The sequence below is a fragment of the Zingiber officinale genome, chromosome 9A, assembly GCF_018446385.1.
Source record: "Zingiber officinale cultivar Zhangliang chromosome 9A, Zo_v1.1, whole genome shotgun sequence".
In the NCBI taxonomy this organism is placed as follows: Eukaryota; Viridiplantae; Streptophyta; class Magnoliopsida; order Zingiberales; family Zingiberaceae; genus Zingiber; species Zingiber officinale.
Window position 1 is genome coordinate 136,840,103 of NC_056002.1, and position 72,089 is coordinate 136,912,191.

Below are 72,089 nucleotides of genomic sequence, written 5' to 3' on the forward strand. Positions count from 1 at the left end.
CATTCATGGTGGTGTTCGATAATAGGTTAGACTAATTTAGGTTACTTGCTTTTTGATGCCATGAGTTGAATTACATTCTTAGATGATTTTTTTGATTTCCTATCAATTGGATGCTCTTTAGTTACCTTGCTTTATATTTTCAATTGGATTTAGCTAATAGTTTAAGCATACAAGTTAATCAACCAAATCAGAAGTAGGGACACAGTAGTTATAAAATATGATTTTTATTTTTAGTTTCTTGTAAGTCAAGAAATCTTACAGAAAAAGAATCTAAAAAGCTTAACACAATAAAATAAATAAGACAATATTAAAACAAATGTAAATGTTACTCTAGATGTTGCCAAACAGAAATGAAGCTCAAGTCGTAGTGTGTCGCAGCATAGAAGGCAGAGGAGTACTTAGAGCACGAGAACAAAAGTAAATTCTATGTAAATGGGATGATTTCAAGCTCTGCCTAGAAACTCTTTATATAGGACACCCCCAGTCGCCTGGAGTCCTCCTGATCACCTATGTAGGTGCTAACATGGCTACATTTCTATTCATAAGATAACGTTAAAGAAACTCTTCGGTCACCTGCATGTAAGTCTCTTGGGCAAGGGTCAAATTTCATCTTTACCGTCTTACTTGGATTATTGATAATGTCGTCTCTTGGTTGCCTGAAAGTTGGCTCCAGTCGCCCATATAGTTGATCGCCTGGACCTTATACAGTCGTCTGGACCCTCCGAAATCCTTTTGTCGAAAGTTAACACCAGCTAGTCATCTCCAGACTTCATCCAGTTGCTTGGAACCCTTGAACATGCTTCCCTATAGGTGTTACACATAATGAGTATGATATAGAGTATAAAGTTACTCACACTTACTAGATTTGACCCGTCTAGTTTCGTTTTGCAAGCAATCAACTTTCAACTGATTCCACACACTTAAACCTTTTGCCAATCAATCAGTTTCTAACTGATTCCACACACTTAAACGTTGATTCACCTAGCACCTAGTTATGAATTTGTCTACTAAGCCTTAATCACTTGGACTTGATTCACCTAGCCTCGAGCTAAAAATTTATTTGTCAAGCCTTAATTACTTGAACTTGATTCGCCTAGCCTCTAACTAGGAATTTGTCTGTCAAGCATTAATCACTTTGACTTGATTCGCCTAGCCTCTAGCTAAGAATTTTGTCGCTTGGTCTCCAACCAAGATTTAGCTCATGCTTGATTTACAACCAGGACTTTAACACCTGTTAAGTAACCTACACTTACAAACTTGACATAATTGGTTAGATTATCACTAATCTAACTTTAATCGTAGTCATATATCAAAACTCTAGGTTACATGTTATGCATCCAATATCAACAGTTTAGAGCTCACTTCTCCACAACTTTTCTCTACATAAAGTTCACTCCTCTAGATTTTTTTTTCTTGCCAAATATTTGATCCTACTTAGACTTTCCCCTTGTTAGACATCCGGTCATCCTTGACCTCTTTAAACTTTCTACCTACCCAAAGTTCACTCCTCTAGGGTTTCCAACCTTGCCAAATATCCAATTTCCCTTTGACATGTTTAGACTTCCCACTTACTTAACATTCGATTACCCTTAACCTGATAGAACCTCTATCAACTACCAAACATCCTACCACCGTTGGCTTGATTGGACTTTACACTAACTTGGTTAACCTTGATCAAATTTACACAACCAGATAATATTGATTGAATATATTGATTAAACATAAAAATCTTGGAGTTTAATTGCACCAACACAATGCACTCACTTTGGAAACATCCCAATAGCAGATTTCACATTTGAGGAATATTTTTGATCAAGAACATCCCTGTAATAGTGCACTCGCTTTGGAAGCATCCCTAACTAGGAACATCCTAGTAGTAGATTATATATTTTGGGAACATCCTCGACTGGAACATCCCTAAATATCGAGACAGGATCCATTGCGGATCAGAGGATGATCCGCAAATTCTAATTGGTGAATTTTGACGAAGCCTACCTGTAAATGGGTAGAGTCTACTAAAATTCACTAATACATATAGTAAATCATCTTCTGATCCATAATTTATAAATCAATAGATCCGTCTTCTTATATACTAGACTTCTACGAAGAAGATCATCTCATATCATCCCAAGCAGTTGAGGTCCAAATTGTGTTAAATGTAAAGACACTCGAGCCTTTTCCACTGGCACCCAGCATAATCCCAATGACTGAGGTAGCATCCCAGGTGGACAGTGACACACTTTGGAATAAAAAAACATAGATGAAAAAAAAAATTCAATTTGCACGATCATTCAACACTGACTTGACAGGGGTCACGTCAGTCATCGTTGTTGCCCGTTGACAAATTATGTGTATGTTCAGGAGTAGCTCGGACAAGAGGAAATAAATACTTTATCGGAAAGAATCCACGAGGGGAGGAGCCGCAACGACTTAAAACATAATATTTATATAAAAATCATATGTAAAATAATTAATATAGAATGAGCCATTTATAAGTCAGGTAGAATATTTACTAAATGTATTTATCCTAATGCAACATAATTAATTTACCTACTGTTCCCGTAAATGGGGTTATTTGTTAACCTCGATGTTTCTAATCCTGAACTGGGCCCCAACTACAGCGCGGATTCTCGACCATCCAAAAGAGGCACCCTGGCACAAAATCCACGGTCAAGCTTCGCCGGCCAATCCTCGCCTCTCGCCATTGCCGCTGTCTTCGCTCCTCTTGTTCAAGAACTGCAGATTACTGAGATGGACAAAATATAGACGAGCAGGACCGCTCCCTGATCTGTGTCGTTCTCTCTTTCTCTCTATTAATTCATCTCCTTGATTTTCTCCTTTCTTTCCATCTCGGGTGCCTCGACCATTTTCTCTGAGGAAGAATGGGTTTGTATTTTCTAATACAAGATAGCATATTGTTTGTTGAATTTGGTTCTTCCTCTGATGCATTTGGAACGTTAAGTAATGTAATAACGAGGAACAAACATAATATATTTCAGTAGTTTTCCTAAGGAAGTATTTCTCTTGTTAATCTGAAATGCAATCTACATTTGTTGAGCAATTAACCAGTATGCATAATTACCTCTTTGATTGGTAAAGCTATTGGGATGACCCTTTTGAACTTTTATTTTCATTTGTCTCAGACAACAAATCTAATTCAGTTGAAAACAAAAGCTCGACGTCTGAAGAATTACCGACTGACTCAACCCAACAACAAACCGAATACCGGAGGACCTCTTCAGCCCCGGATACCGGGTTTCCGATGAATCCTCTTGATTTTTCTTCTATTCAAAGCCTGCTCAATGTAATTGCTCTCCTTATGTTTTTAACAAATGATTTCTAAACCTTAACTGGCACCTATGTATCATGTAGTAGCTTAAGTGGTATTTGAAACTAGTTATTATTGTTAATTAAGCCATATATAATTACTAGCTGTGGTTAGTGTTATTATTTCAATCAAGCTAGTGCTACATTGGTTTGAGTTGCCTGATTAATTTCACAAATATGGATGCTTATGAAGATTTGGTGTTCTTGGGAACATCTTCATAGGAGTACACCAAGGGCATCTGAATATAATGTTGTTGTCTATTGCTTTAGTTTCCTTTGTGCACGATTTTTCCCCGCAAGCTTTTTCACTTTAGTTTGTGGTTAAAAATAAATTGTCTACTTCTCTTTGTAAAGTCAAAATAATATCATTGTTTTCTATGTTTTACTATCAGGATTCATAAACTCTACTACTTACCCTGGAGGTCTAGAGTTCGAATCCTGAGAAAGGCAAAAATCCACTGCCAAGGGTGGAAAGTCCTAGTGAGTAACGACAAGACCAAAGGGTCATCGGTCGACGATATGAAAGGTCGCCAAATGGACCGACGACATAAGAGCCGCCAGTTGGGCCGCCACAAGGGCCGCCCAAGAGGCCAAAGGGTCGGGTCGTTACAATAAAAAGACGCATTTTTATTGTAACGACCCGACTCTTTGGACTCTTGGGCGGCCCACTGGCGGCCCCTTATGTCGTCGGTCCATTTGGCGACCTCTAATGTCGTCGACCGACGACCCTTTGGCCGTGTCGTTACTCACTAGGACTTTCCACCCCTAGCAGTGGATTTTTACCTTCCCCAGGATTCGAACTCTAGATCTCCAAGCTAAGTAGTAGAGTTTATGAATCCTGGTAGCCAAGTGAGCGGGTGTGTTTGGTATGCGCGTTTTCCATTTTCATTTTCTGAAAAACGCACGTTTTTTAAAAAATGATGTTTGGTTTGCGTTTTTCGTTCTTATTTTCTAAAAATTAGCTTGCGTTTTCTAGAAAAACAGAGAATGACAAAAAGTCATTTTCTGTTTTCTAGAAAACGTACATTTTTTAGAAAATGAAAATGAAAACGATACAAACCAAACGCACTCTTAGAGTCTTAAATTCTGGAAAACATGGACTAAGGTTGCTGATAGTGATGATAGGTTGAACTAATGGCTAAATAAGAACTGTACAGCATTTGACATATTCACTTGAGAAACATTTAGGTGATGTGTGCGACATGAAAAAACTGATCTTAGCATAAAAATCTTATTGTACCTATTTAAATTGGGTATTGATGTTAGTAGGCGAAGTAACATTTTTATACTTTAGTATTTATGTTAAACTAACATCTAGCTAGAGTCTTCCAAATTTACTTATGGGCACAGGATCCTACAATTAAAGACATGGCTGAGCAAATTTCCAAAAATCCTGTAGTTTGTGAAATGATTGTAGACATGGCTGAGCAAATTGCCGAAGATCCTGTATATAGTCAAATGGTTGAGCAACATCAAAAGAGTGTCCCTAGTACAGGACAAGATATTATTCCCCCATTGGATCCTCAGCAGCTTATTTCAACCGTGCAGCAACTCAGGGAAAATCCTAAGCTTATGAAAATGTCTCAACACCTTAGAAATGCTATTATGCAGGTTGCCATTTTTTAAAGGTAATTTTTGTCCTTGATCAATCATACTTATTTTTATTTGTTATTTAGGATCCTGTTTTGTCTTCGATGATTGGTTCGAAAGAGCAGATTGAGGAACAAATTGCTCGCATAAAGAAGAATCGGGCCTTGAAGGGAGTTCTTGAAGAGAAATAGGATGTAATTATATTAATTTGTAATGAAAAACTTTATAGATGGAATTAATGAGTTATTTCTTCGTTAAATTAAAGTTGCAACCGATTTTACAATCAGTTCCAAAATAACAATCGATTTTTTAAATCAATCGGTAATAATAAAAACTATATTAATTTAAAAGTGAAAAAAAAATTACTTGTAAAATAGATATAATACACTCCTTGTGATTGGTTGACTTGGATCAAGCTCAAGAGGTAAACTCCTTGTGATTGGTTGAATCAATTTGGTTGAGCTTCTTCATCAAGTTGGATGAACTAAACTTGTTTGGGCCTTGGTTATGTACCAATTTGAATCCACTTAAATGTCTTACAAGACCAAATGCATATCATGAGGAATGATATCATGAATTAGGAGAAAAAATATCGTTAAGCTCAAAACAATCCTCAACTTATAAACATGATAAAAAGTGTAGCATTAACATGTGCAATTAGATATAATACACTCAATGTCAAACCAAAAGATTGTATCAAATAATGACTTATCAGAGGCCTAGAGCAGAGTCATGGGGATGTCATATGGGGTTGCCTTGAACGAAATTGAGGGGAGGCATAGAGCAGGTCAAGAGTGATCGGATGCTTGAGGGGAGACCCAGAGTAGGTCAAGAGTGATCAGATACTTATAGGGAGACCCGAAGCAGGTCAAAAGTAACCAGATGCTTGAGAGGAGGCTCAGACCATAAGAATAATGGTGATCCTTTGTTTGAGGAGAAGATTGTTGAATATAATTAAAGTCCCATGTTAGAAATACATGGAAAAGATCAATGATTTAAAAGATTAAAGATATCTCCATTGGTATGAAATATTTTGGGTAGAACCCAAAAATAAATTCATGAGGGTTTAGGCTCAAATTGAATAATATCATATCATTGTAGAAATATATGATTTTTTTTTGTCATAACAAGATTGATGGTGCAATCGACCTCCAGAGTTTTTATATTTGTTTAACAATATGTTTAATAAAGTACATGTGGTCAAGGTGACTAAAGGCTTGCAGTGGTGAGTAGTCTATTGAGTGACTAGCAAGTTCAAGTGGTCACAGTAACTAAAGGCTTGGTAGTAGTGAGTAGGCAGTGATGAGTAGTCTACCAAGTGACTAGTAAATCCAAGTGGTAAAAGTGACTAGAGGCTTGACAATGGTGAGAAATCTATTGAGTGACTAGTTCTAACTGGAGATTAGGCAAATAAAAAGTCTTGGAGGAGTAAACTCCAAGCAAGTGTAACCGAACCAGCAAATCTTGAATGCTGCTAACACTGTTTTACTTTACGATTTTATATCTATTGTGCTAACTCAGTGGTGTAGAAAAGTTTTAATCAATCAGGTTGAACTAGTCATTCGGTTATGTGAATGGAGATAAATCATGAAATCAGTTTATTATGACTGGGCCCATCCGCAGGTTATGTGAAAGGAGATAAATCACGGGGTCAGTTTATTGTCGATCGTCAAATGGCTAGGGGCTGAGAGGAGTTTTTCTTCGAGGACATGCTTCCGTCAGAAATTGATCTCTGTCTCATTATAATAAATCTGTCTTTCTCTAACCAATTGGATATCTCATAAGGACAAGGAGGACAATAAGAGTCATGGGGTGATGAGGGTGGCGACAATCAACTAGAAGAGCAATACAGATTGTGAAGAAGAATGCTCAAACTCAAGAGGAAGTAACAAGAGGGGATGGCTAACATTAGGAAGTGAATAGGAAGTGAAGTAATTATTGTCATTATCTATATCTGGTAGTATAGTTGCTTTGGAAGGTTGAAAATGAAAGAGTGTTGGTGATCAATGACAAAGTTGATGGCAAGATCAAATCAAGTTTAGGTCTTGAGTGTTGGAAATGAAGGACCATATATAGGAGTCTAATTTGGAATCGACATAAAGATTGAATTGAAATAAAGTGTTAATGATGTGGGTTAGGCATGAAGGAAAAGCATTAGGTAAACTCCTCCTGATGTTTTTCAATCTAAAATAAAAAACAAATTACTAAAATAAAATAAATTTTACTCTAAATCCATGCATAACTCATTTGATGCACAAATATCCTTCTTTTGCTCGATCTAGACTAAAAGAGAGATTTTTCTAAGTAGTATTGTATCAATAAATGTTATTATTTATCTATTCTTATAATTTGCAATATACATCCAAATTTACTAAATTGAGATGTATGTCGATAGGAAATTTTCATAAGATCAGATTGATCATCTTGAGAGTTAATTGATGTAAATTGAATATCTGATACTAATTAAAAAATAAAAAAAAAAGGGATGTCTATCTGTTTCAGTTGCGTATTTTATCCGAGCTTCAAGTGTTCCAAATGAAAGGACCGGCTGGTTCAATTATTGCCGCTGGATGTTCACCGACAGATTGATTATTGCGCCAACCAACAACATAAATCGCCAATCAACCTCATGCTATCAGATACAGTCAGCCTTCGTCCCAGTTTGAATTTTGCATCAACAACATATAGCTCTATGATGGTATTGTTGGCATTACAAACATAGGATTTGGGGATGATAATTTTGAGAATTTGATTTGATATTGATGGAATGATGATGATCCAATTATATTATGAAAGGTGAACGGACGGTGTTTTTTTTATCCAACTTAAGTGACTATGATTAATCAAATAAATACAATGATACCGATAAGATGTAATATGGCTTGTAGACCCTGACCCTATCTGAAATCTGCGAACATGAGCGTTGGATCCGATGAACGATGATACCTGACGAAGATAATCTTCTATAAATCTAGAAGAAGCCTTCCGCGATCCTACTTACAGCGAGACAAATCAACAAAGCGTTAGTGACCTAAGATCGGGATGAGGATTCCTGACTAGGCCCTCAGACGCTCAAGTCAGTTTCTCTCTCAAAGGAAGAAGAACAGTAACTAAAGTGAAATAGAGTTTTAATACTAGAACTCGCGTACTTTGCCAACGAAGAGGATCTCCCTTTTTATACTACCTCATGTGACCTCCGTAGTCATGAATTAGTCCCCAATTCGTTAGGGCTTGTTAGGAGATGAAGTCATCTTCTATATTTCGTGTAATAATCTATTTAGGAATTTTTTTTGTACCCCAGATGTACCTCTTTTGTCGTTTGTGACTTATATTTGTGATGGGAGACACATCATTGTAACTGAAGAAGCTTCTAGAAGATATTTTCTGCCAAATATTATGTTGAGTCTGTCTCGGTCGGTCGTTCAAGCCGACCGTATATTGAGAATACTTTCTGTTGAACCTGTCTCGACTGGTCATTCAACCCGACCGTATATATATATTAGGAATACCTTCTATTGAGCATGTCTTTATGCTCGGGCAGGCTTTGCTCGGCCGAGCATATATGAGCACGTGGGTGCTCGCTCGGCCTTCGGTCAGCCGGTAATATGTTGAGAACCATATATAAGGCTAAATACCTTTATGCTCGGGCGGGTTTTGCTCGGCCGAGCATATATGAGCACGTGGGTGCTCACTCGGCGTTCGGTCAGCGGGTAATATGTTGAGAATCATATATAAGGCTAAATGCCTTTATGCTCAGGCGAGCTTTTCCCGGCCGAGCATATATGAGTACATGGGTGCTCGCTTAGCCTATAGTCAGCCGGTAATATATTGAAAACCATATATAAGGCTAAATACCTTTATGCTCGGGCGGGTTTTGCTCGGTCGAGCATATATGAGCATGTGGGTGCTCACTAGGCGTTCGGTCGGCTGGTAATATGTTGAGAATCATATATAAGGCTAAATGTCTTTATGCTCAGGCGAGCTTTTCCCGGCCGAGCATATATGAGTACATGGGTGCTCGCTCAGCCTACAGTCGGCCGGTAATATATTGAAAACCATATATAAGGCTAAATGTCTTTATGCTCGGGCGGGTTTTGCCCGGCCGAGCATATATGAGCACGTGGGTGCTCGCTCGGCCCGCGGTCGGCCGGTAATATGTTGAGAACTATATATAAGGCTAAATGCCTTTATACTCGGATGGACTTTTCCCGGTCGAACATATATATATGAGCACGTGGGTGCTCGATCGGCCTTCGATCGGCCTGTGATATGTTGAGAAACATATATAATGCTAAATGTCTTTATGCTCGGGTGGATTTTGCCCGGCCGAGCGTGTATGAGCACGTGGGTACTCGCTCGACCTTCACTCGATCAACCACATATTACTTCTATATATCTTTCTCGATCTAAACCTTTCTTTCACTCGCTAGGTCAACCTATTATAATCCGTATAGACCCTATGTTAAATAAGGCAATGTGGCAAACCTCTATAACTAAGTATGATAAAATATATCCTTAATCTAGACTCGTCTACAAATCAAACAAAAATCCAACAATAAATATCCTTTCCAAAGAACGCCTCTGAGATTGTGCTCGCTTCCTATGGTCTACCAAGGATGTCTCAAGTGAAGATCGCATCATTGCTAGAAACATTTTAGTGAAGTATTACAAATAAATCCAAAATAAGTACTTCTAGATCCCCTCTAAAAGTAACCCAACTCTCAAAGTCTTCTCCTCACCTAAAGATAATAAACCCTATAAGGTGAGAAGAGTGTTACGCAAGAGATCACTTCAAAGCCAAGGATGAGTGAGACCTTGCGTATATTTTCAAGGACTCTCATTATTTCCTTTAGCACTTGAGAATGATACAGAATCAGACAAGATATCTTCTAAGGTCTAATCCAAAGGTTCCGCCAAAACACATTTAATAAGGTCTTAACAACTCTATCCAAGCACTTGTGACAACCAATTTACCAAATATGAGACCTCAATGTTCAATTTTGGGTCAACTTAGTTGACATATTTTCAACTTTTTGGCACAATGAATATGTGATGTAGAAAATGGGATCGCTAGAGGGCGAGTGACGCTGAATAGGATAGCGATTATCCTACAGACTGACGAGAAAAGAAAAATTGAGGAGAAAATAAGAACAAAAGTCTTATAAAAGGAAACTTTTATTAAAATTAGAGGGTTGGTTCCTCTAAATCTAAATAGGACTTTTATATAGACCACGACCTAAGACCTAATTAATAAGGAAAGAAATTACAATTGACATATCTTAATTCTAATCTTATAAAGAAATGAAATAGATTTTTACCCGAAAAGGAAAGTAATTAACTTAATGATCTTAACTCAAATCTAGACGTAGATCAAGACAAATCATCTCTAAAAATACTAAGAATACAAAAAATTACCCTAAATACTAAAAAAAAAACAAAAATTACCAAAATAGTACAAATACCTTGAAAAGGGTTTAAATAGTGGAATTTAGGGCTGAAAATTTGGCGGTTATGGTTTTATCAGTAGCAAACGTAGGTTTTTAAATTCTACAAGTGTGGCGACAGATAGAGCATGATTCAGTTCCGAGTTAAAAGTTATGACCATTTGAAGTTTGAAGGCTTAAATTGGGCTTCATCATGAGTTGGACCTGCATCAGGGAGGTGGTAAATAGCAACATACCTACAAATCAAACATCTAATTTCTCTTGCTACATATTTAGCAAGGGCATACAAGTTAGTATACAAAAATAGCCAAACATAAAAATAAGCATACCAAGATGAACATTAAGATTTAATCAGTTCAAAATCCCTAAATTGCTACATCCAAGGCCTATGCGCATGGTGTCCACTATTTTTCTTGTTTTTGATAAAGAATAGAATGTGAGCAAACCTCTTAGTATAACAAATGGTAGTAGTACAATAGAGAATAAGAGGCTTTATAAAAATATAGTAATTTAAACAATTGTACTAGAGTGTGGTAGTTTTTGTTGGTGCAATTTCTCCTGGGTCAAGGTTGACTAGGTTGACTAAACTTGAGTGCTCAAGTTTGAGTCGTGATTTTTGAGTTTTGATGTTTGACAATATATGGAGATTACAGGTGCAATTATTCATATGAGAGATTGACTAGAAGAATCAAGTAGGTCAAGGTTGACCAGATACTTGACTTGGAAGTCCTAACTAGAGATTAGACAAGAGCAAGACCAACAAGAAGGTTAGCAGTAGAGGGAAGTCCTGGTGAGTGAAGTCAGGCAGATTAGGAAGTTCTGTTGAGTGAAGTCAGGCAGTTAAGAAAGTCCGGGTAAGTGAAGCTAGACAATTGGAAAGTTTTAGTAAGTGAAACCAGACAATTATGAAAAACCCTAGTAAGTGAAGCTAGACAGTGTGAAAGTCCTAGTGAGTGAAACTAGGCAGTGAGGAAGTCCTGGTGAGTAAAGGTAGGTAGTGAAAATCCAAGTGGGTCAAGGTCGACCAGACATCTGGTGTTCGAAAGTCCAAGTGGGTCGTGGAGGATTGAACACTTGGAATGAGACGATAAGTCCAAGTAGGTCATGGAGGACCGAACACTTAGCATGAGACGGTAAGCCCAAGTGGGTCAAAGTTGATCGGGCACTTAGCACGAAGAGAAAAGTCCAAGTGAGTCAAAGGAGTTATCAGACACTTGGTGACGAAGTCCCAACATGTCAAAGTTGACTAGATGCTAAGCACGAGGAAGTCCCAACAAGTCACGATTGACCGGATATTGAGTAAGGATACCCTAGACTTGATTGGTCAATCGATCAGGTGATCGATTAAGCCAAAGCCCAATTGATCAAATGATCGATTGAGGCAACTTCGCGAGACCAAAAGGCTACCCAATCGATCAGTTGATCGATTGGGTTGCTCTAATCAATCAGCTGATCGATTAGAGAGGCATTTTTGCAAAGCACATTAAACATTATGCTAGATTGATTGGGAAGGCTCCCAATCGATCACGAGGCATTCTCGTGAGCGCAACATTCTCGCCAGCACAGTATGTTCTCCAATTGATCGGTCAATCGATTAGGCTACTCTAATCGATCAGCTGATTGATTGGAGCTAGTTTTTTCGCGAGGTTGAGAGGAAGGCGGAATCAATTAGCCAATCGATTCCAAGCTTCTCGCCATAACATAGTGAATCTCTGAATCAATCATTTAATCGATTGAGACCATCCCAATTGATCAGTTGATCGATTGGGAGATGACCGTTGCGTAGGTTGCGAGCTTTAGACAACTAGGATCGCCTGGATCTTACATGACAATCAATTAGGGAGAAAGCTCAATCAATTGGAACCCCTAGATCACAAAGAATAAGGTCGTTGGTGAGGTTCAAGCGCAACAACCCTTACACGATTCTTCTCTACTACTATTCGCCTGACTTTGAGCTTGGAAGACAAGTGTTGTTGTACTTTCCAATTTGTCCAGAGGCATTTTCATCAACAAGAGATCAAGTAAAAATAGGTTTTTATTTGTATTCTTGTATTTTGTTCTTGCTTCAAGTTGTATTTTTGTTGTTTAGTTGTACGAGGTTTCTTCACCTCCAGATTGTTGCAAGAATGAGTGTTTACATAGTAGAGAGTGTGATGAGTGTGGATTCTTGGATTAGTCACCTCTTCTTGAGGTGGATACCAAGTAAATCCTTGTGTTAGCATTAGTGGAGCTCTACTTTGTATTTTCTGCTGTAAATCATCATCAACGAAGCAAGACGAGCTATTCACCCCCCCTCTAACTCTCGGAGTGTCTTAACAAGTGGTATAAGAGCAAGGCTGCTCTTCACCGGACTCATCGTCGGAAAGAGCAACGAGCTAGAGGAAGAAGAAGAAGTTGAAGCCCTAATTTCAACAAGTTAAAGACTATCATCAAAAGAGCTCAACTTTAAGATGGATTTCCGAGATGGACTCGGATATGATACTAGAGCCCCTCCACCATTCATGTCTACAAGCTTCGATTCTTGGAAATCAAGGATTGAGAATTTCTTGATGATGGAGATAGAGCAATAGTTTGCTCTAATGCAAAGCTTTGATACTCCAAGGGATAGCAAAGGAAAAAATCATCAAAAGAAGTAATTGGAGCAAGGAAAAATCTAAAGAAGCGAGACCAATGATAAAGCGATCAAATTGTTGGTCAATCTGTTGTCGAGCAACATTTTGAGTCTAATTGGGGGTTATCAAGATGCCAAGGAGCTTTGAAATAAGTTGGCAAGAATTCATGAAGATCCCTCCACTGTACCAAATCAAGATAAATCCAAAGAGGGGGATTCATTGGATCAAGAAGATTTAGAGGTTGATCCATCCTCAAGAGAGTGCAAAGACAAAGGCAAAGAGTTGTACTCTTTGTTTGATGTGCACAAGAATTTGGAAATTGAGAGATGTTCAACATCCTAGGATGATGAAATTGAAGAAGCCTTCACCTCAAGGATTGAGGGGAAGCATCATTCATTGACACCGGAGCAAGAAGAAGCTTCTACTCCCGGGTCAAATGGAGATGAAGATTATGTCACCTCCACAAGTCAAGAAAAATCAAATGGAGGATCATATATCACCTCTACAAATAAAGAAGGTATAACAATTTTAATTGTAAATAACAAAAATCACATTATTTACTTTGAGTGTAGGGAAAGTAGACATTACAAGAGTAAGTGTCTAAAATTGACCAAGAAGAATGGTCAAGTGGCACCGAAAGACAAGGAGAAGCCAAGGAAGGTCAATCCCATCGTACGAAAAGGCAAGGAGCACATTCACATTGTGTATTTTTCTTACAATCAAAAGGGACATTATCTGAGTCAATGTCCAAAAGGGAGAAATTCGACAAAGACTAAAGGAGGAAGCTCAACTCAAGGGGAGCTCTTAAAAGCAAACCCAAGGTATCATTTATTGATGCAATTCCTTTAAACCATGATAAAAAGCATATTTGGTCTAATTCATATCATTTTAATGTCATTTATCATGAAAATAGGAAGCATAATAAGATTAAGGAAAAATATGTAGTATGTCATGCTAAGACTACTTCATCTAAAGCTAGGAAGGTAGATAACAATTTAGTCAAGAACTCTAAGGATTTTAGTTATATTCTTAAAAATAAAGATGCCAACGAAAATCAAGAAAAATCCAACTCTAAGGATTTAAGGATAGAATGGAAAAGACCCTAAAAAGAATGAAAAATATCTTTAAGGGATCAAATGAGCATAATCTAGGGATAGATAGACAAGAACCATCCAATTATTAGAAGGGTTTGGGTTACAAACCAAAAGCCAAAGAGAATGTGCCCTAATACTAAAGAGTTCCATATAGCTATCAGACTAACCCTAGTTTTAGGGGTTAAGTCGAGGTAACAAAGGAAGTTATCCCTTGATTTAACCTTGAAAAAACCAATATGACTAAAACTTTTAAGAAGCTTAAGAAAGTCACTAAGGTCACAAGGGAAGGTATCCCTAGAGTTGACTGTAAGGAGACTAGAGTGACCAATACTTCTAAAAAGCCTAGGAAGGTAACTAGGAAAGTTATCCCTAATAAGTACCTAGGACACCCAAGGAGCACCAATAGATTTTGAATTCCTAAGAGTGTATTCTCTATACCCTAGATGGGTTTAGAGACTGTCAACTCAAATTGAAAGGGTAGTTAACCTAACCACGGTGATGTTAGCACTTTGGAGCATTTTCAAGGTATTGTTATACCTTGAAAATGAGAAGAATTGAATATTTACTCTTTGAAAGAGTAAAATGTGTCAAAATTTAAAGATTTGAGATTAATTAAATTAGTACAATTAAGATACAGGTAAAAGAAATGTCAAGTTGAGATTTTGATATTTTCTTGAAAGATGAGGGCAATCATGGATTATTTTTGGCTTAGCAAAAATAGATTAAGATTAGTCTTACTTAGATAGTTTATCTAGATATTTTATTTATTCAAAATTGTTATGCTTTGTATGCCCTTCATATGCCATGACATCATACTTCACATTCATATTTTTATAAAAATGTCACATGCCATGTTATACAAGCATCATGTCACTTATGATAGATCTAGGATTTACTCTTAAAATTTATTTTGAGAAATATGCATGTCGTATATGTCATAATCATCATCATGCATTATTTTAATTCCTTGTAATTAAGGACAATGACATTAGTTATCAAATGACATCCTAAGTAGATGATCACAATTTAAATGCCTAGATAGATATGCATAAACTCTAGGATTAGGGAAAACCAATATCTACATCTTACAAAGACCATAAGTTGACTTGTATGTGTTTTAGTATACATTAGATACAAGTGAAATGTTAGGAGGATGAACAAAACTCAAGATATTGATTTAGTGCATCTTTTTGAGTTTTAACTTCATCAACACACATAGATTATGCGTTATTCAATCATTGGAAAAGTTAATGTACAAGTCATCCGCATGTAGGCTAAGGAACATAGTTAAAAATTGGTATAAAAATCATTTCAAAATGCTTTTGGAAAATCTTGGTGAAGACTATCTTGTGATAGGAATTACCATTGTATAATTAGACATAAACTAGAACAAAATATTGAATTTCCAAAGAGAAAAACATTAAATCTCATTTTTTTTTTTTTTGTGATTTTATAGGAAATCCAAAGAGTCAGATCGAATTTGACTTAATTTGGAGGTCAAATGGAGAAGATCAAGTAGAATTAATAAGAACCATTGATCCAAACCTAGAGAGATCTTGATCCTTCATTTAGATCTAACATCTTGCCACTAATCCGATCTGAACTAACATGGATCATTGGATCCAAGCAAGAAGGTAGCTTGATCTAGACCACTCATCTCTTCATCAGCTAGATCAAATAGCTAAATCTTCATCCATCTCCCTCACAAGCACGGGCGACCTAGATTGAAGGAGAGAAAATCCTTCCCTTCATTCTTCACTTGGCGACACAGTGCAAGGTGGCTCGAGTTTTCTTTTCACATGCACTATTCGTGTTTTCTCCTCCTACATGCCCAACACCCCCAAGCTCGTCTTCTCCAATTTGCTCAAGTCGGTGACGGATGACAAAGCCAGTGACTCCTATGAATGACGACCTCAACTAGGGTTCACTTTTCAACGGAGTGGTTCTGCACCGGCGTAGTGGATTCCCCTCATCTCCCAGTCCTTGTTGAAGAGTGGCGGCCAATCTAGGGTTTCCTTGCCGAAGTGGTTCTGCTCCGGCAAGGCACTCCTAAACCATCCTTACCTCCGAAGGCTTCCCGCGAGCGTGCTTGTAAACGTAGGGAGCTTCCAGCAGAGGAATCCATCTATTCTTCCTTCCTCTCCATCCCTACATCTGAAGATTTTATTGCCGACATGGTTGCGAACACAAGGAGTTCAACAGAGGAAGAGGCTGGCAAAGCATTGAGCACCTTCTGTTGGAGCAATCTATTGACCCTAGGTTTTGATGTTTGGGCAAAGGTTTAAGTTAGTTTTATTGTTGTATTTGATATGCATTGTGAGTGTGCAGGATACAGGTACAACAAGGAAGTCCAAGTGTGATCTTGGCAAAGGAGGAAAGTCCGAAGATGAGTCTTGGCGGTGTAAGTCCAAGCATGTAGTCTTGACAACGTAAGTCCAAGTGTAACTTGACAATGGATGAAGTCCCGGAGGCGCGACCTCTTGGCAAAGGAAGACCCGACAACAATGACAAGGCTGATGGAAGCTCCAGAAGGTAAGACGTGAAGGATGGGGAGGCATCCGAGGGACGCAAGGCTGATGGAGGAGGCTAGAAGGCTAGGTCTAGGTTGGTCGGGCAGGGACGAGTGCTGAGAGATTGTACTGTAGCAGCACTGTAGCGCTACTGTAGCAGTACTGTAGCGCTACTATAGCAGTACTGTAGCAGTCGACTGCATGTTTTAGCAGTCGACTGGTGCAGTCGACTGGGGCAGTCGACTGGCAGCGAACAGAATGTGTGAAATCGAGCCGTTGGGGTGTAATGGTCGAATTTCCACAGAGGGCAGTCGACTGCATGTTTTAGCAGTCGACTGGTAGGCGGGGTTTTCAACCCGCGGGCTATAAAACCAAAGCTTGGGAGCTTGGTTTGAGTTGATGAAATTAGACTTGGTTAAGGTCTAATTAGTAGTCTACAAGTGCTCAAGAGTTTTCCTTGTGTCCAAGAGGTCTTGGTAAGTTTGTGGTGAGGTTTCTCCACCCACAAGGAGTTTGAGCTAGCCGGAGGTCTTCCAGGGAGTAATCCACCGACGGATAGGGATCGTCCACCTTACGGACACGCCGTGGAGTAGGAGCTTTATCTCCGAACCACGTAAATGATCGTGTAGCTTGGTTTGCATTCTTTCTTGTCTTGTATTTAGCTTGTTTATTTTTGTATTATTCTGCTGCGCAAGCTAACAACGTAGGAAGCGAACGATTTGGGTGAGCCGCTATTCACCCCCCTCTAGCGGACGTCAAGGTCCCAACACCTTCTTCTTGATTCCAGCCAGTCATTTCTTCTTCATCTCCAGCAAGCTTGTCTTTGAGTGCATCAGTGAGGCTGCTGTGAACTTTCCGCAGACGTGGTTGCGAAGGCGGGTGTTTTCCAGCAACTTCAATTCACCAATTCCGACAAAAAATTCTTCCTATGATGTTGTTGGAATTCTATTTTGGTGGCTAACTTGCTAAAATTTTGAGTTGATTCTCTGTTGATGCTAAATTTTGTGTTATTTCCTTATCCATCTAAGCCATCAATTTCATGTGGTATGTGCTATGGGGAGCAGTTGATCAGAGGTCAGTCATCAGTGTTGATTGTGGTTCTATCTCCGGGCTCTTCCTGTGACGACGGAAGGTAGCCGATAGGAGTTGATTGTGGAAGAGGGTTTGGTTAATTTAGTTTCTTTTCTTGTTTGATTTGTGCTATGTTCTTATTCATGTTAGATTGTTTAGTCTTACACTTTGTGTTAAGTTTTGTTAACTTTGTTTGGTTTTATTTATGCATGATTGCTAAACTTATATCATAGGGTGACAATGTGGTACAGGTTTATCAATTATACATAATTAGATTTTGTTTAATCACGGTTAAGTTTGTTTAGCTCAATTGCATTTGTTAGAATGCTGCTCTTTCCTTACGCACATTTGTGGTACTTGTTATGTTTTCATGTTATGCGTATTGATGACGATTCGTGTCATAGTATGACAATACGGTGCAAGAGTAGTCTTTGATAGTTAGCTAGGTTTGATAGTTAATTTCATTTATGCATGTTTATAGTATTATCCGTAGTGTAGAGTAACACTATGCTATGGATTTATCATTGTTTGTTAATTAGAATTTTCTTTATTGTATTAAGTGTAGAAACTCCAAAAATAAATCCTTGATTTGATCTGATCTAATCTAAAAATAAACATCCTGCTATTTGGTCCACATGAGAGATGATCTAATCCGCTACTATACTATCTTAGTATATGTTAAGAAATTTAGTTGATTAAAAATTATCAATTTAATCTCAATAGGTAATAGACACTCCACATCACTCACCCCATCAATTATACTTTTCTTCCTGAGGTAGCTTTCGACGATTGATTTTCATTTTGATTATACTTGAGATTTTTAGACTTGTTCCTATAATAATTCACCTGTATGTGAATTTTAAGTCTGGTTGGATATTTGTACTTGTTGTATATCTCTGGTACGGGACATATGGTCCTAACATATGACACCTGCAATCCATATTAAATTTATCTGCCACCGCACACTTACGTATATATGAGATCATCAATATTGTCTGATTTAAATATTAAATAACACATGCAAACACATACTAAGGGCCACAATTTAACATATTTAGTTAGGTCTTTTTTTTAGCCGTTTAAAAATTAAGCTATTAGAATTACTAGGAGTTAAAAATATAATGTTGTTTTAGTGGCAACAATTTTATTTTCATCAAATTTTGATACAATATGATAAATTAGTTTCACATAAAGATTTATAGTATGGAGTTTTCTTGCATTTTACTCCTTTTTTCAACATTTTAATCATGATTTCTGATCCTGTTCGAAGGCGCGAAGTTAGAAAGTTGGGGAGGTGGTAGTTCCATTGACTGGATGAAAACTTCGCTCTCCAAAATAAAATAAGGAAAGGGTCCCTGACGTTGGTCCTCCGACGCTCAAGTTAAAAACAGGAGAAAAAAAAAGTGAGTACTAAGGATAAAAAATTTTCTTGCCCTTCTTCATATCTAGCGTGTCTTTTTTATACCTTTTTTTGGTGACCCTCAATCTTTCCCTGTTTAATGATATTGATTATCAATAAATGATATTTTTATCTTACTTATTCTCATTTAATGATAGATGGAGTGTTTTATTTGATTTTATCTTTTCTTTATTAATTATCCGTCTTTTCCTCTTTTATCTTTTTATTGCTTCATTAAGTATATAATGCCAACGTCATTAATTCTTTGAGCCAGATGGGTGGCCTACTCGGCTTGGGCTTCCTACTCGCATAACTTGTTCTCCTATCGACCGGTCTAATTATACTTGTTTACTCAGATGACCAATTGGACAAGGGTCTCTCCGATCGGCCAATGATTCGTTTCCCTGTTGTTGATCGCCTTGACTTTAACCTACACCGTGACAATTGACTCGTGTCAGGTAAACTCTTCCTTACCGCTGCATCAATTTCAAAACGGTATCCCTATTTTAAAATTTATAAAAAACAAAATGTCTCACCTCTTTTTTTTTCTTTTGAAAAAAAAACAAGAGCGCTTTTCTTCTAATTTTCTGTCAATATATAGTTAATTAACAATTATTAACCTATTTATTTGATTAAATTATTATAAAATAAATAATATTTTATGCTTGATAATTAATTTAAAACTTGGTAAATCTATCAGATATAATTCAGTTGTTTTCAAATTAAATTTAAATCCCTAATTTATTGTTAATGAGCTCATGATGGTCTAGTTCTAATCATTCCCTTTTCATCAAATATTAAATAAAAAAAAAATGATAATCTCAATTAATCTTATTAAGTATTCTTAGATAATTGGTCCTATAGAAATTTTCATCGACTACTAAGATAAATCAGGAAGTACACGGTGGCCAGTCCAAAAACCCATAAATCCAATATTTTTTTACTGTGCCCCTCATTTGAAGAAAAAATTTATACAAATATATCATAGTCAAGATTTGAACTACGAATACTTAGATTATAACTTAAATTTCCTACCACGATACTATAACCCTAGGGACACCCGAAATATCAAACAAGCTATAAAACAACTCTTCCTCAAAAGTCATTTTCTTTTACTCTATATGTTCAAAAATTCATTTTCTTATTCTTAGTTAATTGTAGCTACTTGAAGTATCCGTTTTATTTATTTATTTATTTTTAAGTGATTCTCAACGCAAATTGTCTTTCTCAAATTTATTATTTGAAGGAAATATATATAATAATAATTTGTATGGTACTTCCTTAATTCGTTTACACGAGGATTTACGTAATCGTTAAAAGAACATTCTTTTAAAAGAAATAATAATTAAAAGAACACCTGAATCATATATTTTATATTCAAAACACCCCTTATTTCATAGTTATAGTTAAACTCAACATTAAATCCTAAATTTTAAATCACTTTAAATACTATTATTTAAATATTATTATATCACTTTAAACTTTAAATACTATTATATCAAAATATATTTTATTAATTTAACAAAATTATTTAAATTTCATCCAAATCACTTTAAATTTATCAAAATTACTTCAAAACAATTATAATATAATTATTTAAATAATTATTATATAATTATAGCAACTGAATAACTGATATAATATTATAATCCTATTGTATTATATATTTTTATTATAGCAATTATAGAATAGAAACTAGTTGTAATTATTGCAACATTTCTCCCAATAAAGATATTCTGATGACGATAAAGATATTCTCGAGATAAATTAGCGAACAAAAAAGTACTTTTAACTATTTGTATATTTAAGAGGCTCTTTTTATTTTTATACTATTTAAAAAGGTTATGTGATTTTTAAAATTATCATTTGAAAATTTATGAATATCAAAATATTCTTTATCATTTTATTATTAAACTTTTTTTATTTACTTATTTTATAGGAGCAATGATATGCTCAAGAAAAAAAATTCAAGGACAGACCCATAAAGTCATGGCCCACCATTTCACTTTTGTGGACCCTATCATTTTATGTGTCTATTTTTAAATTTTTCCTTGAGTTTTTTTCATTGAACATATCATTTTTCTTTTATATATAGGTGACCGATCTTAAAAGTGCAACAGCCATCGACAACTGACCCTCGTAGTCTTCACCGTCCCAAGACCATTCCAACGATGAATTAGTACTTTGCTTATGCAAGTAAATTTATGGGTATTTTTTCATCAATGGTACTTCGGTCCACGATCACCCACCTCAGCGTTCGTCGCAATAGAGGATCAAACATCACTCTAATCTAAAGATCTCTATTCCGCCTTCATCGCTCCATTTAGCCTTGAATTTTATGGGATTATCCGAAATAATAAGTGGTGATTATATATACAATTGAGAATACGAGATCGAATTACAGAAATGTCAGGGTGTAAATCTTCGGATCCTGTGTATCTCACCTCACCCATTACTTATCCTTTCGGTTACCATGATTTATCTTTCTCATGATGACCTTGGGTTGGGTACAATGGAGACACTGGAGAGGAGCGATTTGCAGCTATTTTATTCTTTTTAATAATTATCTAAAGTAGTCCATTAGGAAAAATATTTTATATTTGATAAAATTTAAAGGACAGTTTTTAAAAATTAGTAAATATCAGGGGGTTTGCTAAAAATTACTCTATGCAAAAACCTGTGATTTGAAATCCTATCTATAACGATGATTAATTACGGCCCTAACGTGCGTGGACAAAACTTAACTTCTTCTGTACACAAAAGCCAGTTCTAACACTGCACTAATCTTGTCCTCAACTATTAAGAGAGAGGATATTTCTAAATATTAATGAAATCAGCGGATGATGATACTAACAAAAATAATTCTATCCCTCTAGACGGTACGATTGACATATGAAATGGACGGATTGATAGAAGTATTGGAAACGGATGAATCATCTTTTGTAACATCTAAGAAAAATAATACCAAAGTAAATTTTTTATTTTTAGTTATTTAATTTATTTTTTACTCTTTTAATTAGTTATTTAGAAAATTAAAAATAACAGAAATGATTTTTATTAATGCTTCTTTAATTTTAAATTTTTTATTAATCATCTTTTATATTTTTATATTTTTAAAAATCTTTTATTACAATTTATTTTTTTTTAAAAAAAATATGGATAAATTTAGTAGATCATTATGAGTTTAATGATGTAATTTTTTAATAATTTTTTTTGAGTTTTTTTAGGATTATTAATGACTTTTTGTATGAAACTCCTTTGGTTCAATTTAAATTAGTTTCAGTTCAAATTAAAGAAAATAAATTTTTTTAGTTTAATTTGGAGTTTAAAGGTTGGAAAAGTATTTTTGGAATTAAATATATTTTTTGGGGAAATATGAAAATATGATGCTGTCGTTTAAAAATTTTAAAATTTTGAAGGAAGACCATTGTAGTGTTATTTTAGAAATATCAGTACCATAGTTTGGGAAAATCACTGATCGTGTTCTAAAGTCTCATATTAAAGGTCTTCTTAGTTCTCTCGGATGGGTCTAATGGCTAGCGCATGAAATGTTACCACCATGAGGTCTGGGATTCGAATCTTGACAAAGCCGAGGTAAATACCTCTCTTATGTGTTAGTCACTATTCCAAAGGCTAGTAGTCGTCCGTGATTTACTTTCTCCGTGTTGACCCTGGGATGAGTTGACGGGGGGGGGCTGGGACAAGCGTATTCATCTTTTGTCACCATATTTAAGGTCTTCTTAGCCATGCACAATCTATTTTTAAAAATTCAATGAAAATATCAATTGACACGGACCCATAACTTATAGGAGACTCATAACTAGAATTGCATATCATATCTACCTTCCTTTTACTCTTCTCTTTCACCCCACCCAAGTTTCAAATCTAAATACTTTAGGATTCATCAATGTGTTTCAGGCAAAACACATTGATATTCTTAGACAGCTCTGATGAAACTCAATCTAAGTCCTATAGATTTATATAATGTTCCTCAGTCTCATCATGCTTTAAAGTCTCATATTCAATGCCTCTTAGCCGTGCACAATATGTTTTCAAAAATTCATCGAACATGTTAATTAACATGAAGTCATAACTTAATGTAGGAGGCTTAAAATTAGGATTACACATCTATCTACTTTCTTTACACTCTCCTCTTCCACTTTATGCCCAAGTTTTAAAATTTTAAATTTTCTAAGTTCATCAATAAATTTTAAGTAAAATCTATTGATGACTTTAGATAGCTTTGATATGATCCAATTTAAATCAGATAAGATTCTGCATAGCTTGTCACTCTTATTGTATCCTAAAGTCTCAAATTCAAGACTTTCCTAGCCATGCACGATATGTTTCAAAAATTCATGTAGGTGATGATGCTTTCATAAAATCAACACAAAAGTGGTGATATTTTGATGAAATTAACACCAATGTGAGGATGCTTTAACGAAATTAGCACCAAGCTGATGATGCTTTAACTAAAACAATACCAAATAATTTTTTTTAGTTATTTAATTTTTAATTTTGTTTATTTTTTTCTCTTTTAATTAGCTATCTAAAAGATAAAAAATAACAAAAATATTTTTTATTTTTTTTATTTTTTTTATTAACCTCCTTTCAATTTTAACTTTTTTTATTAAAATTCTATTTATATATATATATATATAATTATTTTATTAAAAATCTGAATCTTAAAATAAAATTATGTTAATATTCTTTAAAAATAATTTTAAGATTTATCAGTAATTTTCTATAATTATTTTATATAAAAAAATATGTTCTATCGTTTCTCTTTAATCTAATATCTTAAGATTGTTAATATTGCGAGCGGATAATCTTCTATGAATATTTTAGATAATAATCTTAAATATATATATATTTTTCTTAATTTTTTTTTGTTAAAATTAAATATGATATTAAATTAACTTTCTATAAGGGAATAGTTTGACAATAGAGAGTGTATATAATCATTATGCTCCTCCCTGAATTTTTATCGTACTTCTTGCTTATGCGCGTGGATATGCATATTTATATTTGCTAAAATTTCAAGGATAGTTTTGAAAACAAGTAAACATGAGGGGCTATGTTAAAAGTTACTCTATTTAAAAACCTATGATTTGAAATCCTATCTCCATAGTGATAATAATTACGACCCCAACGAACGTGGACAAAACTTAAACTCTGTTCAATTCAATTCACAACAAAAGCCAATTCCAACACTCCTCTAGTCACTCTCTCTCTTTGCTCCACCACTACCCATTATACAACGATCACAAAAATCAAGTCTTTGATCGTCATTTTTTTGTTTTTGTTTTTGTTTTTTTATCACAAGCATGAGCAGTTTCCAAGGGAAGCTCAAGTCCTTGTTCTACGACCGATGGCTGGTTCTGGTGGCGGCAATGTGGATGCAGTCTTGGTCGGGCATCGGCTACTTGTTCGGAAGCATATCGCCGGTGATCAAGAGCTCGCTAGGGTACAACCAGCGCCAGATCGCCTGCCTCGGCGTTGTCAAAGACCTCGGGGACAGCGTTGGGTTCCTCGCCGGCACGCTCTGTGAAGTCATGCCGCTCTGGGCTGCGCTCCTCGTCGGAGCGATGCAGAACCTCGTCGGATATGGATTGGTTTGGCTCGTTGTCGCTGGCAAAATCCCGGTTTTGCCTCTCTGGGCGGTGAGTTTTTATAGTTCATGATAACTTCTTATCCTCTCCAAAATTGGTAAAATCGGTGAGCTAGATACGTCGTTTTACTGTTGACTTGATGAAGACTTCGTGTTATCCTACAATACAAGAAGCGTTAGTGCTGGGTTAGGAAAGGAGTCTCCGATGTTAGTTCTCCGATGCTTTAGTCAGTGCTCAGTTTTGTAGAAAGAAGTAATAGCTGTCAACTGTAGCAAATAGCATGTGTAAATAAGAAACATCGCATATCTCGTCTATCGATGAAGATCTTTTTTATAATGTCATTATTATATTATGCACCCATCTCAAAACATTAATACATTTCCCAAAATTTTCCTTTGAAAGGGCGGGCCCATAAGTCGTTGTGACTTGACAGACTGGAAGCTTCTAAAGGACAATTTGCCGACAAGATATTCTCTGTTCTTTTTGGCATAAACTTTTAAAAGAGTACAATATGAGAGGTATTTGGTTTAGTTATAGGTCGACCAGAGACCACTTGGCCAGGCGATTACAAGCTAGGCTTTTCAGAACGCAACCATCAACTTGTTCTTCACTCGACCGATCGGCCCTGTGCCCGATCGAACCTTAGGTCCGATCGGCTAGGATGGTGGGTCGGGTACATCGGTACTTAACTCCAAATTCTATTTGCGAGTTGCGAAGGACGACAATTTGGCCGATCTGGCTGGCCCTTCACGTTCAACCGGTATTGTGAGGCCTGCTCGGCCAACCTAATCTTGCCTAGTCAACCATTCCAAGTCCGTCCGACCTTGTGACTTTGATCTCCATATCAACTGATCCTCCCGGCTTTGACCTACTTTTTGAAGGTCATCTTTATCACCGTATCAACTTCATTAGGGTTTATTTCTTGACTACAAGTTTATTTTTACCTTTTCTCGATGCTTTGGATTCGGTTTTTATAGTCCCTCTGTAGATGCCTAGTTAGTTCTCTCGCTGGTAATAACAAAAGTTATCCTCTCCCAATTATAGTTATACCCTGGCTTTGAAAACCCTAACAAGCTCCTCTGTTTGTTCTTGTTTGTTTGAATATAATCCAAATAAAGCACGCAATAACTCTTTAACTGCATGTTAGATTATGTTGTGAATGAAGTAATTGATAACTGGTATGAACTTATAGATTCTACAAATTGTTTCATTTCATATTTCCAGAATTCGTGGGATGGGGTGGGTTTCAACTTTTGCATAACTTATTACTCTTGAATGGCTGATCAGTTATCCAAAATATTTTTCTTTCTTAATCTACCTTTGAAAGAGAGTCTTGGCGCAACGGTAAAATTGTTGTCATGTGATCAAAAGGTCACATGTTCGAATTCTGAAAATAGTCTCTTGCAAAAAAACAGAATAAGACTGCGTACAATAAATCATTCCCCGAGATCCCGCATGAGGGGAGTTTCGAGCACCGGACTGCTCTTTTAATCTATCTACCTTTGTTGATTTCTAGATGTGCATTCTTATATTCGTGGGGAACAATGGTGAGACCTACTTCAATACTGCAGCACTGGTTTCCTGTGTACAGAACTTCCCCCAAAACAGGGGGCCTGTAGTGGGCATTCTGAAGGGATTTGCTGGTCTGAGTGGGGCTATTTTAACTCAGATATATGTGATGATGCACACCCCTGATCATGCTGCTCTCATTTTTATGGTTGCGGTTGGTCCGACGATGGTAGTCATTGCCTTAATGTTCATTGTCAGACCAACTGGAGGACACAGACAAGTGAAACCTTCAGATGAACATAGTTTTACCTTCATCTACAGTGTCTGCCTGCTTCTTGCTGCTTATCTATTGGGTGTCATGCTACTTGAAGACCTAGTCGACCTGAGCAGATCTATCACTACTACATTTACACTCATTCTACTCTTTGTGCTTTTACTCCCTATTATCGTACCTGTGTTCTTGACATGTTGGAGTGATCTTCCACCGAGTCAGGAGAGTCTTTTGCCTGAGCATCAGGAAGAACAAGAAGGACCTGCAAAAGGACAGGAGGTGATATTGAGTGAGGTTGAGGATGAGAAACTTAAGGAAGTTGACTTGCTTCCTGAATTGGAGAGGCAGAAGAGAATAGCACACTTGCAGGCAAGACTTTTGTTAGCTGCAGCTGATGGGGCTGTGAGGATCAAACGGAGAAAAGGCCCGCGCAGGGGAGAGGATTTCACTCTGTTGCAAGCACTTATTAAAGCAGATTTTTGGCTACTGTTTTTCTCTCTTTTGTTGGGATCAGGATCTGGTCTGACAGTTATCGATAATTTGGGTCAGATGAGCCAATCTTTGGGCTATGTAGACACCCACATCTTTGTCTCCATGATCAGTATTTGGAACTTTCTTGGACGAGTGGGTGGAGGCTACATTTCTGAGGTCATTGTCAGGTATTGCTTTGCCATTTTCTTTTCTTTTCTGCTATTGATCATTGCAATGTGGCCCATAAAAGCTTTTTCTCTTTGAATTTATGTGCCGAGGTATTTAGTACTCAATGCAATCTTCATATTTCTCAGGTATTTTGTTTACCTCAAAGCAATTACAAGGGTTGCAATCCTGTGCAAAATGCAATTAAATGAATGAATGAATCATAACTTCCATCATATCAGTTAATGCTACTAAGGTTGTGCTTGTTAAACTATGCATAAATGCACCAAAAATATTGGTTGTGTTATAGAATAACTTGGATGACTGGTTTTGTACTGATTCATTAATTGTGGCTTAGGGAAGCTGAAGATCTTATCTAAATACTAGCAACAAGTTCATGGTTGCAAATGAAAACTCTCAAATTGCTTATTATGCCATCATTTGCATCACAGTATCCATGGGAATGATTAATGTCATGGATACACTCCAGAATTCCATAAAATGTTGCAAAAAATTCACATTGTTTATTATCTTAACAGAAGGGATAGGCTACTATTTCCAATTTGCGTATCTCATATTTACGAATCTGAACAGGAATCGGGCATATCCGAGGCCAGCAGCACTTGCAGTAGCTCAAATTTTGATGTCGTTTGGCCATCTCTGCTTCACGACCGATTGGCCGGGTGCAATGCACATCGGAACTCTGCTGATTGGGCTTGGATATGGTGCTCATTGGTCTATCATACCAGCTGCTGCCTCTGAATTGTTTGGCTTGAAGAACTTTGGAGCATTGTACAATTTTCTCACAGTAGCAAATCCAACTGGTTCATTGATCTTCTCTGGTATTATCGCAAGTAGTATTTACGACTATGAAGCGGAAAAACAAGCTCACATGCGCATTAACTCACCTTCATTTGGCACAATTCTGGGTGTTGCAAATTTGAGTGAAGAGAAAGCACTCAAGTGTGAGGGAACTATATGCTTCTTCGTGTCTTCCTTGTTGATGTCAGGGTTCTGCGTCATCGCAGCTATCCTGAGCGCGCTTCTCATCTACAGGACTAAGGTCGTGTACGCTAACATCTATGGCAGTCAGGTAGCAAGAAGTTTAACGAGAAGCATATGTAATGCCTAAAATATGATATGCTTTCATTGGCTATAGTATGTAAGTCTGTTTTAGACCTGAAATGGTTATAAAAGACGAATACGGTCACCTCCAACGCCCCCATCAATCCATCCCAAAGGTTTTAGACCAGAAATGTAACTATATTGCAGTGTCCAATGCTTGAAATTGAGGGGAAGATAAGCAGTTATGCTGATGTTAATATTGACATTCTATGTAATTTCAATTATTGCTGAATATAATACTTCATCGTATTGGCTTCGGAATTATTTGTATCTTGGAACCTGAAAGTTACTCACTGATATTGTTTACCTTCATGGATTCTATGATGCAATCAGAATATTTAAAACATTAAAAAAAAATCCAGAACAATTGGCCCAATTCTTCTTTATTGTCATATCTCAATTAGATTTGATCAGCTTGAGCATATATTGACTGTTCAATTTTAGGCAAAAATTCGAACTAGTTCCCAGTCGCCTTGATCATACAAACCCTATTTTCTGGATGCTGCTGGTTGGTCAAATCAGCAAAGTCGGGGGATGATTTCTGAATATTAAACAATTCAAACTATGGCCTTAGCCTTAACTGAGACGAGCACAAGGCAAGCAAAAGAACATCATACCATAGGGCACAATAGCTTTACTGTCTGGGTAGGTCATCATGTTTCACTTTGAATGAACTGTTAAAGCAAATGACAGTGAATTTCAAAACATCAAGTTTTTTCTCCTAGGAGAACATAAATTTGTTCTTCAATCCGATAAAGATGAAATTTAAGGCTTGATGCATCTTTGATGCCTGAAGGCATTCCTCAAAGGAATGGGCACAGTGCTGGCCATAATGCAAAGCCAATGTTCACATTTGTTCAAGAAAGAGCCATCAAGCACGAGCAGTCGGAAATGGGTGAAATGCAGTTCCACATGCAATTGTCTGTCTCTTCCGACCATGAGGGTGCGAGCATTCTGGCACGCGCTGCCATTCTTTTGTAGACAAATTATACATGACTAGACGGTTCATCCGCTTTGACCTCAACGAAAGCATGAGCAACCCATGGTTGCCCAGGCATGTCATACGCACGTGCTTACCGTAAAGCTCTAAGCACCATATGTTTGGCATTCTGTCCACCTCCTTCCAGAGGAGAGTCATCTTTTGCATCTCCCATATGTAGATGCAAGTGGCAGCATTCTTAGTTACCAACCCTACAAGCAAAATTTGGCCCTCATACTCTGCTAGTGTATGGTCTGTAAGATGTGGCGGCGAAGGTATAAGGTATTGCTTCCAAACACCAGTTGCCACATCATATGCCAAGATGCCATTGGGTTCGGCATGCATGAAGTAGATGGTACTGCCAATAGATACAGTTTGTGACCTAAAATTCAAAGAGAGTGGAAGGTTGATGCTTGGAGGAAAATCAGCACAATGTGTCCAACAGTTACGAATGGAGTCATAGACCTCGTGATCCCCATTGCATCCTAGCCACACTATTTTGTATCCATTGGACACAGTCTTCGCATTTAGTATCATCCCAACAGCCACCCTTGACCACACTCGGTAAGATCTTGGTGGAAGTTCTTTGAACGAATCGGTGAGAGGATTACTAACATAGAAATTTTTGTGCGCTAAATCCAAGAAGCAGACAAGACCACCAGCTGAGGCAACTGGAAGAAGTACTGTCTTTGCTGGCAGAAATGAAATGGAGATATGATGCCACTTCCTCTGGATAGGACTGTACATGACTCCTTTGGTTATGTTTTCATGGGTGACAGCATAGAACCAAGGATGTAATTGTGGAACTTCTGCAATTTGTTGGGAGAAAGTGCTTGAGGACAATAAAGAATTCCACTTTCTGCAAACAGTTCTAAACCTGAAGAAGGATTCTGTGGGGAGTCTTGCAATGACAGCTTCAAAAAGATCTTCTGGAAAGTCCTTCCAGATTTGTTGGTTCATCATGTCACTTGAAATTGTTGCAATTGATTTTAAAGGGTTGTTTTTTCTCAGTCTTTTGCAAGGTGAAGACTCAAGAACTTCAACCATTTTTTGGCCGGACTTATCCTCCATTAAAAGGCCACAGAAGTCATGTTCCAGTGAGTTATTCAACTCTAAAAAATATAATCTGCTGATGCCAAATTATTAAAAAAGAATATATCAGTCCTTACTTGAAAAGTAAATAAGGGTACTACCAAACAATTGCAAAAGGGACTGAAAAACACAATTAATGATATGCAGCAACAGCTGGAAGAAAATACAATCATAAATTACAACATATTAAAGACAATTAGAACAGTTCAAACTGGTCTTCATCCTTAAGCTGTGATTACATTGAAGAAAAGTAGAAAACAAACATGAAAAATGAGAGGAGGAAAGGGGAAGGTAAAAGAAAAGAGGAATGAACACAATTTTCTCCTTATTTACTGGGATTAGATGGTAAGGAGAAACAAAAGTTTATGATCTCTAGAATTCTTTGCTTGGAAAGAAAATTCAAGGGATAATTCATTTTACATTCAATCCTTGAACTTTTATCCTAAATCCCTTTCATATACTTCAACCCTTTTATGCTCCAAAAAATCTATTCAAATTCATCATAGTGAATAAATTCAAAAATCATCACAAACCTACTAAATTTAAATCAAAGATAACCTTCCAAAATATAGTAATTAATTATTACTTGAAACAAAACAGGAAAATTTTGGCAGAAAAAGTGAAGCAGTAGTTGAGAGTGAATTTTTCCATGACCACCTAATTTTATTCTAAGGGCATGAGTTATAATAAATCATAAAAGTTAGGATAATCTAGTCATCCAATTGAAAAAACAAATATATTCCCTTTGTTTCTTGCCAATTTGGAGTGGAACAATTTGAAGAATTAAACATCTGCTGTTATTGTCCTAGCCAACCAAAGTTTAAATACCAGTATACAATTTCTAGTCTTTTTTTCAACAAGCATGGAGAGATAATTTGATATACTTGCCAATTAACTTAACAATATCAGTAGTTGATCATGATTTAATCCTTGATAGTTAAAAGCAATAGTAAATATCAGCAAAGTATTTTTCCTGTATCTATGACAATTGTTGAGAACCAACTTAATTACAAACCAAACAAAAAAGTGTTATTTCTAACTAGTCTCCCTATATATGGTCATTCATCCATAAGGATGCTTCTAATTTGGCTTAGTGTCAATCTCTAATTTGGCCTAGTGCAAATCTCAATCACTATGTTCTTTAAACTTCTAATTCGGTTTCCCACAGCTGCATAAGTCATACATGTTTTTTAAACATTGATAGATATGTCCAAAGTCCAACCAATCGATGGCAACACTGGGTCTAAATTAGGATCTGACCAGGAGGTCAGTATCCCTGTCAATGCTGCTTAACATTCCATTGAAAGGGAAGCAATTCCTTTCCTAAAGCCACAAACTGGTTAACTGGGTGATAAGTCATTGTCCAGTATTAGTTATTATTATTGGAACTGAACTATTGCACATAGGATTATACAATAAACTCTTAGAATCTCAATGAAAGTTTTAAGAATATTCCTTCTGCTATTTGTATTTTATTTCTTGGAGATTATTAATTTTATTTTCCCTTGTACTACAACCTATGGACTTTTCCCCTATACTAGTTCTATATAATTAGGTACCATTGTACCACTTGTACAACCATTACAGTTACCAGACATCTCCGGTCACTTGGCGATCGGCTATAAGATCACCCTGTGATTTATGTCCCTTCACATAACCTGAGGACGGGCTTTGAGGGACGCCCAGGATGAGCGTAATCATCTTTTACTATAACAGTTACCGGACATCCATGTCAAACCAACAACATAATGGATGACTATCAAATAGTCTCAAAACTTGACAACTCGAGGAAATGAATCAAAATCAATCACCAAGTGTGTCAAATATTGTTTAACAAAAGGATAAAAGCTAGAAAAAGTAACGTTAATTCTCAACATGTGGTAGTGGCTCTAGGGTAGCAAATGGTCGTATGAACCAGATAGTGGTGTAAGATAATTTTACAAGAAAATCGTATTGTGAAAACAAGGTGTAAGAACTGCAAATATGGGCAAGGCATGACCGAGAGAAATCCCTCGAATAAGCCTCCTTGCGGCACATGAGATATTCTAGTAGGTCATACGATGAGTCACCCACGTCAACAAAATCAGAGGTATACTACCCCTTGCCAGATTATGCAAAGGGCACATTTACCCAATTGAGTACTTTTGTAGGAGATCGCTCAGCCTCCCAAGCACCCCATCCCTACCTCCTAGAGACTATGCCCCTCGAGCACCTTGCACTTCTCGAGAACCAGACCGTATGGACGGCCAACTCCCCAGTGACCAAGGCTCCTACCATCTTTCAACGAGCGGCCTCTACTAGGACCTATATGGCACCCTCCCTCTATACTATTGGAGCGGATGCAGAAGCACGTATTGATGCAGAATTATGGGATCGATTGAGGAAGAAGGGGTAAATAGCGCGCCTGCAACAAAAACTACTTTTTCTCTTTTGCTAATTACTTAGCAAGACTACACACACATATTAGGATAAATATAAAGACATACACAAGTGAAAATATCATAGTTTACTTGGTTCACAATCCCTTAGGGTTTGTTACTCCAAGATATATGCACTGCGTCGTCTACTATTTTCTCCTTTACCATTACTTGTCAAAGGTGGAGAAACCTCTTATACAAAGGGTAAATACAACATGAAAGAACAAAGGCCTAGCAAGTAGAGCAATTTTCTCGAGTATGTGGTTGATTACCTTCGAGCCCCAAGCCTTTTTTTTTAATCTTCGGTCAAAACTAATTTTTTTGCTGACATGGTATGTTCGATTAATCAGAAAAACCTATCTGATTGACTGGAAAACTCTAAAGTGACATATCAGCCTTATCCAAAAACATGTAGTCGTTTATCGATTCTACTGACATGATACATTTCGGTAATTCCTTTTCAATCTCCTAATCCCCATCAAATTGAATCTCCAAGATGGATCACCTTACACGTGGCTTTCAGATCGCATGATCCACTGTTTACTCACCTGTTCAAAATAGATAATGATAAAACAGTATGCATCAATCAACCAATCCCTATTTTTAATTGACCGGAAGGTCTAATCGACCAAAAACGTTTTAATATCACCCGAACCTTCTGACTCGGGTTAACTATGGCTGAGTCCACCTAAATTGAGATTTTACCCTCGTCCCAAGAACTCAACACAATAGTTTATCGTGTACAGACTTTTTCTTAGTTCCTCGTCCCTCAGATGTATCGAAGCCCTTCCAGCTCATCCCTTGTGTGTCCTTCTGCTCCACCGGAATACTCTTCCACCAAACTCCTCGTACCTCGGATACGAGTCCATCAGCTCCCTTCCAGTGTTATCCTTCTCACTCGCTTGCATCTTCTGCTCCAAGTTTTGCCGTCTCCAATACTACTTGTCATTTCAATCCCTCGTGTGTCCAATACCACTCTTCACCATACTCCATCGAACCCTGAGTCATCGGATTGTATTGTGTTTACTTAAGTCACAAATAACTTAGACACATATGTTAGAAACACAAAACCTAACTTAAACTTATTTAATCAAATATCAAAACAGTAATCCTCACCACTTTGGGGGTACTAACATGCAAAAGACACATTTACCTTCCTAAGTACATTCCATAGGAGATCACCCGACCTCCCAAGCACCCTCATCCCTACCTCCTAAAATTGTATGCCTCGAGTGCCTTTCACTTCCCGAGCACCCGACGGTATGGACGGTCAACCCCACAATGACCAAGGACCCTACCATCTCCCGATGAGCGCCTGCCTCTGCCAGGACACCCTCCGTCTATACGACCTGAAAGATCAACTCATATTAGGATAGAACCTTTAACAAAGGTTGTCATCGTCTAGTATGGTCCGAGAAGAAACGCTATAGCGGAAGAAGGTCGTCGCAAGATATGACCTCCTCTTATCAGTGCCACACCTTGACATGTCCCTCCCTCCGACCAACGTTCATACTCCAAGATCCCATCGCAAATACGATCACTCAAATAGTCATACAAAAGAGATAACTTTAGCCAAGGTAATGGGATCGAATCCTGCACTCTCTCTTTCTGGGTTGATCCACTTTGCTTTCTCTCTCAAGTTCTACATTGGAAATTGACTTAAGCATTAGAGAGGCTTTGTCGAGGCTTTGTCAGACTAGTCTAGCGCCCTATAACATGTGGTAATCCATGCAGGTTTACTAATGTCGTCGTGGAGAGCTTCATCACTGTTATCTAACAAGGTGGATTTCAATTACAATTGGCGTGTGTTAATCCATGCAAGTTTACCAACGTCATCGCAGAAAGCTTACAGTTGTCCAACAAGGAGGTGGATTTCAAACGTAACATTTCTGTACAGTTTGTGGGAAACATTGGACTACGATGGTGGGAAGGTCTCCCGAAGGCCCACCCCTTTCTTTGTTGACATTCTCATGGAAGAACTCCCAGCCCACTTCTGGCCTTTCACAGGTGGGGGAGTATAATGGTTCCTCCGATCCTTGGAACCATCTTATGAATTTGAGAACATTTCTCTTCTTATCAATAATGGAGTGAAGTGTCGGGCTTTCTTAACGACCCTAGTAGGGCTACCATAACAATGGTTATACATCTTGAAGCTTGAGACCATCCACTCCTTTAGAAACTTTTGCTCCACTTTCTTACATCATTTCACCAGTTGCAAGAGATACGAGTAGACACCTCTCAGCCTCTTCAATTTGAAACAGAGGGGGGCTAGGACATTTCTAGAATACAGAAAACACTTCACTAAGGTGCACTGGAAATCCCCTCAACCATCCTGAAAGCACTACCAACTTCTCCCACAGTCTGAAAGGGATGAAGAAATATATCGACATGGAAGAGGCTTAGTGTAAGAAACAGAAGGTGGTCAATCGCACAAGAGAAAGGGAAAGGCAAGAAGGTGGTCATCTCGCTGGGCGACGAGGCATCTAGCAATTCCCACCTCCACAACCATTCATTCCAATAGTACCCTTCAAAGTGACTAAGGAGAGAATGATACATATATATAAGAAAAGTGAGGTCCTCCAATGCCTCTCACCCCTAAAGTAAGGTCCCTAAAAACAAGAGTCAGGTCTCTTTTGTACCTTTCATTAGGAATGCGGGCACGCCACTCAGGATTAGAAAGGGATCTCGAAAGAGTGATCTATACTAACCGTTGGATTCGCCCTTTCTTGTAGGAGAAAGCAGATTGGTTGAACCAGCTCAATCGGCCACCCAATGTCCAAGGCCCGTAGTGAGAATCCTAATCCTTGAACAATGCCGAAGGTGACCCCAAAGCTAGGACCCACACCCCTCCCTCCAACGAGCATCACAAGGTTAGCTTGGTAATAATTATCCCACTCATGGAATGATCAACATGATATCCAAGGGTGCAATAAATGGAAATTCTACTAGGGCGCAAAAAACACATAATCAGATGAAAAGTTTCGCCATCCAAAGAGGGCCCTTTCCTCATGAGCACCATCATAGGGTTTGGGATAAGAATTCTAGAGGGTGTGCTTACCTCCACAATGATGCCCTAGTGATAAGAGTCACTATGGCCAACTACGACATGGATTGGGTTTGTGTGAACTTAGGCAGCTACATGTTAATGTTTTGTTCAAAGCTGCCCATGATTGCATGCAGCTAGGGCAAGTGGAGATAAGGCCCATGGCCACGGCCTTATTTAGATTCGTTAGGCATGTCATGCAGCCACAGGTCAAATCAGCCTTCCTTTATCCCTAGGGAGGAACCTTTGAGGACAGTGATGGCTGCGTTCAGGATCGCAGAGGCACCGTCAGCCAATAATGTTAGATTGGGGCGACCCACCTTGAATGCTCTAGAGGTTATGACTTCCCTATTATTAAAAGATTAAGTTCATGTGGGAGCTAAGGTGGACGAAGTTAGGAGGGACCAGTAGGTAGCCCATAAGTGCTATGTAGAGTTTGTTCGAGTTGACCAAAAAGAGATCTCAAGGACCGAGAGAAGCTGAGAGGGTCAGGAGGATCATAGCCCGAGAGGTACATCTTCTATAAGAGGCAAAGTCATCTCTCACGACTGAGGAGAAGTCCAAATTGCCTCTGATTAGTTACAGCAGACCACCTAAATTGTCACTCACATAGGACCCAACTTAAAAAAAGAGATTGTTGCGTGCCTTGCATGCAATAGTGATGCGTTCGCCTAGTTTGCCAAAGACATGGCAAGGATCTTGCCTCATCTCATAGAGCACCCCGCCTCAACGTATCTCCTCAAGCCAGGTCGATGAAGAAGAAGATGCATTTTGGAACCAAAAAAGACACGATGATCCAGCAGATAAGTTGTCAAAGGCGGAGTGCATCCATGAGGTACAATTCGCTACTTGGCTTTTTAATGTAGTGTTGGTGCCCAAGGCTACAGGGCAATGGAGGATATGGGTGGGCAACGATTTCATTAAAGCTTGACAAAAAGATTGTTATTCACTGCCTTAGATCAACTAGCTAATGGACTCGCGGTCAGACACGAATTCATGTGTTGGACATCCTGTCATCATTAAAATCAAAGATATACAAATCAGGAAAAATAGGAAAGGATCATTTATCAATTATTAGCTTTAATTAATTTTCTTATTATTTAATTTCCTTTTCATTAGTTTCCTTTTTATTGTAAATTCTCTCTATAAACAAGAAAGTCGTGTACCTATTCTTTTATATAAGAAATTATTTTTTCCTCATTTTCTATGATGGTATCAAAGTGATATCAGAAGTCACGTCCGAAATTAGTACAATCCCTACCACTATGCGTAGGTCTGAGGATAAGCCTCGGGTTTGGTGCGATTTCTACAACAAGCCTCGCCATACACGTGAGACATGTTGGAAAATTCATGGCAAACCTGCCAACTGGAAAAATAGCAAGCAAGGAGAGAAGAATCGTGAAATTCCTACCACAAATGAAGCCATCACAGATCCCTTCAAGAAAGAGCAGATGGATCAACTCTTGAAACTGATAAAATCCAACTTCTCATCTCGTATTCCTAGTGTTTTCTTGGCACAAACAAGTAGCAATCCTAAAGCTCTCCACATGTCTAAAGCTCTCTCTTGCTTAAACTTCTCTCCGTGGATCATAGATTCTGGAGCCACAGACCACATGTCTAGTTGCTCTCACCTATTTGATACTTATTCCCCTTGTTCTGGAAATGAGAAAATTAGAATTGCCAATAGTAATTTTTCACCTATTGCAGGCAAAGGACTTATCAAACTGACCAAACAATTTAATCTTAATTCTGTTCTTCATATTCCTAAATTAACCTGCAACCTCTTGTCTGTTAGTAAACTATTTAAAAATTTTAATTGTCGTATTATATTTTTTGAATCACATTGTGAATTTCAGGACTAGAACTCAGGGATGATGATTAGGCGTGCTAGGATGATTGAAGGTCTCTACTACTTGGATGAAATACCTGTTAGTAATAAAAAAAGCTTATAGCCTTAACAATATTAGTTCAAACTCAGTTAGAGAAAAATAATGTTATGGCACTATAGACTAGGACATCCTAGCTTGCCTTATCTAAAAATTTTATTTCCAGAATTATTTAAAGGCATTGATTGTTCTTCTTTACATTGTGAAACTTATTTTTTTGCAAAATTTCATCGTTCAACTTATTTGCCAAAAAATTACCAGGCCTCCAAATCTTTTTACTTGATTCATAGTGATGTTTGGGGCCCATCTAAAATCACTACTCTTTCTGGAAAAAATGGTTTCTAACATTTATTAATGACCATACATATTTATGTTAGATTTATCTAATGAATAAAAAATCGAAAGTGAGAAATTTGTTCAAAAATTTTTACACTCTGATTGAAAATTAATTTCAAACCAAAATTTGTATTTTACATTCTGATAATGGAACAGAATATTTTAATGAGCACTTGGGTGATTTTTTGACTGAAAAAGGTATTTTTCATCAATCCATTTGCCGAGATACCCCTCAACAAAATGACATTGCAAAACGAAAAAATAAACATTTACTTGAAGTAGCACGGGCCATGATGTTTTATATGAATGTTCCTAAGTATTTATGGGGTGAAGCAATTTTAAAAGACTCTTATTTGATAAATAGGATGACTACTAAGGTGTTAGAGTACAAAATACTTCTTGATTGTCTTAAAAATTTTTTTTCCTGAAATTAGATTGTTTTCTAATTTATCTGTCAAAATTTTTGGATGTACCGTCTATGTTCATGTTCCATGTCAATTTCGTTCAAAACTTGAACCACGTGCTATAAAATGTGTATTCTTGGGTTATTCGTCAAACAAAAAGGGGTATAAGTGTTTTGATCCTCAAACAAAAAAAAAAATTTGTAAGCATGGATGTGTCATTTTTAGAAACAAAATCCTATTTTTCTAAAAATTCTCTTCAGGAGACGACAAGTGAAAAAAAATAATTTTTTGGACATTTCTAACCCACTTCCCAATATCATTTTTTCTGACAATCTTGATAATAATCACCCACCTCTAGTGCCTAGTGTTGAAAACTCTCAATCAAGGGGAGAAATACTACAAACTGATCATCATGATCTGAATTCTGAGCTTTAGGTTTATACTAGGAAGAGATTTCATTTGAGGAATAAAGACTCAAATGTCAAGTCTGCACAACACTCATCTGAAAAACCAAGCTCTGGCTTCGAAATTTCAGGTAACTCTATCACAAGTCCAGCTTTGATTCCTCTTACTGTGTCTAATTCTTCACCTATTATTCCCGATCTTGATGTTTCTATAGCAATTAGAAAAGGTGTTCGAAATTGCACTAATCACCCTAATGCAAATTATCTTTCCTACCAAAGACTGTCAAAAAACCATAAAGCTTTCACTTGTAGGATTTCTCACTTGTTTGTTCCAAGGAATATACAGGAGGATGATCCAAGTTGGAATTTAGCAGTCATGGAAGAGATGAATGCTTTAAGGAGAAGTGGCATTTGGGAGATAATTGATCTACCCAAAGGCAAGAAATGAGTTGGGTGTAAATGAGTGTTTACAATAAAATGTAAAGCTAACGGAAGCATTGAAAGATACAAGGCTAGACTGGTGGCTAAAGGCTTCACTCAGACTTATGAGATTGACTATTAAGAGACCTTTACTCCAGTTGCTAAGATAAACTCTATCAGAATTCTGTTATCTCTTGAAGCAAATTAAGATTGGCCTCTACATTAACTTGACATTAAAAACGCATTTCTCAATGGTGATCTAGAAGAGGAGGTGTTCATGATTCTACCGCCAGAAAGGACTTGGCAGTGAAAAAGTGTGCAAATTAAACAAGACATTATATGGACTTAAACCGTCACCAAGAGTTATGATTTTTTGCAGAGTCAAGCAAATCACACAATATTTTATAAACATTCAAAAAGGGGTAAAGCTATTGTTTTAATTGTTTACGTTGATGACATTATCTTAACCAGTGATGATGAAACAGAATTAGCACACCTAAAGAGGAGACTTGCAAAAGAGTTTCAAATTAAAGATCTAGGAGCCCTTAAGTATTTCCTCGGAATGGAATTTGCAAGGTCTAAGGTCTAAGTGAAGGTATATTTGTTAATCAAAGAAAATATATTCTTGATCTCCTTGGAGAAACAGGTTTGCTGGGATGTAAAATGATTGAGACTCCAATTGAGTCTAACTTGAAGTTACAAGCTGCTAGGACTGAAGAAGTAAAGAACAGGGACCTTTATCAAAGACTCGTAGGAAAATTGAGTTATTTGTCTCATACGCGGCCTGATATCGCTTTCACAATTAGCATGGTAAGTCAGTTCATGCACTCACCAGGAGCAGAACATTTCGAGGCCTTCTATAGGATATTGAGATATTTGAAAGGAACTCCAAGAAAAGGTTTATTATTCAAGAAACATGGACATCTTCAAGTCGAAGTCTACACAGATGCAGACTGGGCAGGGAGTATTATGGATAGGAGATCAACATCAGGCTACTGTTCCTTTGTTGGTGGGAACCTAGTTACGTGGCGAAGTAAAAAATAAAATGTGGTAGTCAGAAGTAGTGCTGAGCAAAATTCAGAGTTGTTGCACATGGAATCTGTGAGGTAATGTGGATCAAAAGAATTCTTGAGGAATTGAAGCTTTCTTTTTCAACTTCTATATAGGTTGATTGTGACAACAAAGCTGCTATTTCCATAGCTCATAATCCTGTTCTTCATGATCGCACAAAGCATAATGAGGTGGATAAACATTTCATCAAGGAGAAAATCAACACTAGAGTAATATACATGACATATCTTCCAACAAATGAACAATTAGCTAATGTATTAACGAAGGGACTACACAAGAAACAATTCGATAAGCTGACTAGCAAGCTGGCTATGGAAGATATCTACAAACCGGCTTGAGGGGGAGTGTTGGAAATCCTGTCATCATTAAAATCAAAGATATACAAATCAGGAAAAATAGGAAATGATCATTCGTCAATTATTAGCTTTAATTAGTTTCCTTATTATTTAATTTCCTTTTCATTAGTTTCCTTTCTATTGTAAATTCTCTCTATAAACAAGAGAGTCGTGTACCTATTCTTTTATATAATAAATTATTTCTTCCTCATTTTCTATTGTAAATTCTCTCTATAAACAAGAGAGCTTTAATGATTTCATTAAAGCTTGACAAAAAGATTGTTATTCACTGCCTTAGATCAACTAGCTAATGGACTCGACGGTCAAACACAAATTCATATGCTAGGAAGATGTCTACCAAGGATATCATCAAATCCCCTTGACCTAGGATTAGTTTCATCACCTTCGACGACACTTTTTGTTACATTGTCATGCCCTTGGGACTCAAGAATCAGGGGTCACTTACCAAAGACTGATGGATAAGATCTTCGACCCACAAATTAGGAGGAATGTGAAGGTACATACTGTTAAAGTTAGCTCAAGCAAGAGGCCTTATAGCCAACTCGGAGGAGACATTCAAAGGACACTGTATTAAGTTTTTATGATACATGGTCACAGATAGGGAAATCGAGGCCAATCTGACAAAGTTTGAGCAAGAAGCACACCAAGCTAGGTTTATCTCCGAATCGACAAACTAGAGTTTACTATTTCTTAAGAACCTAAGAAGGTCCACTTGCTTCCAATGCGACAACAAGTGCGATCAAACTTTTGCATAACTCAAGAAATATCTAGTCAAGCTCCCCATCCTATCGAAGCCTAACCCTAGAGTCAGTGTTGGTGTACCTAGCGACAACGGAGGTGGAGGTGAGTTTAGTCCTATTACAATGCCAGGGATCACCACAGGTCAATTTATTACATCAATCATATTTTAAAGAGAGTTAAGATTAGAAACATGGAAAGGTTGGCCATGGCATTGGTCATCACAGTGCAAAGATTAAGGCCCTACTTCTTGTTGCACCTCATTACCATGCTGATAGATAGCCATATTGGTCGCATCCTCACTCACTTAGGTGCCTCCAAGAGGCTGATTAAATAGATTACTGAGTTGAGTGAATATGACATTCGGTATCAGTCTTGAACAGCGATTAAAGCACAACCTTTAGCTAACTTGTTGGTTAAAAACTCTACCCCATAAAAAGAGCCCTGGAAGGTCTTTGTCAATGACTCTTTAAAAACTCTACCCCATTCTGATTCGGCATTACGAAGTAGGGGATAACACCTAAAAGATCATGCCAGAATCGTTCCCTCAAATTCGGATTTCTTTTTTGACTTTTCGTGCGTTCTCGACTTGTTTTCTTTCTTTCTCAACTCTTGCGATTTGTGATTTTCTAAATAATCTGCTTCGCAATTTCAATTGGTATTCAATTTTACAATCCTATGGTATTGATCTTTTTATTCCTTGACGCCAGTCATGCACTTGCGATTTTTGCCCATCGGAAGGTGTAAAGGAGTCTCCTCGGGGCTAAGGCCAAAGTGTTATAAAAAACCCTGCTCTATAAAGTGGCGGATGTTGAAGGTTGCCCTAAGAGTGATGAGCACTAGTTTATATTTGGTCGAGTCCTTAATTTTGCCAATTGGGAAACAAGAGAGAGCTCGTCTACTCAAGAGATACAAAGGGGAAGGGAGAAAGAGGGCGGATCAAAACATAGGCATTCTTACAGCCCTTGTGGGAACTCAGGTTGCCCCCTAGGAATTAACAGTCCTATCAAGCCGTAAAGTAAAACACCCAAGTTTTGTCATCTTCAACTGGTAGAGGTGAAAAATGGAAAAAGGGACCATTTGGAGTACTAAAATATTATGATTGTGCCAACGAATATGCGAAATATTATGATGTTGTTGACGAGGATTCAAAATGAGTTGGGTGCAAACTAGTTTAGGGGAAAGAGAGAAATACACTCAAACCTCCAAACTCCAGAAAGAAGAGTGAAGGGGGAAACAAAGACCACCTAGAAATTGACTTGCAAAAAAGGCTAAAATTCCCTTCCGACATTTGGTGAGGATGATCAGTCGGTTTAGGGATGATGACCTCAACATTGAGGGATGATAGGCGCCATTTCAGAAGGATAGATGGTTAGATAAGTCGACTATAGAAACTTATTGATCGAACCAAGGGCCTCCAATTGGGATAGTAAATTCCCCTAGAAGAAAGGACTTAAGACTAGATGGCCCAGCTGTTGGATACACCAGGAAGGAGGGAGCGCTTGCCCCTACATGCAATACACGAGAAAAAGAAAATAGACTTATAAGGACCATGAATGGAGAGGTTGCTTTTGGAAGTGGGAGTTTTGAAGGGAGCAAAGGTCATACAATGAATGAAGTAGTGGAATGAAACGGGCGGAGCTTTATAAACCTTCCCATCATTAATGTCGCAATAAAGGCGATGGTTGGGGGGCCAGCCCTTGATACGACGTGGTAGCTTGGGGAACTCTAATGATGTGGCAAAAAGACCAGAGTCCCATTTGAGGCTCGAGTTCACTCACTAGCCTTGACTAAACATTACGCGATATCGCTCCTAAACCCAAGACCAAAGGGGACTTGTGATACCCCAAAATAAGTTCTCTCATCCCAAGCACCCAACCAAATGAACGATCAACCCCCTGAGTGACCAAGGCCCTTGCCATCTTCTGATGGACGACCTACCTCTTCCGCGACTTATGCGGCACCTTCCTTGTATGAAAGATCAACACATGTCAAGACAGATAGATGTCGTCAACGTTCAAACAACCCAGGCAAATCGGCTGTAGCGGGAAAAAGCTACAACAAGCTATGACTTCTCTTGTTGGTACAATACCCAAACATGTTCGTTTAATTGACGTCCATACACCAGGATCCCATCGTCGAAATAGTTGCCTATATAGTCTTACAAACTAGGTAACTACGACAGAGGTAAGGGGATCAGCTTCTACACTCTCTCCATCTTTGAGTTGATCCACTCTGATTTCTCTCTCAAGCTTCACCGCTGAAAACTACTTAAGCATCAAAGGGGATTTGTCACCGGCGCCCTCTGACATGTGTTAATCCACAAGGTATACCGAGTCATGAAGAACTTCATCACTATTGTCCTGCAAGGAGGCGGATTTTAGCTACAACTTGTGCATGTTAATCCATGCAGGTTTATTGACGTCACTATTGTCCAACAAGAAGGCGGATTTCAACCGCAACAATCATTATCCATGACAGCCAAAAAAAAAATAATGATATTATTTCTTTTTAATTTAATCATCATCCAAATTATAGATTTTGAGAGAGATGTCAAGCAAATTAAGCTCATGCAAATGATGAGCATAAATTCATGAAAACTAAAATAAACCATTCTAATACTTATGATAACTAGTTGTTATTTTTTAGAAACTTCTAAATTGGAATAACATGCATATAAGTCACAATCATGTTACCTCATGTTAAGATTAGAATAAAATTAGTTCTTGTACATAATAATTATTGCAAGACTTACTAGAAATCTTTATTTTTAATGGAAGAAAAGACTAATATATAATTTTGATTAATTAAACAACATTGAAAATTATTTTCTTCAACATAACATAACCTCCACTAACCAAGCATAATTTACTAAATTCGCACTTAGCGAACTTGCAAGAAAATATTGGCAATTTATCCAAACTATTTGTGACCAAGATAAACAAGAGTCCATCATTTATTGGCATAAAATACAAAGAAAAATAGTAAAAAATATGTCCCACCAAATTCTAAGAGACAGCTACCCTAATAAGTATGTAAACATAAAACAAATTTTTCTTAAACCAACTAAATTTGAAGATAACATCCCCATATTGATCCTGGAAAAAGTTGTGCTCAAAAGAAACTCACCCTAGGAACGTCTTTTAGTGATACTTTGAAGGAACCCTCTAACGGCAATTTATAAAAGTCTTCAAGAAACACCTTAGATGAGCCCTTTAACAACGCAATCTTAGATGAACCTCCCTATAGACATGACCTATTTGGAGACCAGTCAACTCACTTAGAATTTCAGATCAAGAACTAATAAAGAAAGATATCAATTTAAAATTTTCCAAATCACTTGGCATAATTTCATCCATAGTCATCCTATTGAGTTAAATTTTTTTATTTGCTTTTATCTACCAAATGAGAGCTAAACATACAATATGACAGTAATATCTCTTTGGTACTATGAATGAAATTGTTTTGGTTATAATTATTATAAAGTATTTAGTAATATTCTCAAGAAGATTAATTATAAATCTTGTTTATTTTACTTGTCAACTTATTTACATACAAGTTCAATTTCTAAATTGAGTGATATGCTAATTTGTTGAGAGTAGTTCAAGCATCTGTCTTCGTATATTAACTTTTTTTCTTATGTTATGTGGATTCATCCTCACCATGACTACCTTCAAGCTCTATGATTTCAATAAAAACCTAGACAAATTCTAGCCCTACAACCTCACATATTTTCTTATTTATTAGAAAGGATAAACCAAAAAAGAAAACCATGACCAAAATGCAATAAGGAGTGAAGTGCAGCAATTTCTTGCTCATTAGAAGGGGCATACAAAGGGAAAAAAATAATAAAGATGCATTGTTAAAGAGAGTTAGTGAAGAAATTGTCTTCGATGCTTAGACATGATGACCCAAGAAAAGTAGTTGACAACTCACATGGAGTCAACTCCTCATTGAGGGAGAATGATGCAAACTGAGAATTATTTAATTAGAATTTAAATTTTATAATTCATTTTAATAATTTTCCTAATTTAGGTGTCGAAGATTGGTAACTTTTAATTTAATAAGAATAATTTTAATTTGATTAGAGTTTAATGGATATTTATAACAAGGTAGGATTTCTTTGATTAGGATTAAGTAAGATTTTATTAGGATTATTGTATTTCCCAATCAGTCATATCTCTTTCCTAATTTAGTGGATAATGGTGTTGTATATATTATGGAACAACAACAACAACCAAGCATTATCCCACTAGGTTATATTATGGGAAAAAAAACCTTCTTTAACAATCACCATGTCAGGTTCGTTTCTCCTTCTGATATAATTATCTCCTTCTTTACATCAATTTTGTCTAAGTTCTTGTATTTGATAATTCAATTTTGGTGTTGTATCACTGTCATAATGACCTAGAGATCATCCAAACAGATTTTGCTAGCCCCCACTCAAACTATATAAAGTCGCAATGTGCCCATCTTTGTACGAAGAAGATTGGATGCCAGACACTCTTTTGTCATCACATGATCCAATAAACTCACAATGTAATTACTTCGTTTCAATGAAGACCTCATACAAAGCACTCTCCAATCATAAGTTAATTCAAAGGAATTCTCAATACACGCACCTCTGCTCGATGAAGACTCATTGAAAGGTAATTGTTGGCCCCACTCAATCAAATTCATAGAATACATTATTGATCAACTTTGAAGACAAGATTGTTTTGAAAGGGAATAGAATGATACAACCCTTAAAAAGAGGCTAGTTTACCCATTCGATTTAGAGTTATTTCCTTTGTGTTTCCTTGAATAAATGTTCCCTTTATTTATTATTTTTTAGAATAAGTTATTCCCTTTATTTTATATAGAATAACTTAGTTAACTATAGGCATGGCACCTTTTTGGATGCCTATTAATAATCACCCTATCATGAGTCTCTTTTATATCAAGAAAATTAATTGGAACATCAGAACCTTTAATATTTGGAGGTAGATCCTCTTGAAATGATCATGCCATTATAGATGAACGCTTATAGTCTATTTGTCAATATATTTATATTCTCAACTTAAAACTGTGATGTGTTGTGTGATAAGTTAAGAAATTATGGTGTCAACGAGTTGGGATGGCTCAAAATAAAGAATCAGCAATATGGATTGGTGAGTTGTTCCACTCCAACAATTATCTTCTTACACAAATGTGACAACTTAGGTTAATTTTGTTGATCCAGCCCAACTTATCTTCTTAGAGATATATAATAACATGAGTTAGTGGTGTTGACTTAACATATTGTTTACAATGTGTTTGGATACTGGTTACTTGTGCCTTGAGGGCTTGAAAGGATGAGCACTCTCTTGTTTTCTTGGTGGGTTTGGAGTGTGGATGATGATCAATGGTTGGTGAATGCTCAAGAAGCTTATTCTTTCCGACCTCTAGATTGTTTTCACTTTCTCTTGGATGTAGGCTTTGATTTTTCATTAAACAAAGCCTCATTTTTCTTATTATTTGTTCATTTCCTCATTTAGTCATAAAAGATTGATTTTGTTGATTTCTACATTTCTTCATACAAGGTTCATAGTGCACACAAGGAATTTTTTAGAAACATAAGAACTCTGGTATCTGTATTGTTACAGCTGTAAACCAGTTTATCTGACAAGAAAATTTTCAGGGAAAGTCATACTGATAAGGATTGATTGAGATAGTCCCTTGGTTGTAGCAGGATTATCCAGAAGTACAAAACAAATACAAGTCAAGAAAGAAGAGAAATCTTAAATTGATAGACAGATGAAAGATCCCAATTCAAGTCTCATTGAGACCATTTCACTGGAAGATACCGTTCTTTATTGAGACGAAAGGACTACCCACCTAAGCCAATTTTGGGGCAAATTTTGAGAAAAATAAATAAATAACACAAAAAATAAATCTCAAAAAATAAAATAAAATCGAGCTACGGCCTAGGCAGAAAATTTCGAATTTTTCCCGTCCACGCCACGAGGATGTCCAAACATCTATCACGGTATTTCTGTCCAAAATCAAGAAATTTCTTCGACATACCTACTTAATCCTTTCCAAGAGAGCGTGCAATTCAACTACACCGCCGCTTCCAACTTACAGACCATTGGGATGGTAATAACCTAAGTTAAACCAAACAAGAGGGGAAAACGCAGAGGAAAAAAAAAAGGAGAGTATAAGCATTTGCCTGGGATTGATTTGGTGAGGTCGGTCCAGAGTGGGCGATGCAAAAAGTTGGCAGAGCTCCTGGATCTGGCCGACGACCTGCCTCAGCACCGCCGCCTCATCCATCCGCCGCTTCCTCGGCCACCGTCGCCGTCGCCGTGGTCTCTTCTCGCGGTCCTCCCGTTGTCCCCTGTTCTGTTCTTCTTCTTTCTCATATCGCCTCAAAGTTCTATGCTCCTCTTTTTACCTACGTCACACGGGCCACCAACTAGCCCCTCAATGCCCCTATATTTACAACATTTGTCACTGCGTTATCCACCGCCTTCGCGGAAATGGGCCCATGGGACCATGCCGTAGCTCTCCAGTGCTATGCGGAAAAGCTTCACGCTGCAAACACAGCAGGTGCGTATATTAATACCACACGAACAAATTTTTCATTTTGCTCCCGTATTTTATTCATCCTTTTATTTTCTCCTCATATTTAAAAATATTATATTTTACCCTCGTAAATTATAGAATAAGACTAGAACATTCCCCTCACTTTACCACTTGAGCTCACTCTTTTCCTATCGCACATTTTGTACACATGACTTCTTTAGTGTGTTCTGTTTTTATATCTACATCTTACAACATAATTAATTAGGGTAGACAGTCCACCCATATTTTGTCGATCAAATAAATTTAAACTTTTGACATACTATCTCAGCTTCATTAATAGTTCAATCATCATAAATATATTATACAAAATTGAACTCTAGTTGATTAGTAAATGCACCATATCAACCCTTAGAACAACATAATCTAAAGCTACGTTTGATAGGATGTAATCTGTCTTATAATGTAATCATGATTACATTACAAGCTAGATTTATTATTTTGTTTGGTTTAATTTTAAACTTGTAATGTAATGTAATCTGGATTACAAAAAATAGTGAAGTTTTGTAATCTGGATTACAAAGTAAATACTATGTAATCGGATTATATTACGAGGTCACCGTTTAACCAAAATTTAAATGCCGAATATATCCCTAGTCCACCGTGGCCACCATCCACTGTCGTCGGCTGTCGTTGTCCACCGCCATCGACCCCGACTGCCGGTCGTCACCGGCGACCACCGCCGGCCGCCGGCGACCACCGCGCGCTCGCCGGCGACCACCGCCGATCGTCGCCATCGGCGACCACCGCCCGCCGCCACCGGCGACCACCGCCGCCGCCGACGATCGTCGCCAGAGACCACCGTCGGCCGCAGCCGGCGATCGTCGCTGTCGCCGGTTGCCGGTGGCGGCTACTGGCGGAGAAGGCGACGACCGTTGGTTGCCGCAAGCTCCGGCACAGGTGCGACGGCCATCGGTAGAAGTCGCAGGATATTTTTATCATTTTATAATAATACGAATTACATTCTTTATAAAAAATAATGGACACCAAACAAAAGAATGTAATAATCCTTGTAATCAAAGATTACATATATTACATTACCAAACATAGTAATATAATCAAGATTACATTACATTACATTATAAATTTGATTACATTATAATTAAGATTACATTACAACAAATCAAACGTAGCCTAAAAGTACACAAGTGTGGTTCGACCATCCCATACTTCTATTTTAGGTGGATGTTCTTGAAATATTTTATATTGTGTGCTTCGTAGCAACACTACAAGCGAAAACCCTCTTACAAAAATATCACAATTTGTCAAGAGGATTATAATTGAGATATTAGTATTTATAATAAGCATTAGAGAAATAACAAGATATTAGCATGCATCAATCAATTAGTATGCATCACCAGTTGACTGAATTGACTGACTGATCCTAATGGATCAGGATCATTTCCCCAGTAATAATTTTCACTCAAGTTTTACTAGTGATTGGTGGTAAGCATGAGTCGCTTGGACCATTACTAATCAGTTGGTTACCAGAGAGCCTTCGCCTTGTTCATATTTGAGTCAACTACCTAGTGCATGTTAGCTCCAACCAATCTAATCTAATGATGGAGCTCACCTAAGTTGAGTGGTTACCTTCATCCCATGCATAGAGGTCATTCAACTCACAACTTCCATGAAGTCTTATCATGCTATGAGATCTTTCCTCATTACGCTACTCGTCCCTTAGATGCACTAAGTTCTCTTCTTACTCCACATATCATCCTTCACATTCACTTACATAGCCACCCTCCGTGTCTTACCTATTGGATTGGATAGCGCGGCTAAAGGAAATTGAATATGTTGGGGATTTCAGGATACAAATATATGTTTTCGATAAAACATGTAACAGAAGCGAATCGATTTACTTAATTTTTTACGCATATCAAATAAACAAGATCATACATGTGCAAGACATAATCATAGATCAAAAAGGTTGTTTAAAAGTGTAACGACTCGGCCCTCTTGGCCCATTTGGCAACCCTCGGGTCGTCGACCGTCGGCCCATTTGTCGACCTCTCATGTCGTCGACCGACAACCGTTGGTCGTGCCGTTACTCACTAGGTCTTTCCACCCCTGGCAGTGGATTTTTGCCTCTCCCAGGATTCGAACTCTAAACCTCCAAGTTACCAGGATTCATAAACTCTAATACTTAAGCCTGGAGGTTTAGAGTTCAAATCCTGGGGGAGGCAAAAATCCACTGACCAGGGGTGGAAAGTCCTAGTGAGTAACGACACGGCCAAAGGGTCGTCAGTCGACGACATGAGAGGTCGCTAAATGGGTCGACGACATAAAGGCCGACGGTCGACGATATGAGAGGTCGCCAAATGGGCCGCCAAATGGGCCAAGAGGGCCTGGTCGTTACAAAAAGTTATATCTTTCTGATGATGTTAGATAAAAAAAAATCACTTAACAAGCCTCACAAGACTTGCCTCTATAAATATTCACGCTGACAACTTCACAAACCAGAAGTTGCATCTCCATTTGGTATTAACCAAATAAAAGAGATGACACAATCGGGAGACACGCTAGCGGCACCAAGGAGGAACCAGCGACACAAAGAGAAATCGGCCAAACCTTTTGGGCGACAACACAAGGGTTGGGCCAACGACACAAGGTGAGGACGGTGACACTAGGAGGTTGGCCGACCACAGAAGGGGTTTTAGCAGTGAAAGGAGTCGGCCAAAACTTTGGGCGGCGGCACAATGAGGGCGACGATAAGGGGTTGGGCAGTGACACACAAGCAAGAGGAACGAAAATAAAAACCCTTATTCTTTATTCCATGAAGAGGTCTTTTTATACCTCTTCATTAAAGCCTGAGGAAAAAACCCAGACTCATATTATATATGTAAGTCCAAACTTGCCTGCAAAATGTTGGTGCGGTTTGCACTAACGATTTAACCCAAGTTTTGATGAATGACAAATCAGGTTAAGTTAGCTTGTTGTTGTCTAAACACTCTGATCGAGTATGCAGGAAAAGTCCAAACAGGTCGACGGGCTGATCAGATGTCTGGCACGAAGCCCAGCTAGGTCGACGGGCTGACCGGATAGCTGGCGAGAAGTCCAAGCGGGTCGACGGGCTGACCGGACGCTTGGCGAGAAGTCCAGCTAGGTCGACGGGCTGACCGGATAGCTGGCGAGAAGTCCAGACGGGTCAAAGGACTGACCGGACGTCATGTAGGTAAGTAAGGTAAGTCACTGGAGGGGAGTGACTGCGAGGATGTGTTCCCGGGAAGGGAACATTAGGCGTCGATCCGGCTTAGATCCATTTCGGATATCTAAGTCGAGATCGTGACTAGATTCCGGTCTCGGAAGGACGGAATCTAGGTCATACTCTGTTTTGCTAAGTCATACTTCTTATATTACACTTATAAACTGTGCTAACACTTTATTTCGCAGGATCTATTTGTCTCGGACTAACCTTGTTTTGCAGGAAAGTTGTTCGCTGGAAAAAGGTGGTTCGGGCGCCCGGGAGGCACCCGGGAGGCACACGGGCGCCCGGGAGGCAAAAATTATCCTGACCGCGCGTCGCCACTTGGAGCTCGCTGGTTGGACTTGCCACGTCTCACCAGGGCGCCTGGAAGGGATCCAGGGCGCCCCGAGCTTCATATAAAAGATGGGGTAGAGGCAGAGATCAGAATCAACTCAGAACTCTTAGACTGCTTGCTCTACTGCTCTGCGCTCCTGCGACGCTAACGAAGATCCGACAATACGCTCTTTTCCTCGTCTTTAATTCTTGTCGGTATTTGTTTTATTTTCATTAGCATTTCTGTACTTTAATTTGTAATAATATTCGAACTGCTAGTGATTGCCCAACGAAAGTACTCAAGGAGTACGGGCCTTCGAGTAGGAGTCGTCACAGGCTCCGAATGAAGTAAAAAACATCGTGTTCATCTGTCTAAGCTATTTTATTTCCGCTGCGCTTAACTCTTTTATACTCGTTGTTTTTCGAATCAATATTCACCCCCCCCTCTATCGACGTTTCACGATCCAACAAGTGGTATCAGAGCAGGTACCGTTCTGATTTGGTGCAACCACCAATCAGACAGGGGGTGAAAATATTTTTTCTTCTTTGGCTTTACGCTTAATTCTAAGTTGATATTATTATTAATTTAGAAACTTTTCTTCTCATTGCAATTAAATCTAAATTGGTGCAACACCAATTTAGATACAACTATTATTTTTTTCCCGCACTACTAATCCAAGACCAAGTCTTGGAATATTTTTTTCGTTGTTTACTTGTGTGCAGAATGTCTCAACTAGAAGGCTTCTGCACAGTACGTCCTCCCCTATTCAACGGGGATGACTTCTCCTACTGGAAGAAAAGAATGGAAGTATACCTAAAGACGGATTACGATCAGTGGTTCAGCGTTATAAAGGCGTACCGAACTCCAGTCGACAACTCCGGAAATCCACTAGACCCGGAACAGTGGACTCCGAACATGAGGAAAAAGGCATCAACAGAAAACAAGGCAATCAACACGCTACATTGCGGCCTAACATGAGAAGAGCTAAATAGCATCGGACCACATCAGAATGCTAAAGAATTGTGGGACAAACTGATCGAGTTGCACGAAGGAACAAGCGACGCGAAGGTAACAAAAAGAGACCTACTTTTAAATAAAATATTTAATATAAAAATGCAGGAAGGGGAAACGACAAGTCAACTGCATGCAAGAATCAAGGACATCCTCAACGGACTCCACGCGATAGGCCACCAGATGGAAAACAGAGATTTAATAAGGTACCACTAAATGCTTTTCCTCGTAATAGCTTGTGGGCATCAATCGTAGATGCCTACAAAATTTCGAAAAATTTATCTAAATTAAAATTAGATGAGCTTTTTTGTGAGTTAGAATTACATGAACAAACTAATGCTGGAGCCGAGAAAGGTATTGCTTTATTTGCAGGCTCATCCAAAGAAAAGAAGAACAAGCCTGAATCTGAAGAAGATTCTGATCAAGATACCGAAGACGAAGAACACCTGGTGAACCTGGTAAGAAAAATGTTCACCAGGAGAAAAAGAAGCTTCAGCAAGAAGGACCTTCAAAAGATCTGTTCTCCCTTGGAATAGAAGAACGTGACGTGCTTCGGATGCAACAAAAAGGGGCATTACAAGAACGAATGCCCAAGACTGAAGTTCGACAAACCGAAGCCAACCAAAAAGAAGGCCTTCAAAGCAACGTGGGACGACTCCTCGGACGAATCGGAAGTAGAAGAGCAGAAACACCAGAGCCATCTCGCGCTGATGGCCCGCGAAGCTGAAACGGAAGACGAGTCGGAAGATGAAGATGGGTCTAAACCCGAATCAAGCCACGAGTCCGGACTCGTTTCCGAAGGCCCGGATGAGGTACATTCTAATTTAAATAAAAAGTTTTTTAAAATTATTTCCTGCTTAAATAGTAAGTTAATTAAAATAGAAAATGAAAACAAATCACTCCTTGAGGAAAATCAAGGCCTCAAGGAACAAATAAAAAATTTAAATCCAACTCAAGATCTAATACTTGAAGAGAATTCATCATTAAAATCAGAAATTAATAACTTAAAAGAAATACTAGAGAAATTCACTACAAGATCAAAAAATCTAGACTTAATCCTGAACAATCAAAAAGCATGTTATAATAAAACCGGACTAGGTTACAAGTCAAACTCAAATAAAACCTTTAAGTCATTAATAACCCAATACAAATCAATTAATCAAGCTTGGGTTCCGAAAGCGTGTTTTACCACGCAAGTAGGAATCAATCAATATTACATACCTAAAGAAAATATATATTATATAAACTCGAATAAACTAAATCAAAAACCAAAACACAAATCAAAGAAATCAAAATTTAAAAATATTAAAACTCAACAAAATATAAATTATCACCAAGTTAATTATAACTATAAAAGGAATCGACACAAACCTAAAACGAAAATTTAAAGGCCAATAATTCAGGGGGAGGCTCCAGAATAGCTGGCATCTCCAAAACTAACTTACCCGACAGCGTAACCTAAACAAACTAACCCGGCAGGGTAATTAGGATTAGTTAAAAAGAGACCAAGTTTAACTTGAATCATGGTACTGGTGAAGTTTTTGGATGATAGTACGTTAGGGAAGCTTGGGCATCGCATGTCTAGAAAGATATGGTTTCGATCTGGTGCATTTGGCCAAGTGGAACTGACCGATGCTACCCTTAAATGAATCCTAACCAGTTAGACCAAGGTTTAGTACTAAGCTCCATGGATAGGACTATTCGGAAAACCTCGAAAGGTTGGTTACTTCTAATGACATCCATGTGACTCACCAAGCTTAGAAGTTTATCCGAAGAATGTCTATTTGTAGAGACCAAAACTAAATCTGAATCTAACACAAGCTAAACCAAAACTCCATAATTAAAAATCCAATCCATCTCACAAAATTATAGGATTCCCTGATTGAAAACTTAGATCGGGTGAGATGACTAAGGATCAAAATCAAATTAAATTAAATTTCAAATTAAATAAATTAATCAAATTTCAAATTAAATTAATTAAATTAAATTCCAAATTAAATTAATCAAATTTCAAATTAAGTTAATTAAAATTCAAATTAAATTAATCAAATTAAATTTCGAACTAAATTAGTTAAGTTAAATTTTGAACTAATCAAATTTCGAATTAAATAACTAAAATGAGTTACGACTAATTTATTTTTAATTTAATTTTAAAACCAAATTAACCTCAAAAACTATTTTAAAAATTATTAAATTAACTTTAAAAACTATTAAATTAACTTTAAAAACTATTTTAAAAATTATTAAATTAACTTTAAAAACTATTAACCTTAAAAACCCTTTTAAAATTATTAAATTAACTTTAAAGTTAATTTTAAAAAAATATTAAAAAAAAATCAAATCATTTAAAGGGTCAAAAACCAGGGGCGGGCGCCCCTAGTATTCCCTTCGGGCGCGACCGGGAGGGGATCCAGGCGCCCCGCCCGAAATCAACCCCGGGCGCCCGGAATGGCTCCTGGCGCCCGAAGTTCCCTATAAATAGGGGCAGCAGGCGCCCCCAACACTTGCCCCAACTCTTTTCACTCTTACCAAGGTTCTATCCGAACCTTAGTGTGAGGGTGTTCTAAAATTAAATTTTCTTGCGGTGTAGACGCTGCCGTGACTCAACCGAGGTCATCAGTTCTATATTTTACGATGGCTCCTCGGTAAATCATTTTTCCTTGTCTAAAAATTCTTTAAATTTGTCTTGATATTTTCATTTAGAATATCTCTTTGATATAACAGTAGGAAACGAACAAATACTGGTGCTGGGCCCTCTAACGCTAGTACTGACCCTAGGTTTCCCACAGATGAACTTAGAGTTAGGTTTGAGTCAACCATTTATATGACCATTAGGACTAAATGCATAGATAGATCATTTTTTTTAGTTTCTTGTGCTCCTGTTATGGAGGTTATAAACCACTATAACCTACGAAACCTTGTTGAATGTACTAGTCCAGTAAACATAAGTCTATGTGCTGAATTTTATAACAACCACAGATGAACTTGAATTTTATGGGGGGCACGGCACCAGCACGACCCAGGCGCGCAGGGGGAGGCCGAGCAGGATGAGTTCATGCTTGCACTATTTCCGGAGGAGGCCGTTCCACCTCCACCACCAGCTCGAGCACCAGGTCACGCACCACGCACTCTAGCCGACCGCATGACTGGACTAGAGAGAGCCATGGAGAGTCTCCAGCAGGAGAACTCTGACTTTCAGCGTGACATGCGGCGAGAGGTCTCTGAGTTACGAGCTGACGGGCAGACCCGACACACTGAGCTGATGACACTACTCTGCTCCTTGGGATCTGGACCACCCCCTTCCTCATCTTAGTAGCTTTACTTATGACACTTCAGTTATCTACATCACTTGTAGAATACTTTTGATCTATCTAGTGTTCTTTCTGATATGGATCGATTATGTTCGTGCTTAATAGACTAGGAGTTTCAAATTTCAAAAATTTTTCAAAAATGATTGTTTTCAACTCATAGGTTCAAACATGTGTCATTTTTAAAACCTTCCTATTTTTTTAGCCTTTTTGCTCAAAATGTTTTTAGCCTTAGACTAGTTCAAAATCCTTAGAGAACATGTACCCATAGGACTAGTTTTGAGCATCTCACTAAAACCCTAGGCTTACCTTGCTTGTGTTTGACGAACATAGAAAGGGGTGAGATGCATAGGCCACTTGCCTAAGACTTAAGATGCTTATTTCAGTGCATCGACATAAGTCTGGGCGTTAAATACAAAATATACATTAATCAAGTTAAGATTGACCTTAACTTGACTAACCAAGTGAAAGCTGCTATCTTCTGATAAGTCAGTCAGTAACAAACTGGTTAGACATTTGAATTAATGTCAGGTTCAGGGGGAGAAATAAAACTACTTCAGTTTTTCAAATTAAACTTTCAAATTATGTTTGACTCAACTTGATTAAAAATATGCAATTTTTTTTTGAAAAATTGATTCTGAAAAAGAATTTTACAAAATTATTTTGAAAACTCCTTTGTCTACTTTGAATATTTTAAAACCATGTTTGCAAACTAACTCTTATACAATCAAGTTGTTTTGGGTCTCATTTTTTATTGAAAATTGATTTTGAATATTAGATTTAACTTAGTTTTGAAAATTAAAAATCTACTTCTCAAAATTTGATTGTACTTAATTTGAAAGTTAAATTTTGCAAAAATTAGTTTTAAAAAAAAATTGCTCTATTATTGAAAATTGTGGAAATGAGATTTTTTTTCAAAAAAAAAAAACTTAAGTTTACAAATTAAATCTTTTATAAACTTAGTGTTGAAAAATAAATTTCAATCAGTTTTGAAATATAATTTTTTTCTTTCGAACTCAGTTTTGGAATTTTTGAAAACTTATTTGAAAAGCATTACAAAAACTTGTGTTGAAAAATTTTAAATTTGATCTTGAAATTTAGAACTTATACACTTGTGTGTGAGATTTTGTCTAAACTTAGCTATTTTTCTAAAAGCTAATGCTTTAAACAAGTTTTCAAAAGTTTAAACTCCCCCAGATTATCGTGACATTTTTTTTCTAAAGTCTATGCATAGTTAATCCATGCTTATTTTTGATGAATGCCAAAGGGGGAGGGTTAGGTGGTTAAGTTAGCTGAACCAAACTGAAAATACAAACTAACTTAAAAACCACATTAAATGCATGTTGTTTTATGCATATGTTTACACTAACTTAACCAGGTTGTCATTCCATCAAAAAGGGGGAGATTGTTGGTGCGGTTTGCACTAACAATTTAACCCAGGTTTTGATGAATGACAAATCAGGTTAAGTTAGCTTGTTGTTGTTTAAACACTCTGATCGAGTGTGCAGGAAAAGTCCAAACAGGTCGACGGGCTGATCAGATGTCTGGCACGAAGCCCAGCTAGGTCGACGGGCTGACCGGATAGCTGGCGAGAAGTCCAAGCGGGTCGACGGGCTGACCGGACGCTTGGCGAGAAGTCCAGCTTGGTCGACGGGTTGACCGGATAGCTGGCGAGAAGTCCAGACGGGTCGAAGGGCTGGCCGGACGTTTGGCAGGTAAGTAAGGTAAGTCACTGGAGGGGAGTGACTGCGAGAACGCGTTCCCGGGAAGGGAACATTAGGCGTCGATCCGGCTTAGATCCATTTCGGATATCTAAGTCGAGATCGTGACTAGATTCCGATCTCGGAAGGACAGAATCTAGGTCATACTCTGTTTTGCTAAGTCATACTTCTTATATTAAACTTATAAACTGCGCTAACACTTTATTTCGCAGGATCTATTTGTCTCGGACTAACCTTGTTTTGCAGGAAAGTTGTTCGCTGGAAAAAGGTGGTCCGGGCGCCCGGGAGGCACCCGGGCGCCTTGGAGGCAAAAATTATCCTGACCGCGCGTCACCACTTGGAGCTCGCTGGTTGGACTTGCCACGTCTCACCAGGGCGCCTGGAAGGGATCCAGGGCGCCCCGAGCTTCATATAAAAGATGGGGCAGAGGCAGAGATCAGAATCAACTCAGAACTCTTAGACTGCTTGCTCTACTGCTCTGCGCTCCTACGACGCTAACGAAGATCCGACAATACGCTCTTTTCCTCGTCTTTAATTCTTGTCGGTATTTGTTTTATTTTCATTAGCATTTCTGTACTTTAATTTGTAATAATATTTGAACTGCTAGTGATTGTCCAACGAAAGTACTCAAGGAGTACGGGCCTTCAAGTAGGAGTCGTCACAGGCTCCGAACGAAGTAAAAAACATCGTGTTCATCTGTCTAAGCTGTTTTATTTCCGCTGCGCTTAACTCTTTTATACTCGTTGTTTTTAGAATCGATATTCACCCCCCCCTCTATCGACGTTTCACGATCCAATACAAAAGACATGAATAAAAACCCAAGCCCATGTCGCATAAGTAAGCCCAACTCGCCTACAAGAGGCATGACCAATAAGTACTTTTAGCGTGGTAAATACTTTCCATATTTGCCCTTGTCTAGTCCAACCAAACTTAATCTTTCTCTCTTTGAGAATCTTATTTTCTAACCTATTTTTAGGTCTTTAAAACATACTCATAGTGTGTGTGACTCAATATATTCCAAGTTATATTTGTCATTAATCATAATTAATCATTAATTATGAATAGATCATGAGTGATACCTAATAATACATTATGACCCCTAATTAATTGAAAAATCACAGTTGATTTCAGAACATATACTAAACCCTTCAGCAGCTACAATTATCAGTGCTTATATTCCTTTTACCCATCTTATACTCACTTGGTTCAGGACATGGTTTATATGTCAGTCTCCACTAGGTTGACTACGTCACACCTAGCCCAAGTTGTAGTTCTTTGTCCTATGGATTAAAATTACTCAAATAGAATATCTCCAAGAAAATCATTTTCTCACTACAAGAAAATCGGGATTCTACAACAGTTAAACGACAACGTTTTTTTTAAAAAGCGTCGTCTATTTTTTTTAACAACGCTTTTAGTGAAAAGCGTTGTCTATTTCATTATTTTGTTATTAATAGACAACGCTTTTCTAAAAACCGTTGTCTATTAGTGATTTTTATGGGTCAAAGACAATGCTTCGTAAAAAGCATTGTCTATTAGTCTTTTTTTTAGTGTCTACGATAACGATTTTTAAAAAGCGTTGTCTACTGTCAAGTTATCATCTCAATCTTAAGTGATCTAGATCGCTTATCTCAAGATCTGACGGCTGGATCTTCATCTATCTTCATCACAATATGGACGACCCATATTACCCATGCGATGTCAACTTCGTTTCCTTTTACCCATGCGATGACACAGTGCTGTGATTCCTTTCTGTTCGCGACATCTCCTCTCGCGCGGCTAGGGCACGCGACCTCCCACCGCCGGCTATCTCTTCTTCCTCACCACCGGCCGGCAGCTCTTTCTTCTGTTCACTGCCGCCGGCCGGACCTCCATAGCCCACCCTTCTTCTTGATTCCAGCGGCGACAGCAGCAAGCACTGACGACGCCTCCGAGCATCCACCTCACCTGTACGCCATGTGGTTGAAGCACATCGATGCATCATGCGGGTTCTCTGCCTCAGGTCCGAAAGGCTATTTCCTTTTCGATATTCCCCATCCTTTCCGTCTCCTACAAAGTTGGCTTTTTGGTTGATACGAGGAACATCTCCTAGTGGATTCTTATTCAGCTTCTGTGTGTCTAGTCCCTACCGATGAATTTAATTAATGGATATATGAGTTTGGTGCTACTTTTCACAGGTAGGGCATGCTAGGTGTGCAGACATTGTTAATAGAATCCGGGGAGTGCTTGGCGGGAGAGGGGATTTTCGGGCTGTCAGGGAGATGAACTACGGGAGCAATTCGATTTCTTTAGGTTTGCTTCCCTGTGTTTCTTCCACTTTCGATCTCTTGTTTTCAGTGGGGATTGATTGATCTTATGCTTTTGGATTGAAATCAAGATGCTAAGGCTTCTGCCAGGGCATTTGATTTCGGAAGGACCCATGTGGTTCGACCCAAGGGAAGGCATTTGGCTACTGTCGTGTGGCTTCATGGCCTAGGTGATAATGGAGCAAGGTACTTGACATTCCCTTTGTTTTCCTTTCTTTGGTGTGTGTTCTCTGTCTGTGTGATTACATATTCTGAATTATGGTATTAGCAAGACTGATTTTTGGTGTTTGCGAATCTTACCCATGATTTTTAATGCCTGCTTGTTCGATAAGTGAAGTCAAAACTAATTCCCCTGCCTTTTGGTGTTCAGGGTACAACAATAACTACTATGCAATGTTTCCTTTGATATAGTAAGATGTGCTATGCGAATTAGAATCCATGCATGTTCACCTGATGCTGATATGTTTGTTACCTTGCTTCTCAGGAAGTTAGTTATCTACACCATCTGTGCTCGTAGGAAATCTTTGTTCATCATAGGACGTTCATTTTATTGTGCTTGAGTTGACTGCTTGCTGAGACATTGACTCAGTACACATTGGGAAGTGTAAAGTTTTTCTTATGATGGTAATTTGAAAATTAGTTTGTATTCTTATTGGCTTTAAATGAAGGAGATTTGCTCCTGTTCTTCTTGATCCTGCAATAGAATTCACGTTTCTAAATTACAATAGCAGGATGTTTTTAGCTTAGATAGTTGGATTTGTATCATATGTAGTTCTTTTAGTGAGAACTCAAAATGATAAAATCATTAGATTCTGATAGGGTCTTTGCTATTTTAGAGCTTTATGTAGATTTCATTTCATGTTTTAGGTTTCGTTCTATGTTTTTCTTCATGTTGTCTTTTATATTGAGTAATGTTTTATGTGAATGTTAAGTGCTTGTATTAATTTGACCTCCTATGTTTCAATTTGCACACATTATGATTTCATTGACTCATGCCCATAAAGTGTTTGATTAAATGTCTCTTCCATTATATAGATTTTAGTTGATACATTTTCTTTAGTTTAATTCCATGTAATGCTTGTTAGTTTAGTGATTTATGTTCCTATGATGTTTGTTCTTTATTTGAATGCAATTAGTTTAGGTTTTGTTACATGCTCTAGTTTTTGTTTCACTAGATATTTACTTGATGTGTTTTTACTTTCCATGCTCTAGGTTAGATTGGATCAAAAATCCAGACTACGAATAAGTGAGTTTCCTACTTTTCCTTGCAAATTGTTAACATGCATATATAGTTTGTCAATGGATGATTATCTCATCTGTAATGAAAATATATTTATTTTCATTTATCTTTTATTTGTCTTTGGTATTAAAAGACAATTGTTTAAACTTCTTATCTTCTACTAAGAAAATAATGCTTTTTTATGCATTGTGAGACCTTACCATATGTTCAAAACAATTTGTATTGATGGATGCCTGGTGAGCATGGCTGGTGAATGTACTAGAATGTGTTTTATGCTATATGATTTGCCAAACAAAGAATGATATGCAATGAATGACAAATAATATAGTCTGTAGATATATCTTACTGTTGCTTTTTCAATAGACGAGGACTACTTATTATCTTGTCAAACATTTGACAATGAGAAAGAATTTCAGTAATGCGAGAAGAATATATCTATGTGATTTATAGCATTAATATGTCTGTTAAAGAAATGTAGCCAGTAAAAATATAAAACCAATCCAAGATATCATTCTAGGTTCTATGTATAGAATCATGTGTGGCTTTGGTTGCCTTTTTTCTTGTGCACTAATTTACCTGCCAAAGATCCATTTCTTTCTTCTGTCTTTCTCAATCCAAATTTTCTCATTGCTGTATGGTGTGAACTGTGACCTTTGTTTTCAACTTTAAGAGTGAAAATTTCTTTTGCATAATACTGATGGTATTATTTTCTGTGGCAGATACACAGTGGTAGGTGTTTTGTCCCAGTCTTAAGCCAACAATCCTTTTTGATCAGTATATCTAGTAGAAGTAAGCATGCAGATCATTGTCTTCGAGGCCGACTTGCTATTTTGTGTTTTTTTTTATTTTAAATTCGAATGTCACCATCTACTTTGAAACAGAACTATTTAGTCTTTGTGTATAGTTGAATTCTCCTGTAAATACTAATACTTTGTAATTGAATTCTATTGTTTTGGTACGAGTTTGAAATCATTAACTGAGCTAATTAATGTTATTTTAGATGTCAAATTCAAATCTAGACATGGTAAAAGAAAATTAATAGTTTTGTAAATATAAAAAATGATTTTGTAAATAGATTTTTTTTTATTTTAAAAAGACAACGCTTTTAAAGCATTGCACAAGTGTTGTCTTTGCCAAAAATAACAACGCTTTTAAAGCATTGCAAAGATGATCTTTTTGCAAAAAAATACACAACTCTTTTAAAGTGTTGTCTTCGCTACAAACGACAACGCTTTAAAAGTGTTGTCGTTGAGCAGACTTTTAACAACAGTGCCTTTAACAACGCTTTTTCAGGCACAAAAACAACGCTTTAAAAGTGTTGTCTATTAGCTTTTTTCTTGTAGTGTCTTGATATGTTTGTTTTAGCCAAAGATTTATGAGTAATAATCTTGACAAGAGGTCATTGGGTATACATCTACTTATAAAAGGAGTGATGAATTCTCTGTGGGTTATTCAAACACCTTCGGGCATATTGGCTTATACCCAATCCTCCTGGAACTACACCTCTTAATAGATGTTTAGCTAAGATGTCAAAATATAAGTCTTCATGACCAAGATGACTTGAATATCTTAAGTCTAAGGAAACTTACACTTGAGTTGCAATAAGATCTTTATTAACATGTAAAGAAGCATATGAAATCTCATAGCAAGTCACATCCGATGAACTTGTTACCCTTAACTAGCATCCACATGTTAACTCTCAACATCCCTATATTTCCAACTAGTGAGGATCGATTGCTTAGATAAACCAAGGAGTAGTATAATATGTGCTAGTCTCACATAATAGACAATGTTCAGTCTTATCAATTTATTGATTAGGGAAGATTTTAATATGTACATAATTACACATGATGAGATATCCACTAATTGTAATTCAATAACAATTTCTCTCCTGTTATGCTTTGTATTGTGGACTTTATTAATTGAGTTTAAGATCAAATTACATACATACAGAATATACACACAAATAGTAAATTTTATTTATCAAATAAATAAGACAATGTTTAAGGCGATTTGCCTTTAAGACATCTCTCAAATATAAAATACTCTCATTTGATCTAAAATCAATTGCCTTGGTATCTAATACCATAGGCCTCAATATGGCTTTTAAACTTATTTTGTGATAGAGGTTTTATCACAGGATATGCTAGATTCTTTTTTATGAGAATTTTCTCAATTTATATTTTTTCCTACTTATGATCTCTTGATCAAGTAATAACGATGAATAAATCGTGATAAGGCATGAATTCCTTAGCCTATGCAATGGATCCATTGTTATTGCTATAAATTAGTACTACTTTGACAATGATCAGAACCACTCTAAGTTTATTGATGAACTTCTTAATCCAAACTACTTCATTGGCTATTTCTGAAACCACAATGTATTATGCCTTAGTGGTAGAATCGGCAACGATTTCTTGTTTAGATTTTTTTCAACTTATTGCACCTTCATTTAAGGCGAATATATATGGGATTTGGAGTTATTTTTGTCCATCTGAAAGTTAACATCAGTATATCTATGTATAACCATATCACATTCTTCATATATCAAGAATGAATATGTAGTTCTTCTTGTACTTAAAGATTGCCTTGATAGTCATCCAATGATCCATCCCTAGATTTGACAGATATCCATTTGTAACACTCACAGCGTGCGATATATCAAACCTAGTACATAATATAGCATACATAATTGATCCTATAGCTGACATATATGGAATTTGACTCATGTGCATCCTCTCGTCTTGTGTGCTCGGGCACATAGAATTTGAAAGGTGATCTCATGTCTCATGGGAAGAAAACCTTTCTTGTATTCATTCATCCTAATCTGTTTTAGCACTTTATCTATGTATGTAGAATGTAAAAGACCAAGCAACTATCTTAACCTATTTCTATATATCGTAATCCCTAGAATATAGGTTGCTTCTCACATATCTTTCATGGAGAATATTTTAGATAACCAAACTTTAACTAAATGTAAAACAGACATATCATTTTCTATGAGCAATATGTTATCTACATATAATACTAGGAACACGATCGCACTCCCACTAACCCTTATGTACACGTAAGGTTCATCAGGATTTGTTAGAAAATCAAACTCTTTGATTGCATCATCAAAATGAATGTTCCAACTCCTAGATACTTACTTCAGTTCATAAATGGATTGTTAAAGCTTACATACTTTATTTTTGTCAATAGATGTAAAACACCCAAGTTGTATTATATACACATCTTCAGATAAATTTTCATTGAGGAAAGTTATTTTCATATTCATTTGTCATATCTCATAATTATAATGAGCTACTATGGTCAGGAGTCTCTGAATAAATTCAAGAATAGCTATTGATGAAAATGTTTCATCATAGTCAACACCTCATGTTTGACGATAGTATTTTGCCACTAGTCTAGCTTTGCAGGTAATCACATTACCATCTATGTCAATTTTTTTCTTAAAAATCTACTTGCACCCAATAGGTTTTATGCCTTTAGGTGGGTCCATCAAGTTCCAAACTTAGTTTTCATACATGAAATTCATTTCCGACTTTATGTCTTTTAACTATTTGTCCCTTTTTAAACTTTTTAGAATTTTTCACACCCAATAGGATTCTCATCCTCTATAAGCAATATATCTTTTAAAGGTACATTCATGGAGTTCTAAGAATTTCTCTCAAAGTTCTTTGGTAAAGTGATATGTGTTGATCCTACTTATTTCCTGCATAGGTAAAACACTTAACAAGTGGAACTTACCCTTACCATTCGTCATAAATTCTTCACGTTGCTTTTTAGTCCATTTATACTTCTCAAGTTCCTCTCCATCTTCGTTCTTAGGAAACTCAAAATCATATTTGACACATAACTGTTGGGATGTACACTAAAAATCTAGCTTTTGTATAACATAAAAATCATATTGGTCAAATATCTGCATTTATGTTAAATGCAGTTGTCCATTTAATTTATATTGTAGATAATATGGTGTGTGGTATCACACAGAAGATCATGTTATCAGTTCCTTATAAATTATAAATAGTAGCTCACAACCAAGATGGAATGAGACAAACCATTGGAGTGGTTATAGTGTAATTTGGTATTAATTTATCTTGACTATAAAATTACACTAGTACACTATGTGTGTATTGAGCAGGACCATTTGAGGTAGTTTCTTTTTATACTGACTACATAAAAGAACAAAACCTCTGCTATTATAGATGTGTGTACTCTTAATCCTGATATAATAACAAGCACATATACTTAGTATGTATTTCTTTAATTTATCAATGGGTGAGATTTAGTTCGTTAAATCAATAGGCCCGATAAGTTGAGAAATAATATTATTTATATGATGTGTTATTGATTATAAAAGGAAACTGTGTCCTAGTAAATCTAGGTTGATGATGTCCCCTTGAGGAGCTCATAAGGATTGTCATGTAAACCTTGCAGGTGGACTTAGTCTGGCATGACAATAAAGTTGAGTGGTACTACTCTTGGAGCTAGATATTAATTAAGTGAATTGTCAGTAACTCATTTAATTAATCGACATTTGATATCTTAAACATAGGGAGATTAATGCACTCATAATAAAAAGGAGTCCATAATATAATTTGGGATTGATGCGGTAGTTCAATAATAACTCTTTAGTGGTATGAGTTATTATTGATGAACTTGAGTTGGGTGTTCAGGGCGAACACAGGAAGCTTAAGCTCATCGGGAGACCAAAACTAATTTTTCCTCTCGGTCCCTGTTGTAGCCTCTATAAAGTCTTGTATCCATAAAGTCCACTTCTTACTCAAGTAATGGGTCGGGTGCATCCTTGCTTGGAGCAAAGGGGGTCGGCCAAGTATTATTTGTAGCCCAAGAGGTGGTCGGCCCCAAGCACATCTTGGTGTCCAAGATATGTCTGGCCACATAAGTTAAAAGGAAGTTTTAATTTTTGTTTTAAACTTTCCTTTTTAGTGGCCACATGAAGAATAAAGGAGTTTTTAATTTTGTGTTAAAAATTTCCTTTTATAGTCATCCTTATGGTTTTAAAAGAGAGTTTTAAAATTTTAAAATCTTTCCTTTTATAGCTATCTATAAAGGATTAAAGAGATATTTTAATTTTGTTAAAATTTTTCCTTATTTGTAGCTATCTAAAAGAGAGATTTTAATTTTTGATAAAATTTTCATTTTTTGTAATCATGATTTAAAAAGAGAAGTTTTAATTAATATTTCATTTTTTGTAGTTGTCTACGTGTTTTAAAAGAGAGAGATTAATTTTAAAACTTTCCTTTTGTTGCCATGTACAATAGGAAATTTAAAAGAGAGAGATTTTAATTGTTGATAAAATTTCCTTTTTTAAAGGGAGGCCATAAATAAGGAAGTTTTAATTATGTTTAAAACTTTCCTTTTTTGCCATGACCAAGGATTATAAAAGAGAAGGAGATGGTGCTTCATGAGAGATACAAACGAAGCCTTGCCTCCTCTCTTCTCTTCCTTGTGGCCGGTCCTCTCTCTTCCTCTTCTCACTTTGTTTCTTCTCTTAGGCCGGCGGCACCATCTTCTTCTCTTCCCTTTCTTCTTTCTAAGGTTGGCACCTATCGCATCTTGGTGGCCAAAACTTGAAAAGAAAAGAAGAGATCCTTGGTGGCCGGTTGTTTAGAGGGGAAGAAGAAGAAGAAGGAAATTTTCTATTTTGGCATCCCTTGGTGGCTCGAGTTTCTTGGAGGCAAAGAAGTGGTTCGGGTGGAGTTATCTTAGTAGATCGTCGCCCACACGACGTCTAAGATAAAGAGAGGAATACAACAGAAGATCAAGAGGTCATTAGCTACAAAGAAAGATATAATTAATTAATAGTTTCCGCTTCGAATTAATTAGTTAGTTTTTCTTTGCATGGATTCTGAAACACCAACACAAGAGGCTAGCGATTTTATGTTTCGATTTTGTGCTATCAATTTTGTATTTCGATTTTGCGTTTCAATTTTTTGTTTCGATTGTGGTCTCTGTAGTTAAACCTAGGGTTATTGTAAGAAGTTAAATATCCAATTTCTTTGAAAGGCTTTGCCTAAGAAGTAGTGGATGATCCCATAACAAGAAGGCCTAGGGCCTCACCATGTTTAACCTGGAAGCCAATCTTTAAAATAGATATTTAATCAACTTCTGTAATGTGGTTTAACTTAGGAAGATCACATCGGCTAAACTTGGAGTAAAAATGTTAAGTATCGTTTCCAATCCAAGTTTAACTTTTCAAGAGCAACTTGGATTAATAATGTTAAGCATCATTTGCAATCCAAGTTTAACTTCAGTAGAGCACATGGGTAGCTAGGTTAAGTTCCGTGCTTGTACAAATTTTTGTATAGGGGAAACAAAATGATGTTCCAAATAGCAACCAACAATAACATTATTTCAAAATATATTCTAAAAAATACTTCCATTTTATTCTTCTTTATTGTGAATTCACCCTAGTACTTTAGAGGATGGATGATTGATCTAGTCATTCTTCCAATCTCCTTGATCCTCCCAACCTAGATGCTCATTAGTTCTCCTAGGCAGTCCTGTTTTAATAGAATTGAGAATACAATAAAAGTACTAGAGGGGTAAATAGCATACCTACAAATTAAACTTTCATTTCTCTTGCTAATTTATTAGCAAGGTTATAGACACATTAATTCAAATAAATAACAAACATACCAAAAAAAATAAAACTCTAGGGTTGCTATGTCCAAGCCCTATGCACAGGTCGCTTGTTCTACTATCCTTCTCCTCTACAATAAGGTGTCAAAGGTGGAGAAACCTCTTACATAGATTATAAATACAAGGTATAAGAGAAGGCTTAAATATAACTTCTTCAAATGTAGCTTTGGTCGTGGTTATGTGGTATTTTGAACACAAGCTCCACGTATCCTTTTATAGCCTCTGGTCAAGTGCTGACATAGCACATTCGGTTGATCAGAAAACTCTATTGAGTAGAATGGAAGCTGCTGATGTGATAGGTCAATCTCATCCATGAAGAGGTCTTTGCTCATCGCTATAGATGATATGCCATCGTCCAAACTCTCTTTCGGTTGACTGGAACTCCGTCAGCTCAAATCTCTGCTCTGAGTATCCCGCGTGGTATTCAATGACTTAATCCTGCTCTCTAGTCACATCATACAGTTTATATCATATCTGCATTACTAGATCAGCTTCCACTTGTCTTTATGGTTGTCCGATACTAATATTTGATCATTTAATCTGAATTCCTTGATAACCTACTAAACAGAAACTGGATAATATTATGCATAGGTCAACTGAACCACTGGTTTGATCAATCAAAATATTTGTTTTAATCACCCGAACCTCCTAACAAATGTGACTACGTTTGAGTCTACAATTGAGTCTACTCTCGTCCCAAGTACAAATCACGTAACTCATATCGCCAGCTTACCTTATGAAGGCTTCCTCCCAGCTTTACATCTCTCAAATGCATTGTAAGTCCTTCTTGCTCCACAAGAGTACTCTTTCACAACTCCTCATATCTCGGATGCATCAAGCCTATTAGCTCCCTTCCCGTGTCATTCTTCTTATTCACTTGCATCTTCTGTAAAGATCCCATTGTCTCTAATGTTCCTCATCCTTTTCAATCTCTCAATTATCTCATACCACCCTTCATTGTGTACTCCACTAGATCTTGAGCTATTAGTTACCTATGTGTTATTTTAAGTCCCTGTACTATTAGACACATATATCAGTAATAATTGTAAGGTCTAACTTAAATTAATTTGACAACACATCAAAGCAATAGTGGTTCAAACCACTTGATATTCCAAAGTTCTCTCCTTCAAATGCTTGGGGTACTAACAAGAGGATCAGAGTTGATCAAGCTTCCAAGCAAATAGAGATGTCCATACGATTAAAAATGCCATGTAATTGAGATCTAGTTTCTACGTAGATGGGATCGGAAGCTGAGTCAACTTACTACAAGCGATTGAAAGGCTTCTAGGCAATTGAAAAGGTACCACGACAGAAGGCTATAAAAGAAGGATAGGGGCTCAAGTTCTTATGCCAAATTAGATAATTTTGATTAACACCTTTTTTTCTTCCCTTTTGGCACATATCAAAAAGATGTAAACTCTTAAAGATAGCCTTAGGTGTTGCACCAACAACTGATTTTGGTAGACTATAGATAAAATATACCCCCTTAACTCATCTTGAAAGATCATTTTCTTTCTAAAGACATTTTGAAAATTTTCAAAAATATTTCATGATTTTCTAAAATGAATTTGAAAAGTATTTTTCAAAAATTTTAATCATTTTTCCAATAAGAAAGAAAATTTTGAAATATGAGAATTGCTTAGAAAATTTTGAAAGGTAAGGATAATTTGAAAACATTTTGAAAGTAAGATTTTGAAGAATATTTTCGAAGGAGAAGTATTTTTGAAACATGAAAATAGCTATGAAAATTCCTTTTTAAAAAAAAATCTCAATATTTTGAAGAAACAAGATTATTTTTAAATATTGGTCTTTCAAAAGAGCTTCCCCTTAACCTAACATTTCCTTAGAACATCTTTGTTAACCACAAGAAAGACATTCTATATGTTTTAGAGGTTTGTGTGTGTTTAGTTGAACTAGAAGCTAAGTATCGATCAACAACAATCATTTCAAATATATATATATATATAATGCACTCAATCAAATATGAAATATCAATTAACATCATTATGTGAATCACTATTTTAAAAACATTTTAAATAAAATACTTCTATATATTTTTGATTTTTTTTCAAAAATATTTTTAATTAAAATTTTCCCAATATCTTACCCTTTCTATGTGTCTTAACACTGATAAGCACCAACGTTATATCATACTACGGGTGGTGTATCAAACTCAATTTAATTACCGAACCTTCTTTATGCTAATGCAGCATTGGGATGACTCGAGTTGTCTCCCAATGAATATAACGACAGGATTATAGTGCCTATGATCGATTTATTGCTTAGGTTTTTGATGTTATAATTGAGGGTTTGGATTTTGGGTTCTAAGATTACTAAATGAAACACAATGCAAGTAACTAAAATTCTAATCTAACATAAACTACAATTGCAAGAGAATTGAAAGGAAACACAAGTATTAAATGAAATATAATCTAACCTAACCTATTTGCATCCCAATAAATGACAAAAATTTAAAACATTAAACGAAACAAGACATAGAAAGAATTAAATGAAATAAATGCATTAACATAAATCAAAGTAATGTAAGATACATAACAATAAACACATAGCATACATAAAAACTAAGCTAAGATAAGTGGAGATCTCTCCCTCCGATGGTGGATGTGGATTCTAGCAATGAAGGTGAAGCGCCTCTCCTAAACCGATAGAGTACTCATCAATGTGGATGGATTCTCTTCTTCTAATTAGATGAAGAGATGAAGTTGGCAGTGGAATGGTTCAAACTTTTAATCTGGAAGCTTAGTGGAGGACTCGAGCTCTCCCTAATTCGTTTGAGCTTAGGGGAATGACATCGAAGATGGAATGGAACCTTCTCATCTAATTTGAGTGAGAAGGGTCATGTCGCGGAAGTGATGGATGCAGATTGCCTAAGGTTCCTCGGGTGCAAACTCTTTGATGCGATAATAAGGAGAGGTTCATCCCGTGGGGGGATAGCTGCCACGGTGGAAGTCAAAGTCAAGGTGATCAATGCTCAGATGTCATCGGCTGATTGGGTGATCAGGTCAACACTCAGATATCATCAGCCAGTCAAGCTATCAGGTCAATGCTCAGATATCATCGATCGACCGGGAGGAGAAGGTTTAGGTCTGATCCCGCCTTTGACACGGGGAGGTGTCAAACGACCGATGCTCAATGGAGTAGTCGACGCCGGACGGAAGAGGAGACGATATGCAGAAGCTGGGCCAAGTAGCTACCACGCTCGGCCAGGCAACAAGACTCGACATTAGCACAGAGGAGCTCCGGCCAAGCGGACGTCGCACAAGCACAGTGAAATTCCGGTTGAGCGAATGCGACACATGAAACGAAGTCCTGACCGAGCGGGCAATACGCAAGAACAGTGAAGTCCTGGCCGAGCGACTATCCCGCTCGGCCTAGCAACTACCTCGCTGTGTTATCCTCCGACATTCTTTTGGGAGTTAGTGTCGCTGACACTGGGCATGGCCAACTAGAAAATCGTACGGCGAAAGCTTCCACTATCACATCAGAGATATGCTCAGTCTGTTAAGGTATTGTGTCAGGGACACTTTACTGACAAATCTTTTTAGGGAAAACTTGGGGAAGCGTGCTAGCTTTGGGGAGAATGCACACGCACTACATGAGCTCTATATAAAGGGGGTCTAAGCATTGATGGAGGTACGTAATAGACACTACTCATGCTACTGTTCATTCTTGTTGTTGCTCCTCCCTCTAGTTCATTGTCGGTGTCTGACTTGAGCATCGGAGGATCAATGTCGGGGACCCCTTCCCTGGCTCGGCACTGATTTAATCTATGTTACAGGTCAGAGCAGAGTCTACAGGCGGTCGACGGGAGCACCACATCTCCAACTTTCCATCTCATCGACTTTCTGACAGGATCACTCTCCCTTCTAATCTAAGTAGGAGAGGTGGAAGATGACCTCCCTTCCTCCTAACTCGGAGGAAGGGAGATGGAGATGCAGATGGTCGAGATGGAGATGGAGATGAGGCTAGAGTCGATGGAGAGTTGATAATCCGTAAGTGCATGGCTATCATTAAGTATTAAAATATCAATCCCACAGGAATTATTGATTAAGCACTAGTTAACTTCTCATAATGAATTATGTAGATAATCAAAAGGGTGGTTTTGGTAACTAATGCTTAAGAGAGAAAGAGAAGGGAAGAGAGAGAAAGAGGGTGAAGAGTAGAGAGAGGGAGAGAATGAGCACAAGTGAATAAAGGATGATAGATTCTAGAATTTCAGTTTCATTATTATGCTAGTTAATGTCCCTATGCATTATTCATCTACTTAACTTTATGTTTACTTTCTTGTAGAGCTTCTAACTAAAATCTGACACAACCCCCCAAAGATTGGATCGTAGAGTTAC

At 37.2% G+C, this 72,089-nt stretch overlaps 3 protein-coding genes across 5 annotated transcripts; 2 read left to right on the plus strand and 1 right to left on the minus strand.

The window, feature by feature from the left end:
* The first annotated feature begins 4,455 nt into the window (after positions 1 to 4,455).
* On the plus strand, positions 4,456 to 5,108 carry LOC122019637 (ankyrin repeat domain-containing protein 2A-like). Its single transcript, XM_042577090.1, has 2 exons — positions 4,456 to 4,938; positions 5,004 to 5,108. The coding sequence occupies exons 1-2, from the start codon at positions 4,696 to 4,698 to the stop codon at positions 5,106 to 5,108; spliced, it is 348 nt and encodes a 115-aa protein (XP_042433024.1). The 5' UTR covers positions 4,456 to 4,695.
* Positions 5,109 to 24,260: 19,152 nt separating this feature from the next.
* Positions 24,261 to 28,464, plus strand: LOC122019838 (protein NUCLEAR FUSION DEFECTIVE 4-like). 2 transcript variants are annotated; one of them, XM_042577398.1, is made up of 3 exons: positions 24,261 to 24,710; positions 26,176 to 27,098; positions 27,670 to 28,464. In XM_042577398.1, exons 1-3 carry the CDS (start codon positions 24,375 to 24,377, stop codon positions 28,205 to 28,207), a joined length of 1,797 nt encoding a protein of 598 aa, XP_042433332.1. In that variant the 5' UTR covers positions 24,261 to 24,374; the 3' UTR covers positions 28,208 to 28,464. The 2 variants fall into 2 exon arrangements, with proteins under 2 accessions (XP_042433332.1, XP_042433333.1); XM_042577399.1 differs by lacking the exon at positions 24,261 to 24,710 and adding an exon at positions 24,778 to 25,540.
* Positions 28,465 to 28,794: 330 nt separating this feature from the next.
* LOC122019839 (F-box only protein 6-like) lies at positions 28,795 to 47,781 on the minus strand. Of its 2 annotated transcripts, none has more exons than XM_042577400.1 (2): positions 47,537 to 47,781; positions 28,795 to 30,308 (listed from the first exon to the last, which is right to left on the minus strand). In XM_042577400.1, exons 1-2 carry the CDS (start codon positions 47,638 to 47,640, stop codon positions 29,072 to 29,074), a joined length of 1,341 nt encoding a protein of 446 aa, XP_042433334.1. In that variant the 5' UTR covers positions 47,641 to 47,781; the 3' UTR covers positions 28,795 to 29,071. The 2 variants fall into 2 exon arrangements, with proteins under 2 accessions (XP_042433334.1, XP_042433335.1); XM_042577401.1 differs by having other exon boundaries at positions 28,795 to 30,305; positions 47,537 to 47,779.
* Positions 47,782 to 72,089: the final 24,308 nt, after the last annotated feature.

Coding starts and splice junctions, on each gene's coding strand:
- LOC122019637 (XM_042577090.1), top strand. CDS start 4,696: ATGGCTGAGCAAATTTCCAAAAATCCTGTAGTTTGTGAAATGATTGTA. Junction 4,939..5,003: donor TTAGAAATGCTATTATGCAG/GTTGCCATTTTT, acceptor TTTGTTATTTAG/GATCCTGTTTTGTCTTCGAT.
- LOC122019838 (XM_042577398.1), top strand. CDS start 24,375: ATGAGCAGTTTCCAAGGGAAGCTCAAGTCCTTGTTCTACGACCGATGG. Junction 24,711..26,175: donor CGGTTTTGCCTCTCTGGGCG/GTGAGTTTTTAT, acceptor GTTGATTTCTAG/ATGTGCATTCTTATATTCGT. Junction 27,099..27,669: donor ATTTCTGAGGTCATTGTCAG/GTATTGCTTTGC, acceptor GAATCTGAACAG/GAATCGGGCATATCCGAGGC.
- LOC122019839 (XM_042577400.1), bottom strand. CDS start 47,640: ATGGATGAGGCGGCGGTGCTGAGGCAGGTCGTCGGCCAGATCCAGGAG. Junction 30,309..47,536: donor CCTCACCAAATCAATCCCAG/GCAAATGCTTAT, acceptor ATTTGGCATCAG/CAGATTATATTTTTTAGAGT.